The sequence below is a fragment of the Myodes glareolus genome, chromosome 16 (genome assembly GCF_982192425.1).
Source record: "Myodes glareolus chromosome 16, mMyoGla1.1, whole genome shotgun sequence".
Classification (NCBI taxonomy): Eukaryota; Metazoa; Chordata; class Mammalia; order Rodentia; family Cricetidae; genus Myodes; species Myodes glareolus.
The window spans coordinates 27416988-27489076 of NC_142041.1; the positions used below are offsets into that span (position 1 = coordinate 27416988).

Here is a 72089-nt window from a genome sequence, read left to right on the forward strand (position 1 = left end):
AATTTAAGACCCCAGCCCACCCTACCTCAGCTTTCTATCCTTCTGTCTGTGTGTCTGTCTGTCTTTTCTTTATTCCTTTATGCCCCAGTCAGGGCTGTCCCTGGAGCCATGCAAGCCTGTGCTAAGTGAGTCTTGAGATCTGTGTTTTTGAGCCTTCAGGACCTGGAGTCTGATGGGCCGTGAATTAAAACGGGAAGTACTTGGGTGCCTGATGTGTTGACAGCTCAGAGCAGCGCCTCACATTCACAAGGATGGAGTACCTACCGCTTCAAATTCCAGGTTACAGGGAACCTTCAGGGCAGACGAACGGAAAGATGTCTCTACGTGAATGTCCTAGAGGTTTGGAAAGGATTTCAAAACACAGTCCTTGAAGAGAAAACACAAGCAAGGACACTTTCTTAAGGTAGCAAACCGATGCTTGATAGTGGGGAAAAGTGACTATTTTTATAAAACCAGATAGGAGAACAAAGGGTGAGAGAAATCCTTTCTATTCAAATTCAGAGACTTCATCCTTTCAACCAGGAATTTAAAAACAGCCTCCCCGTTCTGCTGCTGATTCTTTTAAATCCTCCACCATCCCTTCAGATCTCATCGGAGTCACTAAGAATGGTAATGTGTTGACAGCCACAGACTCAAAGGCAACAGCGCACACTGTTAAAAAAAAAAAAGCTTTAAAAACCCTAATCGGAATAAACTTGAACACCAAATTCTATCTGCAGCATGATCACAACTAACAATTCTGTCTGCATATGGACAGGGACTGCAAGGGAACCGGGGGAAAAAACTGTCAACAGTTTGGTTGGTAGGATGGCAGGATTTCGGGTGAGTTTTCCTTCTTTTAATTTCGAGTTTTGTTAATGTTTTTGTAATGTTTGTGGTAAACAACACTGTAGCCGCGGCAGCTGAACCTGCTGACTAACTATTGTTAGAAAGAGCAGCTTTGCAGCACTCTGTCAGCGCTGAAACTGCTGCCTCGGGCAGACAGTCGCCAGCAATGATGACGTCCGATAACCTTGACCACCAAGTCCGCTCCTTCCAGGACGGACAAAGATTTTTTTTCTCCCGCACCACAGCTGACTCATTCAGACAGGCGCAACAGGAGTGAGTTCAACTAAGGCCATAATGAGGGTTCGGGGGGGGGGTGATTTTTGTTGTTTTAATTCACAAGTTTTAATATGGTTGGATGGTTACTTTCGACCTAAGAAAGGCAGACGATGAAATCATCTCCTGCAAGAGAGTGAAAAACTCCGGGTCCTGTGAAGAGCATTTGTCAAAGTGTGTGTGAGCGCGTTGGAATCCATCTTGAGGGAAATGTTGGCACCGCACGTGAGAACCCCTGCGGCTTACCTTTGTGCAGAAATATGGTGGCAAGAACGCAAGTCAGTCAGGCTCGCAGAGACGTGCCAGTGGCGTGCCAGCCGCTCTTCCGGCACAGCTGCTGTTCCAAACAGGCGCATAATCAGCACTGCAGACGACTGGCGCTCCAGGCACTTGTCAGTGAAGCCCATCCTGAGGTGACTTGCGACTGCGTGCCCTCCAAAGGCTCACCTGAGACGCGGGATGCTTGAGGGAGATGATTTCATGGATAGCCCGATTCTGTGTCGCTGCACTAATCTCCATTGTAGAAACTTGGTGTAGTGTCAGACAGTGAGGCACGTGGGCAGGGTTGCCTCTGTGCCTGACGGAGATGGCACATGGAGCTAAACGTCTGGGATTGTGTAGTATTTTCTCTGACCCTCTCTGAGAATCTGTGTAAGGACTGACCCTTGGAATAATGTGTTTGCCTTCCCCCCTTTTTATTTTCCTTTGTTATTTTTTTTTTCAGATGCCTTTGCTGTGGATGTTTTATACTATGACACCTAAAAAGGCCATCCTTTAAAAAATGATGGGAGGGTCGGATGTGGTGGTGCATGCCTTTCAACCCATTACTGGGGACATAGAGGTAAAGTGAGTTCGAGGCCAGCCTGTTCTACATAGTGAATCCAGACCATCTAGGGCTACATGGTAAGACTCTGTCTTTAAAAAATGATGACAAGTTCCTTCTGGATTGAGGGCATTACGTTGTTAAATTGTGTTTCTCTCTACCTTCAGCTACCATGGAACTCATGCTTAATAATCCTACCACTCTTCTGAGAACAGCTTCTCTTGTATTAGAGAAACAGATGTGTTCAACTGGAACCTGTGGGCCGAAAGGAAGAGCCCACTGATGCCCATTCAGTTACAATGCATACTATAGCCAGGAGACATGTTTTCAACTCTAATGAGCTCATTAGAAATTTTTTTCTCCAAGAATTTGTTGTTCCTAAAGTGCTAGATTTTCATAAAGGAAAAAAAATGCATTTCATTTTCTATAAATATCAAAATTAATTACTCATCGTTATAACTATTCATTAAAATTTAAAATTAGATAAGGATGTTCTTCGTGGATTTTCGAGTCTTGAAGAGATTCATTTTATTATAGCATCTAGAGCATTGCTATTTAAGGAAATCATGACATAAGGTTCATAACTAAATTAACTCAATACCTTCACCCATATTCCAGGAGGAAAGTAGTGAAAGATGGTAGGTGAGTGTCAAGAAGGGAAGCTGTGAACAACGGTGGAGAACCGTTTCTGTGCCTCACCTCTATGAACATGCCAGGAGCAGCGTTCATTCATTCGCTCTTCCACTCATTCAACCTGAGGGCCTAGCATCATCTCGGGATCGGGTTAGGTGTCGAGGATACACCAAACAGAACAGATTGAACCGCCCCCAGCCTTGCCCTCCTGGAATGTGTATTTTTGTGAGGCAAGAGAGTCAATAATAAAAATGCATTAAGAATTCCATGGAATGACAGTTGGTGTTCATCGCTGTGGAGAGAGTCAAGTAGGTAAGGGAGAGGGTGAATGGTGTGGGGGTGGCATTTGCTATTTTAAACAGCGTGATCAGGTGGCATCTGAGCAGAGATCGGAAGGAGAGAGTTACGTGAGTGTCTCCAGGAAGAGTTTCCATGCCGAAGGAACAGTTTGTGCAAACTTGTAAAGCAGGTGTGTACTTGGTACATTTGAGGAAAATTGGGAGACAGGTAAGGCAGGAGCAGGTAGTGTGGTGGCCTCTAAGGCCCCTCCTTTTTCATTTCTCTGTAGCCCAAGTACCATAGACCATTGTGAATATCCTTTCCCTGAATTATGTTTTCAAATACCATCCATCTATAGCGCCCTCCTAAATTAGACTGTAAAACCCTTGAGGGCTAGAAGGCATTATCTCTTGCATTCCCAGCAGCACTTGACACAGGCTGTAGGCACTGTGTACAGCAAGCACTCAGAGAAGACTTGCTGGTTGGATAATTTTGCTCGTGAGGCATCCATCTTTCTCCACACCATGAACACCACGGAGAGGGGAAACGCATACTCCCCTTAACTCTTTAGAGTGGCTGAGTTAACAGACTAGTTTCAATCTTGATATTCTTAGGGAAGGAGTGGAGAGCAGCTATTCAATGAAGAGAAGAAAATGTGCCCATATCACACTTTTCTCCACTGAGATTCTATTCGGGTATTAAGTCTATCCAACAAGCTGAAAGCATATGCTCATCAAACATCATGGGCAATAGAATATAAAGAATGTCAAGTTGGTGGCTTCAAAGAATGAAAGACTATCAAGGATTAGACCTTCTGTTTTTCTAAAGTACTTCCAATAATGAGAGAATCACATTAATTTATGTCCATTATGTGTGTGGACTTCACAGACAACTAGTAAAAGCAGTTCAATGAGTTCCTTGCCATAGTCAGTTAGAGGTTTAATAATACATGTCCGTCTGTCCATCCATCCATCCATCCATCCATCCATCCATCCATCCATCCAACAAATGTATAATGAATACATACTTTGGGCTGAACAGTATGAAAGTTCAGTGGAGGCTTATGAACTTCAGAAGCTCACAGGTGAACTGATGTAACTGGTAGAAGAACGGATCTCATCATAGAGTATTCTGTGTTAAATTCTTTATAGTGGCAAAAGCAAAGCTCAGTGAACTTCAGCAGGAAATGGTAGCTTATTTCTTGGAAAGCTATGAGACCTTGCTTAGGCAGGTACCCTTTATGTGTGTGAGTGTGTGAGCGCATGTGTGTGTGTGTTTCCTTCTCATGCTCCCCCACAGTGAGGCAGCTTATTTTCCTCTGCTCTTTTCCCATTCTACCTGCTTACAGCAATACAGCAATATCTTTTTAATTATAATGATTTATGGTCTGCTCTGCCTGACAGAGTCTCTGACAGACTCGCCAACGGCAGAGGTGTGTCATGTTCATGGGTGTAAAAAGCTAGCAGACTTAAGAGGAGTGACTCTTGGAAGATAATTTGAAAATTTTCTAGCCAAGTAAGATAAGACATCCAAAGACACAGGAGCTTGTGAGGAGTTATGGGGCAGCAAAGTACACTGTGTGTTAGGAAGGTGGTGAGTGGGCTTACATGAGTGAGGAGGAGGGTCCTCTTGTGGGAGGAGAAGCTGACTTAGGAGTGATGTAGGATGTGTTGATGGATCATTGGAAGCAGCCACATGAAAACATTTGGCCAACAGGGAAAAATGCTTGAAAACCTACTCATAATATGTGGTACAGCATCCTCAGGTCCCACTCCATCCTGAGCATCACCTATTCTGTCTATGTTCTGCCTGCTTCCTTCTCAAGGTCCACAAGGCAAATTTGAATTCTAGTCTTAACTATGTCCAATTTAGATCACTTAAGTTGCAGACAAAGCTCCTTATTTGAACAATCCAACTTTATACGCTTTCTAAATGATTTCATGAGAAGTTAGATGCTTTCCCGATCACTCACTCTTCCTAGTGACTGCATTCAGGAACCATCCATCTAGTTTCTGGGTCAGAAATCTTGACTTTATCTTCTTTTCTTTTCTTATAGTGTTACTGCCAAAAGGAAGCTTGGCCTTATTCTCTTGTTCTTATTCATACAGCCTAAGTTCAGGCAACTTTTATCTCTCCTACTATTGCAAGAACTGTTAATGAACTGGTCTCCTGACTTGTGTTCTCCTCTCCCTCTTCCGTCTCCATCTCTAGATAGAAATATCAATCTGGCAACTGCAGAAGTTCATTGAACTTTGCTTTTGCCACTATAAAGAATTTAACACAGAATACTGTATGATGAGATCAGTTCTTCTACCAGTTACATCAGTTCATCTGTGAGCTTCTGAAGTTCATAATCCTCCACTGAACTTTCATACTGTTCAGCCCAAAGTATGTATTCATTATACATTTGTTGGATGGATGGATGGACGGACAGATGGACGGATGAATGGATTGAAAACTTGGGAAAATAATGAATACCATAAAACTTATTTTAATCATTTTCAGAGCACAATTCAGTAACACTGAATTAGTTCACATGGTTGACCACACACCACCAATGCATTGAACTCTCCAGAGTAACTCCTTAGACTCTGGCAATCACAGTTTGACCCTCTCTGTATGAGTTTAAATTCTTTACACACAATAAAAGTGAAATAATGGAACACTTGTCTTTTTGTTCCTGGCTTATTTAATTTAGCACAATGTGCTCAAGATTGGTCTTGAGAATGGGTCAGAATTTTCTTCCTTTTTAAGACTGAACGATGGTTGATTTTACAACCATCTTGACAAAACAAGAGGCCATGTTTTGTCTGGCCTCTCACGCAGCAATGCAGCCACGCTCATAACTTTACAGAAGTGTTTCTTGTTGCTCTTATGATTTCAGGGCCTCAGTTGATGCTATAGTGTTCATCCTCTGTTCTTCTCACATGGGTTTCCCCTGATGTTGCCACAGACTTTTCCATGGCTGGGACTCAGGCTTTTCTTCGGTTTATAGTTTTGCCCCCAGGATAAAGTCAACTTGAACTTCAGACTTGTCTTCAAATGGTATCTTCTACCGGAGGCTATCCCCATCCCACCCTCTTTTTGTGAAACATGCCAAATTTATTTCTACCAGTATACTGGCAAAGTACCCAGAGGTTGGCATACTTGGGCACTCAAGAGACTTTTGTTGGTGTGAATGAATGGATGATGGAGTAGAAAGTGTGTGGAGTCGTGGGTGCCGTGGGAATCCGCAGAGGAACCTGTGGGAAAGACTAAATCTAGGTCACAGCACATGTGAAGAGGCAATCCTACACAGCACACTGGCCATGAACTCCGTCTGTGGCCATAACACACGGACTTGCTCACTCTGCACACAGGGCAGAAGGCTTGCAGGGTGAAGACTTGTATTCTCCAGGTCTCAAATCCTTGTAGGTGTTTTAGGACTTTTAGGACCATCTTAATAATTTCCTAATTTGTAAAAGATGCTCACACTTTTTTCTGCTTCCATTCTTTACCCGGTTTCCCTCTTTCTCTCCTGCCATCCTGGACTTGGGAATAAATCCATATGTTTAGGTCACTTCAACTCAAGTGAGACTTATTCTGTGAAGTGTGTAGCTTGTAAAAGGCTCAATGGGCTATTTTGGATCAAATAACTCTGTTTTCTTTAGCCATTTAAAATAGTCTATTTTCATTTTTTCAGCCACTGCCTCATGAAAGGACCTAAGAATATCCTCAACTTAGTGTTAGATCCCGTAATTACATTTTCCCATTTTGAAAGCAGTTATGCAGTCCTTACAATAGAGTCAGCCCTGCTAAAAATAAACTCCAGGCAGTTCATATTAACTGTGTAATAATAACAGGCAACAAGGAGGCTCGGTGTCCAAATATGATGAAAACAGGAAGTTCGTTACACAAGCTGTTCTTTCCTGATAGATCTGAATTCTTAAAGCCTTAACTCAAAAATAATCCCTTCAGGTTATAAATAAAATCGGAGGATCTTCTCTTCTCTCTAGCTTAATGGAGATGATAACATCGCGGCTAAATAAATCCACGGTTATGGATAGGTTGGCGAGCCAGAACACCGGGTTTTGTGGAGGAAGGAGTCAGCGTGGAGACCCTTGTCCTCACCCCTGGGTGCTGGAGGCATCTGCCCCAGGCTTTCCTCTTTTCTTAACCCGGGAACAAGTTGCCAAGGGAATGCTGCTGTAGCATTCGATGACAGCGAAACGGAGTCTCTTCAGGTGTAGGGAGGATTCTTAATTTTCTCTGAGGAGAAAATACCCTGAGAGAACAAACACAATTCCAAACGCCTGTCAAATATCATCCTGCCTCTTCAGGGTCACAGTGAGGTCCCAAGGTATGTAAGTCCCTCCCCTTAGAGTGAGTGCCATTGGTTGCCAGGATTCACGTGAGGCGAGCCTGGAGGAAGATAAGTCTCCTAGGCAGCCAGAGCAACCCCTCTTCCTGTATACAACTCCCAGCCCTCCAGGGTGCTATGACTCGGTGGGGAGGGACTTGGGACTCTGCCATCCACCTCCTCCTTGGGAACCTTTCCCTACCTATTGACATAGCCACCAAAAGTACCTCAGTGGCCAGGACAGGCATTCCAGATTCTCTCCATTTCCTGTCACATAAAAGGGACCAGGTTGGAAAGCCTACCCAAGGCTCGTCTATGGGATGGAATTCAAGTAGGGGAAAGGAATAACAGAAGCGTGACCACAGTGGACAGGGAGGTGCATATGCTGACCCGACTCAGTGGGTGCTGTTCGCTTCCTCCGCTCGCGCAGCAGTCTGGTTACAGGAAGGCTCGCCTCTCAGTGGTCCCAGCGTGGGGGCTCGCGCACCTCTTACCTCTTTCCGGGAGTGTGACCTTCCTTTGCTACTGGGGTCCAGGAGCAGATTCATGGAGGGATATTCTTCCTGATTGTGGAGTAATGGCCCTCATGGGTCATGACGCCTGAAACTTGTGTCCTTTAACAGGGTGACAGTAGCTACTGGGTGCTGTGGATTTTATATACTGTGTACTCTCATGCTTCCGCATCTATGCATCTATCTGCTTATCTCTCCATATTAACCCTTTAGGATGTATCCTAGTTTCAGAATTGAGGGTTTGGTATTTCTTCATTTTCTGAAATCCTGACATTTTCAGAAACCGGAGCTGATTTGACCTTTAAGTGACCCCAACCCTGACCTCTTCCACCACCAAGCAAACCCAGGAAGAGTGGTGGAGACTTCTGGGAGAGGAGGGACGAAGGAGACAAACTTGTGATCCCACGAACTCTCCCAGGCAGCTTGTTAGAAGCGCCACAGAATGCTCCACATCCCTGCCTATACCCAGGTTCTTGGCTCAGAGAGTCTGGGACTAGTCTTTGGAAAACACTGCGACAGATTGTACAGGGAACTGTCGGGGCTGGGGTGGGGAGTCAAAGAGGGAAAGAGGTCCCCTTTAGGAAACAATAAAGACTCTCCCTGGGATCAGTGAGGAGTCTGTCTGTCGTGGGGGAAGATTCCCCCACTAGGATCATTAAAGAACAAAGGGAGAAAGAGCAGACGGTGGCGGGAAATCGCTTCCCATTCGAAGGAGCAGACTGTGCGGTGAGCAGCTTTGCCAGGGGCTGTAGGAGAGAGGTGGCTTCTGGGGACCTCACTGTGGGAGATCACAGAGCTGAAAACCACTAAGTGGAAGATCTGGGAGGCCTGGTGTAGGAAGCAGCCCACACTTGCATTCCCTTCAGTAATGACAATCACTCTAGACCTCAGCCTGCAGCCTGCTTGCTGGTGCGTGCATAGTGAAGACATGCTTTTAGAAGTCTTTATAAGTCTTCTCTCTCTCTCTCTCTCTCTCTCTCTCTCTCTCTCTCTCTCTCTCTCTCTCGGAAGAAATATTAACATTCTTAGAGAATGGAGGAGCTATTCTAAGTATGTGGGAAGGAGTGTTTTATTAGATTTCTGAATTACGTGGAGTGACGTCTCCCTACTGGTCAATTGTGTCTGCTGTTCTCAGTCCGGCTGCCGGAAGGGGAGTTCTGTATCGTAAAGATGTAGGAATATGCACGTTTGCTTAATTTCCATGGCCCACTGATAGCTCACAGTACTACAGATCCAGTATCCAGTACTCTCCTGTGTCTTTGTGTGTGTGTGTGTGTGTCTGTGTGTATTCCAAAACCTGTCACAAAGCCCTTCCTATGGGTGCTAAACACATCTATTTTGTATATGACTGAACAGTTATTGGACTTCCTTTGGTTCTCAATATCAATGGTTTCTGTTACATAAAATTTTCTTAACTTTAAATTCTACTTCTTGAGTTTTCACTAATGATAGCAACCGTGTTCCATATTTTGGAGATTTCTGCCTAGCAACTTGACTGGGAGCCATTTGAGTGAGCAGCACAATCCTCAAGCTTTCTGGATTGCGAAGCTCTATTGTTTCTTGACTTCCACATATTATCCGTGGGTTTTTTTTTCTTTTTCTCTTTAACAGAGGCAACATTTAAAGGGAGGGAAGTCATAACAGCTCCATTTCTATTTTGCTTGTTTTATTTCTGTCCCAGGTAATGGTTCCCAAGGTATATATTTTAAAAAAACACAAATATTGTTTGCAGAACTTGTGCCTGTGTGTTTTATATCCAGAGACTCAAAAGATAGCTTGTTGGAATAAGACAATGGTTTTAAGAATTATTAGTACACATTACTTATGCATAAATGGGTTTGTCATGACATTTTCATATATGTACATGATGCACTTAAATTATATTCAACCCCCCAATACCCTTTCTTCATCCAATGTTCATAATGCCTAACATATGTTGGATCTGTTTTGTGTTTTGGGGATTCAAGGGTATCTAGAGCAATGCCCCTGTTCTTAGGGTGGTGTGGGAGAATTGTCTGTGTTCTGTCAATCATGTATTTTAATAAAATGCTGATTGGCCAGGCAGGAAGTATAGGCGGGGCAATGAGAATAGGAGAAGGCTAGAGAGGAGGAAGATCCCTCGGCCATTCCTGCCCAGACCACTGAAGAGGCAACATGTGAGCTGTCACACTGAGAAAGGTACTGAGCCGTGCGACTAACATAGATAATGATAATGGATTAATATAAGTTACAATGACTAATAAGAAGCCTGACCTAATGGGCCAATCAGTTTATAATCTTATGGAGTCCTGTGTGTAATTTTCTTTGAGGCTTGCGGGCTGTGGGGTACCCGGCGGGACAGAAACCCCAACAAGTCAGCCCCTCATGTTACATTAGGGGACTCGTGTTCTCATGGTGGGAAGAGACAGATTATGGAGGAATGACACGAAATTCTCGTGTGTTCCACCTTATACTGCTTGCAGAAGGGTTCTGCAGTAAATGACATTTAAACAAAGACTTCAAAGACGTGTACAAGCCAAGTGCTTCGATAAGAAGAGCTTTTCTGGAGGAGGAAACTCAGGCACCAAGATGTTGGCATGGACAACTGCCTTGAGGAATGTCAAGGTGGCCATAAAAGTGGAGTGGAACAGATGCTAGGGAGCAGGAAGGTCACACAGGTTCCTCTAGCCACAGGGAAGGCCTTCAATATTTATTTAAGAACGTTTGTCTTATGTGTATATTATAAGCATACCACATGCAGTGTCTGCAGTAAGGGATGTAGAATTCTGAGCCCCTGGGTGGGAGAGACTGCATGAGCATCAAAGATGGAGGGAGTGCTGGCCTTAGGTGAGGGAAGCGGGGTGGCCGCTGGGAAGGGGAGAGGCGATGACGTGGTGTCTAGTGACAAAGAACTTCAGCTTGAGAAAGAAATTATTCCCACAGTGAGACAGTAGACAGGCGCTTTTACAGCCGTTCTGGATACTGATCACATTCTTGGGAACATCTCGGGTAGTGTAAATTCCAGGTACTGCTAGGAGCTATGGCCTCCATTGCCTGTGGGTAGGACTCACAAACTCAGTCAGAGCAGCTGGGGGAAGGGCTCACTTAACAACTGGAGTTTTGATAGCCGTGCTACATGACCTAAGGATGGAAGCCAAGACTCATTAGTCCAGAATAGGGATGGAATTAGCTTAGACTAGAATATAGCAGGGGGGTTGAGAAAGGCTTTCATTATGGATTTATTTTGAAGGCAAAATACACAGGATTTCAAATGGATTACCCACAGAATGAGGGAGGAGAATGAGGGTAACTCATTAGCCTTGTCATTTATTGAGGTTGGAAAGACTGTAGGATGGGCAGATTTAGGAAGGGGTTGACAGTTAGAAGCTCTGTTTGAAACGTAAATTGGAAATACTTTGTCAATGCTGAAATAAAGACCTCAAGTAGGCAATTGGAGGTGAGTGTCTGACGTTGTAAATGTAGGACCTGGTCTTAGACTCTGTTGTACAAAGTAAATATTGGGCAATAGAGGTCAGTAAGTCTTCTGGCCACTCACAGCATCATTTCTAAGTAAAGGACTCAACAGGTGGTTTTGAGCAGCCTACTATCTGCTATAAAAATTTGGAAATAGCGTGGGTTCACCAAGTCTTCCTGCATGTTGGTTGTTGAGTGGTGGTCCAGGTTCTGCAGTCTTCATGTGCCTTGATTTTATACTGTGTTTGTTAAACTTATTTCTCCTGGGGCCTGGAGAGATGACTCGGAAGTGAGGAGCCAATGCTACTTTTGCAGAGAGCTCACATTCAGTTCCTACACTTACACCAGGCAGCTCTCACAACCACCTGTAACTCTAGCTCCCGGGGATCCAACACCCTGTCCAACAATTCCTGGCCTCTTTGGGTACCCATGCTTATGTGTACATACCCGTACAGCGATACATACACATAAAGAAAATTAAATATTAAAATAGTTTTACAAAAATTACGTTTATGTGTTCTGCCCACACATATGTATGTGTACCACATGCATGTGGTGCCCACAGAGGCCAGAACCACATGTATGTGGTACCTACAGAGGGCAGAAGAGAGTTAGGTCTTCCTGGAACTGGTGTTGCAGAGAGTTGTGCCTTGCTATGTAGGTTCTGGGACCAGAACAGAGGTTCGCCTGCAAGAGTAGTAATTTCTCTTAACTGTGGAGCCACCTCTCCAGCCCCAATAAAGTAAGTGTTAAAAATGTATATATCACACATCACTCTACAAAATAAAGAGACATAGGTTAGAAAACAGATTAAGTTTTTTTGTTTGTTTGCTAATTGAGTTGTTAGCCATATTTGAAATCAGAAACCTAAATGGCCATGTAGAAAATCTATTGTCCATTCTGAAGGTGTCATAGTCTCAGGAAAAGCAGCTACTATTCTGGATTATAGAGGCCAGGACTTCGAGAGAAGGCAGTAAACTCAAACTCATGATCTGAAATTCAAGGGGGATAGAAGCAAAGCCCACGGAAGGCTCCCCCTCCCCCTTCACAGCTTGCAAGCGATATCCTTGCAGCAAGGAATAGAATTAGCAATTTTTAAAAGACAACTTTTATTTTTCATTAAGCTGGCTACAGCATTAAGACTGCAGGCTTCGCAGCCATCTGCCTTGGTCAGAATTCTGGCGCCGCCATTTGTTAGCTGCGCGCTCTTGACTGAGCGTCTTAAAATCTGCTCAGTTTTCCTTACCTGTGAGACAAGGGACGGCTCCGAAGTGGAAAGCTGCAGCTAATATTGTTAGAATTAGAGAGTTAAGGTACTCTTAGAGATAGGTACTCAGAGCAGTTCTTGGCCGAGTGGGCACTGGTTGCTCCAAAATTAAAAACAAGCTAAGATAAAGCAGGGCTGAGGAGATGGCTCCATCGGGAAAGTGCCGACTGCATAGGCTTGGTGATTGGAGTTTGAGTTCCCGTACATAAGGAACACCAGGTATGGCAACGTATACCCTGCCATCCCAGCACAGGGGAGGTGGAGGCATGAGGATCTTTGGGGGTCTTTGACTAACTGATGAGCTGGTGAGACGAGACCCTGGTTGAGAAAAGGAGGTGGGGATGTTTGCGAATGACACCTGACACCAACTTCTGGCTTCAGTGTGCAGATGTGTACAGGCACCCCACCCCACCCCACCCCACCCCACCCCACCCCACCCCACCCCCCCCCCACCCCATCCTACCCAGTTATGGCAATCCTCGGGCACAATGGTAGGAGTGAGTGGTCAACACCCAAATCTACTGTTTTACTTTTAGGATTTTACAATCAATTCTGGGTGTGCCTATAATTTTAAACGTGTTTGAAATGGTGAAGGGTGTAGAACTGTGCCAAGGGCAGAACGTGCAGAAGACTGGGAGAGAGAATGTGTCTTTCTCCTTAGAACGCAGGCCTAGAGACTGAAATAAACCTTGACAACTGGAGATCCTGTCACCGACAGAGCCAGGAGCACAGCAATGGAGTCACGGAGGACAGGTGAGGAAGAACTTTGATGTGCTGTCGCTGTCCTGGGCAGAGACAGAAGGCACACTCACTGCCCTGGAGCCACAGGTGAGCCTGATCCTCGGGTCTCAGCTTCATCATCGGAAATCAGAGTTCAGTCCAGATGTGCTCTAGAGTCAAACAGGTCTCTGCGTGGAATGCCTGTTCCTGGAAATGAGGCCCTGAGACATGACACGGAAGACCGTCAGGTCTGAGGATGCCTACGTTGGTTTTGGTTGGGACTCAGCCTGAATAATACCAAAGATCTCTTTTCTTTCATTTTTTAAAAATGTTATTTAAATGTTTTTTCACTTATTTTACATACCGAATTCAGTTTCTCCTCCTCCTGTCCTCCCAGACTGTTCCTCCCAATGTACCCCAGCTTCCCATTTACCCCACTCCCCTTCCACTCCCTCCCCCCTCTATTCAGCAAAAGGCAGGCTTCTCATGGGCTAGAACAAAGCTTGACACATCAAGTTGAGGTAGAACCAAGTTCCAACCCTTGTGTCAAACTGGCAAGGTAATCCAGCATGGGGAACAGGTTCCCAAAAGCCAACTAAGTGCCAGGACAGGTCCTGATCTCACTGCTAGGAGCCTTACAAAGAGACCAAGCCACAAACTGTCACACGCACACAGAGGGCTTAGTTTGGTCCCATGGAGGCTCCCTGACTGTTGGTCCAGAGTTCATGAGCTCCCATGAGCTCAGGTCAGCTGCTTTTGTGGGTTCCCCTGTCATGACTCCTCTGGCTCATACAATTTCTCCTTTTCTTCAGCAAGACTCCCAGAGCTCAGCTCAGCACTTGGCTGTGGGATCTCTGCATCTGTTTCCATCAGTTACTAGACAGACTATCTCTGATGACAGTCAGGATAGTCACCAACTATCTCTTTCAATCTAAGACTCTTGGGACTGTCTTAAATATTGTAACTGGCCTTTTTATCCCTCATTCCTACCCACTGGCCTCATCTCCTCAGTGGAGAGCCTTAGATTTAAATATTTACCTAAGAACTCCAGGCGAAGGCGTGACTTCCATTCAGCAGTAATTCCCAGGCACATAAAACTCAGGGCCCTGAGCGACCTCCTGGGAAAACTCAGGGCACCATTTTCTATGGTGTCTAAGCTATCACAGCAGAATTTCTAGATGACCACGCTATCACCACCACCCTTACTCTGTGTTGCAAACGGGAAAAATGAAAAGTCCCAGGGTCACTGCCTCCCTGGGAGCAGGTGTCAGACTTCATGGCTGTGTCCTGAGAGCTGGTGTCCAGGCAAGGTCAAGACGTTCAGGTAGTAGAGTGGTTGCCTCAGAAGGAAGAACAGGAGGTGACTTTACACAGCGATGGTGGATTGGCTGGCAGCCAGAAGTCACGGAGCCACAGACAAAATGACAAAAAGATTCAAGGGGTAAGAGAAAAAAGTACCTATAAAGTTGCATTGGTCAAAACAAGGAGATTTCAACCGTCTGTAGATGCTGGAGGTACTGAGGAAGGATGACAGAGGTCCCAGGGACTGAACAATAGCTCTGGGGAAGGTGAGTCTGCAAGACGTGGCCTCTCAGAGAGAAGATCAAGCTATAAGGTCAAGCTGGGAGGCTTGGGCTAGGCAGAACCTTAGGGTTTAGTGTCCTCTGAGGAGAGCAATTGAAGTGTTACTGTTACCACAGTGTGGTTGCTTAGCTAACAGAGTGGCACTTGTTTAAGAATCGATTCAAATTAAGTCTAAGGCTAGCTCTAGCCCAAAGGTGAGAGGCCCTTCATTGTCAATGTCTTACCACAAGCAGAGAAACCATACTGAATAGCACTGTAGCTTTTTCTAGTGAATACTGATTCTAGAATTAGATTCTACAAGAACCACCCATCTGAAAAAAAAAAATAGACTGATGACCCTAAAGCATCAAGATACTTCCTTTACTTTTTCTCTAAAGAATTAGTAATTTGTTTCTATATTTGAGAAGTCACAGTGTGTTCCTGTGACCGAAACACAGCAGACTTGCACCATGATTCCAAATGTTTCTCAAATTCAGGGACACTTGTCTCAACGCTGAGTTAGCACATTAAAAATGACTTCTTTGGCTGAGACCGTCTCTTTCATTCACAGGTGCCCCCCATTAGCAGACCATATGCCAGCTTCTACCAGAAACAATGAGCCAAATCGGGTACTTCCATATGCCTAACTGACTTCAGCCTGGCCCCAATGACACAATGCAATCGCAAGCTGAAGCACTTAGGTGAAAGCCAACTGCATTCCCCTCTTTGTAAAGTCTTCTGAGAGAGCAAAGTTTGGATCCGTCCAACGAAGGTCAAATTCAGAGTTGTCTTGTTCTAGGAACAAATAGAAAAGTTTAAACAATGATCTGTATGGTTTGTACAAGTCATTATTCATTAAAAACGTAAGCAAGACCTCAGCATCACCCCTCTGGGTCTATGAACAGCTGTATGGGTGGGTACCACTCTCTCACGGCCTTCTTATGTAGTTCTGCAACCGACCATGTGACTTTGGACCACTTTCTCACAAGGAAAAGCTCCCATCCTTTTTCGAGCGTCCCCCTGACTCCTTCCACCCCATGTTCATTGTTTCTTCTGAAATGATCCTTGTCCTACCATAGGATTTGACCAACTTTTCAAATGAGTAGACTGACTTTACCTCCAATCCAAGTCCTGGAGGTCCATTAAAGTCTGGTCTAAGCCAAGCTTTAAATACCCCCAGAAGTTAGGACACAGTAGGGAGTTCAGGGAAGGCTTCAGTTTTAATTAATTATGTCTTCGGGAAACCACCTGGAATCTAAGGTTTTTGATATGTAATTTATATACCTGGATATAGCGAGCATCCCCACATTCAGTCCATTTTATGATTGCCCATTGAGACACAGGACATTTTCATCAGCCTGCCATGTTCCTCAGGCTCTCCATTCTTACCCCCAAATAACTACAGACCTATTTTCCATCATTAGGAGTGACTTTCGTTTGTTCTGAACAACAATGTGTGTATGTGTGTGTGTGTGTGTGTGTATGTGTGTGTGTAAACACACTGTATCTGCTCTTTTGCATCTTATTTCTTTCGTTGAATATAGTTGTTTGGAGATGTGTTCATGCTGTATGGAGCAGTAGCTCATTCCTTTATACTGCTGAGGAGTATTTCATTCTTTGAAAGTACCACTTAAGAATAATTCATTCTGTCAGTGTTCACCTGGACTATTCCAGTCCTCCAAACTACTATGACCTTCTTATATAAAACTTTATGTAAACATATCTGAATTTAAAGATTTGAACGTTCCATGGTATACAAATTATAACCCACTGTTTAAAGTATTAAAAAATGATGTTGGTAAAAGCTTAGATTTCAAATACCACTCATGTATGTCTCATGACAAGAGCGGAATTGCTGTGCCCAGCGTGGAAATGTTTAACACTCAGGAGGCACAGCAGGATAGAGCTGCAAAATCAAGGCAGCCTGCTTGACAGAGTAGGCTTCATGCAGGCAAGTATATAGAGTGGACCCTGTCCCAAGAAAAAATCCAGGAAGAAAGACAGAAAGAATGAAATGAAGGAAGGAAGAAGGGAAGAAGGGAAGAAGGAAGAAAGGAAGAAAGGAAGAAAGGAAGGAAGAAAGGAAAAAGGAAGGAAGGAAAAATTTGTGAACAATTTCTAAAGGAGTTAAGCCATTTTAAACTCACTCACTGGCAGTAAATGAAAACTTGCATTGCTCTATATTCTGCTTAACATTTGCTGGTATTGACGTCTTTAAAAACTACAGTGTGTGTGTATGCGTGTATATGCACCACGTGTGCTTGCCTCTAATGGATACTGGTGTTTCAATTTGTGTTAGCTGACAACTGAAGATGCTCGTGCTCCTTGGCCATTTGAGGTTCCTTTGTGAGCTGCCTGTTCAAGTCCTTTTTCTTATTTTAAAAACTGGGTCATCTCTTTATTATTGAATCATAGGATTTCTTTGTATGTTCTGGGCGCAACATATTTGTCACATATAAACACGTATAGAGATTCTTCCTCACTGTGTGGCTTGTTATTTATTTTCTTGATGTGTTGGATGAGCAAACATTGCGTGGTTTGAGTAAGTACAATTTATCCATGTTTTCTTTGTATGAGTCATCTCTGTCCTTCTCAGAAAACTTTTGCTCATTGCCAGGGTCAAATACTCTTATTTTAGACTTTTATGTTTTTTCCCTTGTGACTTGATTGTATTATTCTCACATTGAACTTGATGGCCCGTCTTAAATGGGTGCTGTATGTGTGTACAGTGTGAGATGGGGTCAAAATCTTTCTGCCATTAAAAAAATATATACATCCAGATAGTCCCAATTAGTTGTTGAAGAGATTTTCTTTTCTCTGCTGAATTACAAAGTGGCTCCATTGTAGGTGTGTGGGTCTATTTCTGGACTCTCTATTCTGTACTTAACCACGTCTTCTCAAAGCGTTAGCAATAGTTTTGAAATAGGAATGGATTGAGATTCCTATCTATACAGAGTTTTATGAGTTAGTGCTGTCTTATGCTAAACATTAAAAAGATTATTTTTTAAAAATTATGTGTGTGTGGGTATGTGCACCGGAGTGCAAGCTTCCACGGAGTCCAGAAGGTGGCATAGAATTTCCTGGAGCTGGAGTTTCAGATAGTTGTGAGCCAGTCAGTTTGGGTGCTAGAAACGAAGTTTAGGTCCTCTACAGGGGTAGTTAGCACCCTCAGCTTTGTCCCCAGCACCAGTAACCACTTTTAAAATCACTTTAAAAACTCATGTTAATGAACACAATTTTATTTGATTCTCGTGGAAGTCCTTGAGGGTAAGTGGCTAGCAACAGCCAAAGTGTGTTGTGTGTTTTGGCGTTTACTTCCCCGCAGTAAGCAATGTCGTGCACAAAAGGAGATGGAACCAGGGAAGCATTAGCTGGTTTGAGAATAGAAACAGAGGGAACAGTGAAGCCTGGAGAGGCATGGGTGTTGGCAGGGTTGGAAAAACTGTCTGCTCCAGATCCCAAATAAGCTGTTGCCTTCCTGCCCCAGCCTGTTATTTCAAATGGCTGTGTGGCAGCTGCCCTGAAAGTGGAAAAAGCCATCTTACATTTAATCCTTTGCAATTAATTAAAACAAAAATGCGAGTTCTTATCCTTTGTATGTGGTACCCACGCTCTCCTCCAGTGCTCTGGCTCATGAGTTTATGTCACACACAGTTCACGTCCTTGCTCTCTTCGGGAAGTACCCTGTCTCCTTGAGTTCAGACCCCTTGGCTCCTGCCCATTGGTTGATGGCTCAGGTGGAGCTGTGCCTTGTAGTTCATCCAGGATCTTATCGTTAAGAGGCTGGGGTAGATCTTTCCCAGTTTTTACATCCCTTGTGGAAACAGCCCCACCATGGTGACTTATAACCGCAATCTTCACTCTGTGTCTCAAGGTACTGTCATATCTGTCTTGCAACCCCTTTACCACCCCCGAGAATCTGTGTCCATGTTGACTCCAACCCACCTGCTTCTATCCCTGCACCTCTCCTCAAAGGTATAACTTGGTATTCATTCCTGTTATCAATAAGATGCACAAACTTTGGCAAAACAAAATTGTTGATTAATTGATGGAGAGAATGCCTTTGCCAATCTTTCCACTGGCAAATAATCCCCATCTTTCAGACCAGAAGCAATGTTGTTTCCTGGGAGAAAATGAAGTTTCCCTTAGGAAGACTTGGTTGTTTTATCTATGCATCTACTTAATACTTTGTGTGTGTGTGTGTGTGTTTTTTTACATAAACATAGCATTTTCTGGTTACAGATTTGTTGGAAGTGTAAATCAGTTGTTATTTGTTACAACATGTGGGGCATATAATTATGACAGCTTCTCATACATACATTTTTTTACAATTATTTATTCATCTTTTTACTTATGCTGTATATGTGTATATGTGTGTGTTTTTATCAAGGTACACATGTGTCAGTCAGAGGACAACTTACAGAAGTCAGTTCTCTTTCCATCATGTGGGTTCTTGGGATGGAACTCGGTAGGTCACGAGGATTTGTGAAAAACACCTGTATAACTGAACCGCCTTGCCGGCCCACAAAGTAGGTTTCTCAATCAAATAGCTGAGTGCCTTTGTTGAATGATCATACTGTTTGCATCCGTTCAACTTTTAAGTACATAAAGAAGTGTCTTTGTGATGATTTGCATAAGTGTATGTGTTTTGCCCTCTAACGATGTTGACAGTTACAGAATTTGCTTAGGGCACACATCTGGGGCCTGTGCCACCCTTGGTTATAGCATACCATGCCAGACAGACCACAACAGTTCTTTTCCCTAGTGATATCAGACATGAATTCAGAGTCCTACTTCCCAAAACTCCATCAGTGGACCATCTTGGGATAAGATTATTTTCTCCTTCCTCATCCTAAGAGAAGTCTCAAGGTCGCCTTTGATGACCTTGCTGCTGGTACCTAAGAGAAGACTCTAATAAAGCTGCAGACACTCCACAGATTCCTGTCTCTCAGAACTTAATCCCATTTGCATTTTGGCTATGATCAGATGGTGGAAACACAAACTCCAAACTGTCAATCAACTTGGGCTTCTTTTCCAACTTTTCATAAATATATTTCTTTAAAAATTGTTGAACATTCTTGATACACTAAAACGGCACAACTAACTTTACAAAATTATTGCAATGTTTTTAATCTATATATTATAGTTCATAACCTAGAATTGTTCATTGCTGAAAATCCACAATGTCCAAATGAATATACATGTGTGTAGATGCATATGTGTGTGTATAAATGTTGGCATTCTGAGATTTGAGGAAGAAAAGAGGGGAGATATTTACTGAAAATATATTTTTCATATTGTCCAGTTTTTACCTTTAAATATCAGTTGAAAACATTTTTAAAGTATATAGATTTCTGGCATGTAATTTATCTTCAAAACAGAAATTAAACCTAACCAGTTATAAATTTGAGTTTCTTTCTGAATTAACCATGTTGGCATTACCCCAGTTACCTCCTTATGTTCGCATGGTTGCTTCCAGACTCTATGTAGAATTTTATGCCTCTGTAGTATCAAATTTGTTAAATGGCATATTTTTATATCAGTAATTTTTATAGCATATTGTTATTCCAGACTTTTACATGTCTCTAATTTATTCTTAACTTCAACACAGCAGTATTGATTTTTTTTTTCTAAGTTTGATGGCATGAGCTTTCGGTTGTGATTTAGAGTCCCTCTAGCACAATCAATAATTTCCACTTCTTTTTTTTTTTTTGTTCTTTCTCAAATCTAGATGTTTGAGCAGGTGCAACAGTGAGCATCAGTGTTCCTTGTTTCTTTTTTTTTTATTTCCCTTTGAGAAACATTTCAATTATCTCTTGCAATGATTGAGATTAAGCATCTTGATGACTCTGAATTATCTAGGGCACTTCAGTGCCTAACAGTAAGAATAATTTTGTTTGCAAGTCAAATGGGACCTGCTTGAGTCTCTATAAAGCACACCCCTCCTTCCTAGTCCCCCTAACAGAGTCAGTTGGTCATAATCTTTTCCGAAGCCCTGAATTCATTGTTTTACAAAGCGTGGTCATTGGGTTACATGACTGGCCTGGGAAGGATTTAGGGGCAGTGTCCCTGCAGGTGCTGAAGCTGTGGGTGTCAGGATTAAGGTGGCAGGGACTAAGAAGGCTGCAGGGCTATCCTAAACGCTGCACAAAGTAAGGTTTCCAAGGATCTCAGCTGAGAGGATGATTTTGTCCTTAAATGCTTCGTAGTTGACACCAGCTGTCCCAAATAAATGTTCCTACCTGAGTTATTTAGGCCCTGCTTCAGATAGTATTGATGGAGACCTGCACAGAGCATCCGATATTTTGTTTTAATTGTACCATTTATGTTTTGGCACAGAATTATGGCCATATTAATGGAAATGAAAATGAAGAAGAAAAATTAAACTGAAAATCAAGTCTTTTCTATTTTCTCTTGCTATAACTTATGAGGAGCTGTAATCATAGACTTTATAATTTTCTATTCTAGTTTATACATGTTTTAACATTTTTTGAGAGAGGTTCTTGCCATGTAGCCCAGGATGAGTTCAAATTCATGACCCTGCTGCTTCAGTGTTCTGAGTGTTGGTGACCATGCATCACCACATCTGGCTTTTCTATCCTAATTTTTAAGTAGCCTATGGAAATCATGCTTTTGTTGCTACAGACTATTTGTAAGACCAACTTTATATGTCACATATTTTCACATACCAATAGATATTTTTTGAGAGAAATCAGCTTCTTAAATATTGGATATATATAAATTACTAAATTTTTCACAAGTTACAAAGAGCTACCAACATCAATACCCAGTATATTTGCCATCCAGTTGGAAAGAAAGAACTATCATCCACATCTCTAAGGAGCCCCCTGTACTTTTCCTAGCTCATCCTCTTGCTTCATCCGCAGGCTACTTAGTCACTATTTTGTTTTCTGATTTATTATGTTGTATTAGTCAGGGTTCTCTGGAGAAACAGAATGCACATCACGTACATACACACATATGCAAACACATACAGATTATATATATATAGGGGGATTTGTTAGAGTGGCTTACAGGCTATGATCCAGTTAGCCCAACAATGACTGACTGCAACAGAAGGTCCAGAAATCCAGTAGTCGTTCAATCCACAAAGCTGAATGTCTCAGCTGGTCTTCAGTATGTGCCAGAATCCCTAATGCCAGTGATGGAGTGAACTTGCTAGCAAGAGGGAGAGCAAACAGGAAAAGAGAGAAAGCGTCCTTCCTCCATGTCCTTTATATAGATTCCAAGCAAAAGGTGTGGCAAAAAAGGTGTATCTTCCTAATTAGTCAGGGTTCTCTAGAGTAATAGGAAGGGGATTTATTAGGATGTCTTACAGGCTGATCCAACAACAGCTGGCTATGAACAGGAAGTCTAATAACCCAGTACTTGTTCAGTCCACAAGGTTGGATGTCTCAGTTGGTCTCCAGGAGATGCTGTCATCCTAAAGAAGTAATCTCTAATGCCAGCGGCAAGGGGAGGGAGAACAGGCAAAGAGCAAAAGCATCCTTCCATGTTCTTATATGGACTTCCAGAATACACGGCCCAGGTAAAAGTGTGCTTTCTTGCCTCAATATATGGATTAAAGGCATGTGTTTTTCTGCCTCGAAGATATAGAGTAGAAATGGATCTACCTACTTCAAATGAAGCAAAAATCCTTCCCAAGTGTGCTCTCCATTTTTGTATTTTAGTTGATTCCAGATGTAGTCAGGTTGACAACCTAGACTAGCCATCACACTTCCCACATTAAAAAAAAATCTTAATTAATGGTGAGTCTTTCTATCTCAAAAAATCTTGACTAAAAGTGTGTCTTATTACTTCGGATGACTTAATTAGGAAAAAAATGTCTTACAGGTGCACTCAACTGCTTGAGTTTTAGTTAATTCCAGGTATAGTCAAGTTGACAACCAAGAAGAGTCATCTTAAGGCTGCCCCTTAGCAATTTGACACACCAATTATAGGTATGTTCTTACATCATACCTAATTTCCAGTGAAAACAACAACCAGGTCATAATTACACCTAACATGATATAACCATCCCACATACAATCACAAACGTGTTATAAATTTAACTAGGTTACAATTATGCCAAGCATGATAGAACTATCCCTAGTACAGCCACAAACGCATAATAAATTTTAGGACAGGTGGCAATGTGCCTTGATGGACATTTTTTAGCATCTCAAACTTAAATATGATAACCGCTGATATTCTCTTAATTATGTTACAGTATATGATAAAGATATCAAGAAAAGAAAACAGAAACATCTCTAAGAAACACATATGTGGCAGAAACACTGATATCAATAATCTTAGTTTCTACAACTGGTCATGTGATCTTAGTTGGTTTGTAACTATCTTTCTCTACCACCCATTCTGTATTTCCTCCCCCTCCAGCAAGTACCTCAACAGGTCTTGGTTCTTTTCCTAGAGGAATGACCAATATTTTCTTTCCTGAAGGGTCTGTGCTGTTTGTCATCCTGCCTGGATTAGGCTGTTGTAGTTTTCCACTGACTTTTATCACAGAACATGGTGGCACCAAGAGATGCTCTAAGGGATCACCTGCATTCCAGACACCATCTTTCTTACCTTTGTTGTGGAGAAGCAATCCAGTTTCCCCTTGGTAATCTGGATCGATATCCCCTCCTAACACTGTTATTCCCTTCTTAGCCTGTTGGCTTGAGGGCATTAGAAGCCCGAAGTGGTCAGGGGGATGTCTGAGCTTGCAGTTCAATGGAATGTTTCTTGTGGTTCTGGACAGCAGCACTTCCCTCTCTAGAGACAAAACTTCTAGGCCAGCAGAGCTTAAAGTTGTAAGAATAGGAAGCAAAAAGTTTCCTAGTGGATCACTAGGGGTGCTAATGAGTGGTCCACCCTTTGATTCCAGGACCTGTGGATTTTGGCTATGGGAGAAACCATCCCATATATTGGACATGGCATCAAAGCATATACAGCCTTCTGGAGAACCCTGCCCAAGCCCTCCAAGACGTTGCCACCTAATTGGTGCTGTATATGTCCTGAAAAGGCCATTCCATCGTTCTATCAGGCCAGCTGCTTTAGGATGATGGGGAACAAGGTAAGACCAGTGTATTCCATAATCACGGGTCCACTGTCATACTTCTTTGACTATGAAGTGATTTTCTTGGTCACAAGATACTATGTGGAATATCATGATGGTGAATAAGGCACTCTGTAAGTACATCAGTGGTGGTTTTAGCAGAAGCATTACATTCACGAAGGACAAATTCATAACCATAATAAATATCTACTCCAGTAAAGGCAAAACCCTGTCCTTCCCACAGAGGAAGGGGTCTAATGTAGCCTATCTGCCACAGATTGCTGACTGGTAACCCCGATGAATTGTGTCATGTCTGGCATTCAGTACTGGTCTCTGCTGTTGGCAGAGCTGGCACTCAGAAGTAGCTGTAGCTAGGTCAATCATGGTGAGTGGCAGTCCACATTGTTGAGACCATGCATAACCTCCATCTCTGTCACTGAGGCCACTTTGTTCATGAGCTCATTGGGGAATGACAGGAATGCCTGGGGAAAGAGGCTGACTGTTCACAGAATGGGTCATTCTATCTACTTAAGTTATTCCTGAACTCTGCCTCAGCCAAAGTCACCTTTTGGTGAACATTTACATGAGACACAAGTATCTTCACATCCTTTGTCTGTTTAGAGAAATTGATCTACATACTTCCCCGGATGTCTTTCTCATCAATTTTCCAATCCTGCTCTTCCCAAGTCCCTGACCAAGTCCCTGATCCATTGGCTACAACCCATGAATCAATGAACAACCACACGTCTGACCATTTGTCCTTCTAAACAAAATATATGACCATGTGTACTGCCCAAAGAGCTGCCCACAGTAAAGGTTTCCCTTTGCCAGTGTCTTTCATGATTCTTCCAGAAAGGGGCTGTAATACGGCAGCTGCCCACTTCTGGGTGGGGCCTGCATAACGTTCAGGACCATCAATAAACCAGGCTCTGGTCTTCTCTTCTCATCAACTGATCATAGGGCAACACCCCATGAGACTATGGGTGCAGACTTGGCAGCAGCTGACATCGTAATGGGAGTAGAAATCATAGGCATTTGGGTGACTTCTTCATGAAATTTGCTTGCGCCTTCAGGACCTGCTCACCTGATCATGTATATACCACTTCCGTTTAATAATGGATTATGGCTGTGTACACTCTACTTTATGACTTTGTACCACACTTAATACCTCACTCATGATGGGCGACTTGGTCACATGGTAACTTGGTAGCCCATTGTCAAACTTTCAGTTCCACTAAGGTCGCAAAGCAGGCTGAGCAGCCTTTCAAAAGGAGAATAGTTGTCCGTAGATGATGAGAAAGCCTTGTGTCAAAATCCCAAAGTCAAAGATCTCCAAACAGCATCCCTATCTGCTACTGACACCTCAAGTACCATCAGGTCTGCTGGGTCATATGGTCCAAGTGGTCGAGAAGCCTGCACAGCTGTCGAAGAGCCTTCTCTTGTTCTAGACTCCACTCTAAGCAAGCAGCTTTCTGAGTCACCTGGTATATGGGTCTGGGGATCCCAAAGAGAGGGATGTGCTATCGTCAGAATCCAACTAGGCCCACTAAACATTGTCTTTCTTTCTTGGTGGTGGGTGGGGCCAGGTACAATGACTTATCCTTCATCTTAGAGTGAATATTTCTGTATGCCCCACACCACTGGACTCCTAAGGATTTCCACCAAGGTAGAAAGTCCTTGAATTTTGGTTGGATTTACTTTGCATCCTCTGATACACATATGTGTTACCAACAAATGGGTCACTACTTCCTGCTTACTTGGTTCAATCAGCATTATGTCATCAGTATAGTGAACTAATATGATATTTTGTTGAAGAAACTGACGATTAAGACCTCTTCAAACTAAGATATGACACCCGGCTGAAAAGTTCATAAATATATCCTTGAGGTAAAACTGTAAAGTTATACTGCTGGCCTTACCAACACAAAGAAAATTGCTTCTGGTGCTCCTTATGGACAGGCAAAGGTATTTTCTAGGTCAATAGCTGCATCCTATGCACCTGGAGATGTGTTAATCTGCTCAAGTAAGGACACCACATCTGGAACAGCAGCTGAGGTTGGAGTCACTACTCCATTGAGTTTCCAGTAGTCAGCTGTTGTTCTCCATGGTCCATCTGCCTTCAGCGCTTGTCAGAGAGGAGAACTAAAGGGAGATGTGGTGGGAATCACCACCCCTGCCTCCACTGAGTCCTTGATTGTACCACTCATTTCTTCAATCTCTCCAGGGAGGTGATACAATCTTTATTCCCTGTTTTCCCTGGCAGAAGCAACCCTTTCTAACCCTAATAACCCCCACTCAACATGTCAGGGAATCAACGTGAGATTCCTGCCTGGGTCTGAGTAAACAACCACAGGATGAATTTGGGGGCCCCCCTGGACTGACTGTGAGTCAGACTCCAGCCAAAATGCCATTAATCACCCGACTTCCATAAGCCTCTATTTTAACTGGAGGGCCATGATATTTCTTGGTGTCTCCTGAAATCAGCATCAATTCAGAATCAGTATCCAATAGACCCTGGAAATTGTCCCCCCAGTGAATAGTTACCCTTTTAGAAGGTACTAGGTATCTCTAGAGAAGGACTAGAGACAAGTTGACAGTAAAATTTGTAGGTCTTTTATCAAGATCCTTCACCAGGGGACACCATCTGTTTATGCAAGGGGTTCTAAGTCTGTAAACTGACTCAAGTTTGGAAATTGTTTCATGGGCCAAATTTCCCTTTGCCATGATCCAATATAGTCCTTCTTTCATGTGTTTTGGAAGTTTTCTGCTTATACAGATTAAACAAAGTGCACTAGGCTTTTAATCTGTTTCATGCCTGGGCACACCAGGATTGATCAGCCAGTACAAAGGTCCAAAGGAATCATGCCACCATGAAAAATTCTTTTGCCTATGCTGCTACCCATTATAGGTTAGGCCATTGTGGACATTTCTTTGTCTTTGCTGTCTATTATAAAAGCTGTTATCATCTTGTGTTTGGTGATTCAGTGAAGCTCCTTGTCACCTATGACTTTGGGGCCCAATTGAACCCATTGCATTTAATTCATCCAACTGAGCAGCAACGTCTCCAATTCTAAGGTCTGGCACTGAAAAGGGGCAGCAACAAAGTTTTGGTCCTGGTGCCCTCTCACCATTCTGGATAGGTTTTATAGGATTAGTGAACGGTGGGTCTTCTGGGCTTTCCTATTGTGGAAGATTAAGTTTAACACAGCGTACCTACTCCACCATTGCAATTTCCCTGAGTCATAACATCCCTTCTACACTAAGCCAGCAGCTATCAGGCATCTCCAGCTCCTTCTCCGTAGCCCATCCTTCCACAAGTGCTTCAGCCAATCATTCAAACAAACTTTGACACTTTTTTTAAATCGTGCAAGCTTCCATATTAGACCTAGGCTCTTCACTCAGTGGACGTATATCAATGAAGTCATCCTGATCCAGCTTTACCTTCCTTTCACTATTATCCCACACCTTTGAAATCCATTCCCATACACAATCCCCAGACATCGCTTGAATGAATTAGCAACCTTGCTAAGCTTTTTAGCAGTGTAGCACACCTCCTCCTGGACTACACTTTTTGTTTCTCCTCTAGGAGCCTGCTTAACCTTTCGTCTGGTTATTGTTGAGGTGTTGAAGCAACTATTGGTGTTTCCCAAGGGACATCAGTATTGTCTTGCCTGATACCTCCTTCAGAGAAAGTCACTTCTGGTTTAGCAGATAGTGAGGGGTTAATCTCTGCAGCCAAAGAAGGGAAAGGCAGTATTTTATGGGGTGGAAGTAGGAGTAAATCTTTGCTGAGAGTGAGAGACTCCTTCCTCAGGTGAGATAAAGCCTTGAGAATCCAAGGGTTCAGTTTTCAGCTTCAATAGGGTCCTCCTACACATTCCCACCCCAAGTTACAGGATCCCTTTCTTTACCAATTAATGCTCTTCCTTCAGCAGCAAACACCCTCTGAGGCTGGGCCTTGAATTTTCACTGTATCTCATCTAACTTTATAATAAGGGCTTTGGTTGGCTTTCCCACAGCTTGAGTTCTGTGGCTGCTGGTGAGAAGATTCTCTTCCAGGGTTTACAAACCTCTCGACTGTTGTGCACATCTGGAGCTGGTCAGGTTTTTCATTGAGCTCATTGTTTTATTTGACCATATTCTAAGATGTTAGGAGTTAGTTAATCTTAGCATGGAGCTCATTCTTTTCCTTTGTCAGTTTGTTTAGAGATGCTAGAAGCAAACGACCGGCATCATAATTTTCCTTATTTTCACAAATTGTCAAAAGTTCAATATACAGAGTCACCAAATCTGTTGCCTCTCACAGCTGGTGAATCACAATAATCAAATGCATTTGTCTCCTTAACTTTGTAAAATAGTTCACACCAGGGGCTTTCAGTTTTCTCCAAGCTTCCAGGAGAGGCTTCAGTAACTGTAAGTGGTGGCAAATTGGAAGGCCTATTCCATATACTCAAAATATTCATCCTTATATTCTGTTCCTCTAGAACTACTTCTAATACCAACACCTGTAATAGTCAGGGTCTTCTAGAGGAACAGAACTTATAAAATGAATATATATCTAAATGGGGATTTATTAGAATAGCTCATAGGCTGTGGTTCAGCTATATGCTGTTCAAAGATGGTTGTCTACCAACAGAAGGTACAAGGATTTGGAAGTTGCTTAGTTCACAAGGCTGGATTTCTCAGTTGGTCTTCAGTATATGCAGAATCCTGAAGAACAGACTCTAATGTTAGTGAAGGAATGGACTTGCCAGTGAGAGTTAGAGCAAGCAGGCAAAGAGAGAGCAAACTTCCTCCTTCCATGTTCTTTATGCAGGCTGCCAGCAGAAGGTGTGGTCCCGATTAAAGGTGGATCTTCCCACCTCAAAAGATATGGATTGAAAGTGGTTGTTCCCACTTCAAATGATGTCATTAAGGGAAAAAAATCCCTCACATCTGTACCCAATGGCCCGGGTTTTAGGTAACACCAGATGTAGACAAGTTGATAACCAAGAATGACCATCACATTTATCACCCACTTAAAGTTAATTCTTCAATACTTTGTTATATCCATAAGATATTTAAAAAATCTATATTCAAATAGGCTTATTCTACATGTATTTTGGGTTTGCTTTTATTTCACCCAATATTAAGTATTTTTCTGTATCATTGTGTATGTGTGGTATTCATTTTCATTGCTCTGAAATATTCTATTGTATGAACAAACCATAAGTTATTGCCAAATATATTTGTGCTTGTTGTATTTTTAACCATTACAACCATTTTAACTATTATAAATAGAAACACAATTATATAATTTTTGTTGTGAATCCCCAAGAATCTCTTCATGATCTATATATGATTGACCTTGCTGTTCAGATGGTAAGTAGCCCTTCAAAAATAGAAACAATGCCAGGTTGTTTCCTAAATGATTGTCCCAGGTTCCACTTCCCTTAGCAGTGTGTGGATTCCAATTGTTTCACAAGCTAGCCATGCTGTGAGCAGCCGAGAGTAGAACTGTTGCTAATCTTGTGAGTGGGGATGCACTTTCTTAATTGGTTTTTAACATATTTTTCCAGTAAGTAAGGAGGCAGAACATATTTTCGTATAGTTTATCATTTGTGAAGTGCTTATTAAAACTTTGTTCATAGCCTTCTTTTCTTTCTGTTGGATTATAACAGTTCTTTTTATTTTTTATTGGGAAAATAGTTTTTCCTACCATATATTCTGACCACGCTCTTCAGATCGTCCCCGCTTCCCTCCCTATCCAGCCCCACCCTTTTTTCTCTTACAGAAGTTCTTTGTAGATTTTGAATATTATTAATTTTTCAAGTTATGTGGGTTCAAATATCTTCACCATTTCTATGGTTTTGGCAATGAACAGGCCACCTTAACTTTAATGTAGTCACATTTATCAAACTTTTCTCTTGATAGCCATGCCCCTTAAGTCTGGTTAACATTTTTCTCTTTTCTATATGTTGAGGACATCTCTTGCATTTTCTTCAAAAATGTTTTAGTTCTGTCTTCCACAAATTAGACTTTTAGTCTACCTGGAATTGGATTTGTATGTCACATAAGGCAAAAGCATTTCTCTTTCTTTTTTTCTTCTTTTGCATTTTGTGCTGCTATCTCAGATGGTCACAAACTGAATAATTTATAATGAACAGAAATTAATTGGTTCAGGATTCTGGAGTCTTAGAGGCCCAAGATCAACAAACCTCCATCTTGAGAGAAATTTTTGATATGCTACCATGGGATATGAAGAAGGTCAAGAGTAGGGAAGGCTCCCAAACAGGCCTGAACTTTCCTTTTTAAAGAAACCAACTCATTCCTTGATAATAGCTTCAGTCCATTTGCCAAGCCAATCTCTGAAGTCCCCCTGCCCCCCAAACACTGTTATGGAGGTGCTTAAATCTTAGCTTGAGCCTGGGAAGGGAGATTCAAGGCACCACAATAAAAATGGTCAATGGTTCCAGAATGACAATAACAACCCATTCTTTTCTTATAGATCTACAATGATGTCTCTATCTTATACTTGTTTTCCATTCATGTGAGGATCAATTTCTGGCTTTTATAATTTGTTCTTTTGGTTAATTTGTTATCATACTGATATTGCATTGTAAAAATTAGCTTTATAGAGAGCATTGGTATTGGGTAAAGCAAATCTCTTTATTTTCTTTAAGTTTTGAAGAGGTAGAGCAGAGCAAAACCTGTTGGAATTTTATTTGGAATTTATTGATCTATAGACCAGTTTAAGGGACATGGCACCTCCTAAATATTGACTCTTGAGTTCAGGGAATATGATATATGTTTTATTTTAGTTAGTATTCTTGAGTGCTTTGTAATAATTAGTAAAGAAAAATTAACAGAGGACTTATATATCTTTTGTTAAGTGTTTTCATGACATTATTGAAAATGGCTTCTTTTAAAATGTGAAGAAGGGACTAGAGAGACGAGACAGCTCAGCTATTAAGAATATCGGCTGCTCTTGAAGAGGACCCAGGCTCAGTTCCCAGCACCCACATGATGACTCACAACCATCTGTAATTCTAGTTGCCAGGGATCCAACATCCTTGTCTGGTCTCTGTGGGTACTAGGGAATCACATGGCACAGAGACCCATATGTGAACAAAACACTTACACACATAAAATAAAAATATATTAAAAATGTGATGAATATTCTAAATAGTTTTTGTCTGTAATAAAAAATGCAATAGAAAAATGTAATAGAAAATTGACTTCCGTATATTGGCCTTATATTTGACCAAACAATTACATTTTATTTTTAGTCCTATTGATTTACCTGCAAATTGCTTTGGATTTTAGCAAGTGCAAAAAGTGCCAGTTCCAGCCTTTCTTACCTAATCATCGAGTAAGTTCTTCTCTACCTGCCTGCCTGCACTGGTTTGGACTTTTTCTTGCCGTGTTTTCTCGTGACAGTGATAATAGGCAGTTTGGTACATGGCCTATGGCCAAGGGAAACTGCTGGTGTCTGTGTGTTCTGAGGACTTCTGGGAGCACACTTTCTGGTTTTTTGCTTGTTTTTGAGACAGGGTTTCTCTGCATATCCCTGACTGTTCTGGAACTCACTCTACTGACCAGGCTGGCCTCGAACAAACAGAGATCCACCTGCCTCTTCCTCCTGAGTGCTGGGATTAAAAGCACGCACCACCTCAGGTTAGCTACCATTTTTCTCAAAAATAAATGGATGTCTGTCCATTCATAATTTTCATCCATCAAAATAGTTGCATTATTCTCATCCTTTGAATAAGAATTACATTGATCTTTTTTTTCTGTCATTGAACTAATATATTGCTACCACACTCGTGGTGGAAACTGGCCTGACTTTTCTTTTGCAGGTTGTTGTGGTTTAGAATCATGCAAATCTCTGCCTTATAAAATGGAAAGGTAAGTTATAAAGTGGCCCCTTATTTTTTAACTCTCCAAAAGGGTTCCCTACCTGTGGAATTGTGTTTGAATTTCTAGATTTTCCTTTTGTTCTTTTTCGAATGTGTTTACTAACCTTTTTCAAATATAACTTCATTTTCAAACTAATTTATTATATCTCTTATGCTATTAAATGTGACTGACCTGCTTTTAAAACATAGCAGCTCTGATTCTGCTATTCTTTCATGTACTGTAATATGAAATGGTTATGGCTTGTTTTATTATAACGGCTTGCATTGTGGTTAGTTTGTATGATGCATATGTTCATACATATGTTGGTACATACATGCCATGGAGCCCACATAGAGGTTAGAGGACAACCTGGGATGTAAGTCTTTGTCTTCCACCTTGTTGAAAGTAGGATCTCTTGTTTCCCCTGTCTAGCTAAGAGGGCTTTCCAGAGATGAACCATCACACAAACTTTAATTATTTCACAAATTGAAGAATATATAGGATATCACAATTAAATAGTCCAATTTTTGTACTAAAAACAGGCATAGTAAAAGACCATATATAGTATGAGTCAGTTTATTCTATGTATCCTAAATGAACAAAATACATAGACAGAAGGATTAATGATTGTCTGGGGGTAGGAAAGGGACTAATTGGAAATGTTAATGGGACTGAGGGTGTTGCTTTCATGGATGATGAAAATCTTTTAAAATTAGATTGCGGAAATCATCACGCAACTCTGTGAAAGTACTTTAGATGGATACATTGATTATGTGTAAAGTATATGCCATAAATTTTAAAACTTTAGCACAATATAAAGAGAAATGACAAAAAATTATGCTAATAATTTAAAAGTTTCCTTCTTGGGATGGCATTAGATACCAAACAAAAGCTGTGAGGTCAGAAAGAGAGAGAACATGTAGGAAATGTTTCATGCATCTTTGACTATTGTCTTGTGAATTTTGAAAAAAAGAGTCCTACATTTTCACTTCCTTTGTCTCTGTCTCTTACATCTTAGATATGGAAGAAGGTACTTAGGTTGTGCCAGAGGGCTTGGGTGTGATTTCCAAGCCCTGGATTCCTCAGTGAGCTGCTTACATCTTTCTAAACTTCGTGCATAGATGATCATACACACCTTCCCTTCGTTGTAAGAGGGTCCATGTATGTATCCCATTTGCCCCTTCAGATCCGATGTTTTCAAAGGCATGTGAAAAGGCAGATATGCATGTCACACCTTTGCTTTCATTGTCATGGTTTTTCCCATGTCAACTCTGCGGAACACAAGAGGCAAGCATAAATATTCACATAAAACTTGCTTTGGAGAACTTGGGGAGGGTCCCTCCTGGAGTCAGAGTGTTAAGGTCCCACCAGCCTGGGGGCCGGAGTGAAATCTGTCTGTCATAATAATGGGACAGAATAGTCAATCATCTGGATGAGGCTCATCACTTACTGAGAGCCAAACACTGCCTTGTCTGGAGGAAAACGTATCTGAGTGAGACTTTGTGGGTGATGCTGACCCACCACACTGAAAATCTCTTTGTGTGAGGGATTTGCTTCCTCCTGCTGCTGTGGGGTCACCAGTCAGGCGAGCCAAGCTTCCTCATGTGAGGAAGTAGAGGTGCAGTATGCATTCCGAGGCACCTTCGTCGGCTATTGCAGCCTGGGACCTCCTTTCTTCAGCTTTAGGGTTTTGCCCGAATTACTTTTTAGTGAATTACACCTCTTTTCTGATACATCAGTCTCCTCTATCCAAGAAAGCATCGTTTTGTGGTTTTGTTACTCATGGTTAACTGTCAGTTAACTACAGTCTGGCAATACAAAATTCTAGGAATTTTTAATTCCATGTTATTCTGAGCCACATGATAAAACTTGATGCTGTCCCATTCTTTCCTGAGCAAGACATGAATTGTCCACTGTCCTGGGTATCCACAGGGCAAATATTTCCACCTGTTAGTAACTTAACAGCTCTGCAGGTTCTCAGACTGACCATGGGGATATTGCAGTGTTTATGTTACATAACCACTATGCAGCCTAACATGTTCACAAGGCCTTCTTTCCTCTCATCATGAGAGTATTGTGCCCATGTGTACAATCACAAGAGGGGTGAACGTTGTACAATCAGGTATCCTAAGAGGAGAAAGAAGAGGAGGAGGGAGAATATTCATGTATTTTTACTACAAGTATAATTATAACAATGTTATGACATCATATCATTGCTATCCTCTCACCGTGCTTACTTATAATTGAAACTTTATTATGATTATTCCTGGGAGGTCTTGGGACCTCCTCCTGTGGAGAAGGGACGTCAGCATTCAATACCTTTCCCTAACAGGCTATTAAACTCTCACTGAAGAGGTTAAGTTATTCTTTCTCTCCCTTCCCTACCGTGTGTGTGTGTGTGTGTGTGTGTGTGTGTGTGTGCGTGCGTGCATGTGTGAGTGTGCACGCGTGCGTGTATGCAGGAAGGTTTCTTGTATTGTTTCTAATCTCTACTTCCTTTAGCACATTCACATTGGTTTCTGTTTTAAATATTGGAGTTTTTCTTGAAGTGCCTGGTGATACTTGACGATCCATATTTTATTACAGAGAAATAAAAAAATGAGGGAAAACTTCTCCTTTGTGGGCAGAACCTGACACACTATCTACCGAGAAACAGCCGATCCTTTAGTGATGGCTCAATGCCAGGTCTGTTTGTTTGTTTTTAATTAAAATTACATTTTAAATGAGCTGCATAATAATAAGCACAATACCTTAATTGAGAGCAGAAATATACAAATAACAAAATTGACCTTAAATGTGTATCAATAAACCATACAAATGCAAAGTACTCATCTCTATAGCATATCCCCCTTTAAATGTAAACAAACATTTATAAACACTCATTTAGGGAATTTGGGCAGTGTTCTCTTCAAACTGCTTCCTATTTTTTGTTGGATGAAGTATTTGGGGGCTTTATGAAGACTTTTCAGGGGGCGATCTTGATCCATCAAACCATATTAGCTGGTAAGGAATCCACAGCTTTCTATCCTCTGTGGAAACAAAAGCAGAACCTCTTTTCTAAAGTAACATATCCTTAGACCCATGTTTTGAAGTCAAGATACCTTTATAGACCAGACTGGTCTCAAACTCACAGATACCTGCCAGCCTCTGCCTCCACAGTGTTGGGATTAAGGGTGTGAGGCACCGCACTAGGTTTCAGACAACAACTTGGCAGAAGTCAATTTCACCACGTGGGTCTATGGATTGAACTCAAATCAATCACATTTGGCACCAAGTGCCTTTACCCACAGAGTCATGCCATAGGCCATAGCTCTTTCAAAAGAAAACAAAACTGTATAAATGTGTATATTCAAGTTCATGTGTGCACATACCAGGATACATACTATTGGAAGTCAAGGCGACTTCAGGTGCTAGTCCTTGCCTTCTGCATGGTTTAAGGCAGGGCCTCTTGTTTGCTTCTGGAGAGCCAGGTTAGGTGGCCTTCAAGCTCCTGGGAATTCTCTCGTTTTCACCTCCTGTCTTGCTGTAGAAGTGCTGGAACTACATTGCTGCCTTATTTGCTGCTTTTAAGGTCTGTGTACTTTGCTAGGGTAGAGCCTTTTCATCTCTTGCCCTCGTGGAGACAATAGATTGAAGCATCCCTCTCAGAATGCCATGACCTGTTTAGGGAAGAGCCGACTGGAGGCTCACAGGTGACTGGCTCCAGCTGTTTCAGTGCTGGAGGCTCACAGGTGACTGGCTCCAGCTGTTTCAGTGCTGGAGGCTCACAGGTGACTGGCTCCAGCTGTTTCAGTGCTGGAGGCTCACAGGTGACTGGCTCCAGCTGTTTCAGTGCTGGAGGCTCACAGGTGACTGGCTCCAGCTGTTTCAGTGCCGGAGGCTCACAGGTGACTGGCTCCAGCTGTTTCAGTAAGACATCTGTCTCACAGTTGCTCTCAGCGATCCGGATTCTAGGTGACCACAAACAGGAGGAGTGTAAACAAGCATGTGCGAGAGTGGATAAATAAAATGAGTAAGTGTTGATGGAAGTGTATTTTGAAACTAAAAATAAATTAGTGTGAGTGCTTTTCATTAAGGAAATTATTTGTGTGTGCACACATGTAGCTATGGGCCCTGTGCATGAGAGTGTGGAGTCAAGAGGCGCCTTTTGGAAATCGATCCACTCCTACTGTTCGGGGACCAAACATAGGTCATCAGGCCTGCAACTGCATGCAAGAATATCTTTAAAAAATTAAATTAAATTAATTTAAATTAAAATAGAATTACATCATTTCCCCCTCCTTTCCTTCCCCTCAGTTTCCTTCCCCATGTACACCCCTTTGCTCCTTCTCAATATCACTAACTGTTACTTGTACATGTATGTAAGCCCAGCCTTCCCAGTTCCTTAGTGTTACTTGTGTGAAAACGACTTCAGGACTGACCGTTTGGAATGGGGATAACCAATTCGGAGCCCATCCCTGGGATAAACTCTTCCTCCCACCCTCAGCACTCACAGTTACTGCTGTCACTTTTAACTGCTGAATCATGTTGCCTGTTCATGTATACGCTCTTCTTACCTGCAAAGCCCACTGCCTCGAACAATTGGTTGGGATCCTATGCAAACTATTTATTAACCCTATTATGCTACCCTAGGCACCATTAAAGCAAGGTGTGCAGAGCTTTTGATGACACGTTGTAAAGGGCCATTGGCAAACTGAAGACAGGTGGGGAGATTGATAAAGCTCTCAGAACAGAGATGGCAAACTTCAGGTCAGATCCAACCAATTTCTGTGGGCCACAGCCACACTTAAATTCTCCATAGTAGTTTATGCTAGAAATGCAGCTGAGGGCTTGTGATAGGAGGCTTCCAAATCCCCTGGCCCTTCACAGAAAAATTTCCAACCTCACGTCTAGAGGTCACATTCTGTCTAACGTATCATGGATTTAGTTTGAGATCCACATAAGAAAAGATTAATAATGTAATAGTTAATAAAAAATAGTGTCTAAGTTGGATTCGGTACACGCCTGTAATATCAGCATTTGGAAAGTGAGACATAATCCAGGCAAGGATAATGAATTTAAGACCAGCCTGTACTACATAGCAAGAACCTCTCTTAGAAACAAATGATCACACAAAAACAGAAACAAGAACCCCGGGGCCATAGAAGTAACTCAGTGGGCAAATGTGCTTGTCACCAATCCTGATGACTCGTGTTTGACGCCTGTGACACACAAGATGGAAGGAGAGAACCAAGTTGTCCTCTATTTCCACTAACATGTCTTGGCATATGTACCCATACATAGACACCAGACACACAAACATACACACACAGACACGCACACATGTATGCCCGGTAGGCAGTCGGGCACCCATGCACACAGGCACGCACACACTCTAAAATAAGAAAGAAGTTTCTAATAGTTACTGCGTATTTACATGTGCCTAGCGATTAAAAATTTACATGATTATATTTGACAACAGTTAGGAATCATTTTTCAGATTAGACTGCACAGACAAGGTCAGGTTTATAGCTAAAATGTGGAATAGACCCCAGGTAATGCACACTCTCAGAGCGAGTCTGGTGAAGTAAATGGCAGTGGGTGTCACATAAAAAGAGGTGAAGGCTTTTTCCTGGAAATACAACCATAAGCTTCAGGGAAACTGATTTCAAGCCATCAAAGAGAACTTCCCCCAGGTTTTATCAGCTCCCCAGACCATGGCGCTGTGGGCGGACTATAGTGCTATCTTAGAACCAATAGGAGGTCTGGATCAGTTGGTGTGTGTCCCTGAAGAGGAGACTGAACTCCGCCCCCTTTCCTTCTCTCCTCCCCCCCCCCCCCCAGCCCCTTTCACTTTCTGCTGTAGTGGGAGGGCTTCCTCTGCACCTTGCTCGCATGGTGATGTCACCACAGGTCCCAAGCTATGAGTCAACTGAGGGTAGACCGAGTCAAAACAAAACTCTTTTTTCGTATTGTTTTCTTAGGCATTTGTCACAGTTCTCAAAGGTGACCAAGGCAGATGTCTGTGGCCCCGAAGAGACTCACGAAAGCTTGTTGCCCATGCAGAGATTGCTAATATGTGAGAGTTTCATGTGGGATGAGCTAAAGGCCGTTATGGCTTCCAGAATTCTATTACTCAAACAAGGAGCGAGAAACTCAGAGCTTAGGGTTTAGAGATCTCTTTCCACCACACGCTGCTTCCTTTAGAATCTCCACAGAGGAGGAGTGAGAAAACTGGTGTCGTGGAAAAAATTCCTCAGTGAGGATCAGGAGAATTTGGGTCATAATTCCACTTCTGCAACCATTTTTTTAAATTATTATTATTATTATTATTTTTAAAGTTTATTAAAATATAAAAGTTTCCATTTCCGCCCCTCCTCCCAACACCCTCCCACTCCCCCCACTCCCTCTCCTCTTCCCTCTCCATCCCTAAGAGCAGTCAGGGTTTCCTGCCCTGTGGGTAGTTCAAGTTCCTCCCCGCTCCCTCCAGGACCAGGAAGGTGAGTATCCAATCAGACTGGATCCCCCAAAATCCAGAATATGCAGAGGAAACAAGTCCCAGAGTCATTGTCAATGGCTTTTTAGAAAGACTTCGGGCCAGCCACATTCAGGGAATCCAGCCTCCTCCAGAGAATCTGGTTGGATCAAGCGCTCCTTCAGTCTCAGTCAACTGGCCTTGGTGAACTCTCATTAGATCAGTCGCCTTGTATCAGTGGGTGATCGCTCCCCTTGCGGTTCTGATTTCCTTTTTCATGTTCTTCCTCCTTCTGCTCCTCCTTTGGACCTTGGGGGGCTCAGTCCGGTGCTCCAATGTGGGTCTCCGTCTGCATCGCCATCCATCGCCGGATGAAGGTTCCCTCTGATCTTGCCCTCCCTGCTCACGTTCTTCTTCCTTCTGCTTCTCGGTCAACCAATTTAACACGTGAGTGCAGCAAGCGCTTTAATCTCCCAGGGCCTAAGTGTCCTCCAGTGGCGGAGTGGTATTAGATAATCCCTCAATTCTCTTTTGGTTCTAAAATAATTTTATCCCGTGATCAGCAAGGCCCCTCCTGCTGAAAGGACAGGCTAGTTCAAACAAGACACTGCCTTGTGATGAGCCGCCGGAGTTCCAGGGGTTTGCTTTTGGAAACAATTTGCTGCCTCTTGACCCCAGTTCAGTCTCGTTTGGCTTTCTGGTGCTTCCTTCTTGGGAAGTTAAGATAAACCAGGCTGTGGTCTTAGCCTTTCCTTAACAGGTTCGTTGTTAAAATACGGTCCTGGAGGACGTGTAAGCAATGTCTATACCTTCTCCTAAGATACAAATGGCTCACTGAGGCAGGGTTCTGTCCAAGTTCATCCTGGGAAACCAGTGAGTTCATTGGGCTTCCTCACAAGCTTAGGAGAGGAGGATACCTACATGCGTGTGGGTGCTCCCTGAGCCTTGCTGTGCTCGGAAAGGCTTTACCCAACAGGGATAAGGGCTTTTCAGTAGCCACACAAATGGATCCCCTACCAGTGGTCTCCCTAGCCCCTCTAGACTCGCTCTCTAACACACACACACACACACACACACACACACACACACACACACACTAGCCCCTTTCTCCCCAAGGCCACAATCACTTAAGGCTGAGGTAATTGGAACAGGCGGTAGATTGGTAGATTTACTGGTGGAAAACCAAATGTGTGTGTGGGGGGCCTTGTGACCCTCTCCCACTTCCGAAATGGAAGTTAATAGTTAGTAAGCCCAGCTGGCATGGTTCTTTTGCAAGAGGGGCAAACGAGTTCTTCAACATGGTGACGGCTTGGCCTGGAGGACAGTCTCTAGCAACGATGTGGAAGGCAAACTCTTTCTTGCTGAATGTCTTCTCACCTTTGAACTGCTCCACTCCTGGGATGTGGTGGATCTAACAATGGCCTCGCGCAGGCGATGGGCTTCCTTCGTGCAGTGAACACGGAGAGCTCATGTTTCTGATTCTCTTCTCAGTGGAGGCAGATTCAGCTCTTAGAACGACATATTCACCCATTTTTATATCGACAGTCTTTAAGAAAGTTTCTTCCCAAAATGATGGCAAAAATTTAACTTTTAAGAGACCTCTCACGGGGCAGCATTTTTCCTGTCTCATTCACGAAGATATCAAGCTGCTTTTGCGCAAACAATACAGTCTCAAAATTTTCCTTTGACCTCGTTTAATTGATTATTAGCAGTTGCTCGGGCTCCACACTAGATCTGACCACGTATCTCATATTGATTCTGAGCAGCCCTAAAAACTGCTGCGTCATGCTAACAGCTCCTTTCAGCCAAGGCATGCCAATGTGTGTTGCCAACTTCCAACTGCTTTTCATCCCAAAGATTAACAAGGCCACCACATGGTGTTCTTTCTTGCAAAACGTTATTGCCTGCATTCTAGTGAGGATCTGATGTGTTGACATTAATCCCAAATGGGCAGGATGGTACTCTTAATTCAGTCCTGGGGGAAAGCAACTGGAGCTCTCTGCCTAAGCCTTTTTATTTTAGGAATACCATTCTCTGTCATCATTTCTAGTAGGGATCTTAGTCAGTTGTTAGGAATTTTTCTTTTCTCCTGAAAGATAACGTTCTTTCTTTTCTCTTTGAGACACCCAGAATTCACATCCTCGATGAATAATCTCCAGCATTGATTTAGTTGCTGAATGCCCTCCCTAGTCATCTTTCAATTATTCATTAGGAAGCCATAGGAGTTCCAGCTAAAAATGGAGTCTGGCTAGCAGCCCCCCCCCCCCATGAAGTGTTCTCAACTTTCGTCTAAAATGGCTATAGAGACAGAGGGCAAAAATAGGTGCTTTAAAAAGCAAAAGCAAAAACAATGGACAACAAAATTCCAAAGGGAAGAAGCTATGCAATTAAAGAGCAAAGCTGAGGCACATTGTTTGTTTTTCTCTGTGATACACTGGCACCTTACTGTCGGGCACAGAATTCTTTCAAAATGAGGAGAGAAGATTCCGGTACTCATCACTTACCCATCTTTGGACCTGGAGACTCAAGTTTAGCACTAATGAGAATCTGGGCGTGTGGACCAACGTGGGTTGATTTGTGAGGCTGAGAATGGTGTCACCTTATTCTATACCCAGAAAAATAAACAATTTCAGTAAAGACTCAGATGGTAGGTCAGGTTTGGCCTGATCAACCTTCACACTCTCAGAAGGGGATTTCTTGCAGGCAAAGCCTTTCAGTTGGATTGGAAATGAAAACAAAAATAAGAAACTGTGGTAACAACACATGATGGGAATTAGGGATTTTTATGTGCATTGTGGATTCACAGCATCGGGAAATCAGTGTTTGTGGGTTGATGGAACTTCACCGGAAAAGCTGTATAGCTTAGAAAGCAGTCCTGAGCCAGATGTTATGCACATCAGTGCACAGCATAGAGCCAAGGGAGCCGCAGCTCTACCCAAGGAGTTCTGGCATGGTTTGACTTTCCCTGTGGAAGGGAAAAGAGAGCATATATATATATATGGATAACTGATTCCCCTGAAGAAAATACTAAAACAAATGGAAGAAACACAATAATCAAAGAACTAACAGGAAAAAAATTCATGAACAGAAGTAAGACCCAGATTGAAAAAAATCATTGTGTTCCAGACAAATCAATGAACAAAGGCACACATGATGATGTATCCTGGCAACAGTTTTAATTCACAACCATAAGAAAAAGCTTTTATAAGTATTTAAGCAAAAGAAACAGAGTACCTAAAAATATAACAAAAATCTGGCTGTTCTCTGGCTTTTACTCTAAATCCTTAAATTTAGAAGAAAGTGATGTATTGTATGCAAAGTTTTGAGAATTGAAGTTGTAAGTTACTGCTTTTATACCCAGCCTAGTCGTCTTTAAGTTGTGAAACAACAGAAGGATATCTCAGACATACAAGGACGCAGCAATGAGCACCCCCTTGAAAATGATTTCTTGTAGGAAAGCAATGAACAGGGGACTTTGTGTCCTGCAGAGACTGTCCTCAGAGTTGGAACCAATTAAAACAGGGATGTGCCCAAATCTATGTCTGGAAAAAATTCTGTCTTAAAATCCTTAATCTAGAAAAAAATCTTTTTTTGAAAACTAAAATGAAAAAAAGAAAAAGCACAATTAGGAAAAACATGGAAAGAAAAAGATCTAAATCATTTTGCAAGAAAGAATTGTCATATGATTAAAAAAAATAAGAAGATTAAAAATAAGATGAAAGAGTAAGTTATACTAAAGTTCAGATAAACTGCTCTCTAAAAGGATTTGTTTTTATTTAATGTTTATGAGTGTTTTGTGTGTGTGCATGTGTTTGTGGGCATGTGTGCATGGTTGCTGTGTGCATGTGTGAGTGTGCACGTGCACCATGTGTATGTAGTACCCACATAGGCCAGAAGGGGACATCGGGTCAGCAGGAGCTGGAGTAACAGACAGCTATGAGCTGCCATGTGGGTGCTGGAACTAAGCCTGGGTCCTCTGGAAGAGCAGTCAGTGTTCTTAATCCCTGAGCCAGCTCTCCAGCTACGATAAGATACATTTTACAAGATGAGAATTCTTGAGTTTTTAAAAGCAATATGAAATTCAACTAAGTTCTGTTTGTAGGAAATATATCTAAAGTGATATAAGGAGGTTAAAACAAAAAAGAATATTTTTATTTTAATAAGGGATATAATTCCAAACATATTTAAGCAGACCAAATAATGTTGCATAAATTGCTCAAAATTAAATTAAAAGTAATTGTTTATTGATTATGTTGAAAGCTTCGTTAAGAAAGTTATTCCAGTTTCCATTCATGTATATAATATTATTTAACTTTTGTTTTTATTTTTAGGTTTTTATTTAAATATATACTTACATGTTTATTCTTTGCAATTTTCTACCCCAATGTGGCTATTTTAGACTTTTTGAAATGTTTAGTTATATCTTTACATAAACATATCATGAATTCTTGGTAGTTCTGTGTTTTCCTTCACTTCCAGAGATAAAGGATCACTACACAGCCCTGGCTGACTTGGAACTTGCTCTGTAGATCAAGCCAGTTCTTGAACTCACAGAAATCCACTTGCCTCTGCCTCATGAATGTCATCGTTAACTGTAAAAGAATAATTGTTACAGACATATGTAGCAGAAATTTCATAAATTACATTCTGACTACAACATATTAACATTGAAATTAGCAGTTGAATCTTTCATTAAACAAGAAATTATGAGTGTGTCCTTAGACAGTACAGTTTTCTTGACCAGTGCTTCCAAATTTTCTAAACTCAGCCCTTTACAAATATAAAAATTCAGGGAAGGATTACTTGAAAATAATTTGTATTGAGGTATGCTATGCGTGCAAAAAAATATCAAGTGGAATTTGATGCATTTTAACAACATATGAATTCAAAGTATGGATTGAACTTTATTAAATGCGGACATACTATTCGTATTCAAAATCAGTTGGTAAATTACACCAGCTGTGATGAGAATTTTAGCTGCTTCATGTCTTTGCCAACATTTGCCATTTGCTTTAAAGTGGGTTTTTTTTTTTCATTCTAATGAGTAAGATACAGTATCCCATCATAGACTGCATTTACATTTTCCCCAAAGACTAATGAGATTGGGCACTTTTCCATGTGCTTATTAACTGTTCATATATCAAGTCTCAATGTTTATTTATTTAATTTCTGATTTATAGGATGATGTATGTGTATTGTAAATACTTTCAGATGTGTGTTATGAATGCTGTTTCCCTGTCTATAGCTTATCTTTTTCTTTAATGATCTCTTCAGATAATCAGAAATTTTGTTTAGATAAAGTCAAGTTTGGTAATATTATATAATTAGTGCTTTTCTGTATGTGCCATCATATATGGATGTATGTATGTTTATGTATTCATGCGTGTATGTACATGTATATGGAGGACAAAACTGTAGTGTGATTAATAAAAACCCAGAGACAGATATTAGGGTTCAACTTGAAGGTTAGAAAAGTAAAACATCCAGCCATTCTTACCTCTACCTCAGTCTGAAATGGCGATCCTGCCTCCAGAATCTTAGAATGAGACGGACTGAGAGCTGACTCCTCCCTTCTTATATTCCTCTCTAGTTAGTGCTGGAATTAAAGATGTGCACCACTACTGCCTGGTTTCTATGTCAAACTAATGTGGCTACTGGGATTAAAGATGTGTGTCCCTACTGCCTGGTCTGTAAAGCTGACCAGGGTGGTTGTTTCACTCTCTGATCTTCAGGCAAGCTTTATTTATTAAAATACAAATGAAATATCACTACTAAAATTGATACTGGCTGTCTTCATCCATCGCTTCCCACCTGCTCTCTTGAAGCAGGTCTCTCACTGAACCTGGAGCTTTCTGATTCTGTTAGAGTAGCTCATCAGCTAGCTCCAATAATTTGTACTAAATTTCACTTTGTGTGTTGTAGGATTTGAAATTCAGTGTGTTTATCACAGTCATCTGGTTTTCATTATTCCTCTCATCACAAAGATTTTTCTTCCCCCAGTGACCTGCCGGGGCATTATTGTTGTAGTTGGTCAGAGGAGGTCAATTTGTGGATGTCATTTGATTCATTTATTTTACCTTATCACTGTTGATTATGCAACTTTATCTGTGGTAAGTCTGTCTGTCTGCCCGCCTGTCTGCCTGCCTGCCTTCCTTCCTCTTTCTTTTTTGACAGCTTCTTGCCATGTAGCTCATATTGGCTTTCAGCTTTCAACCATTCTTCTGCCTCAGCCTGAGTGCGGAGAGTACAGGCTGTGCCACCACATCCGATTTGACAGCTTTAAAAGCAGCCATTGTACTTTCTTCCGACTTTGTTCTACTGTTTCAAGACCGTTGTGACTGTTTTAGATTGCTGTGGTCCCGTATATATTTTAGAATCAGCTTCAATTCTTGAACTAAAAAAGCTCTACTTGATTTTACTTGACAGTCTCTAAACCTATATATCAATTTGGAAAGACCAGAAAATTTGACAGTGTTGAGGCTTCCAAGCAATAAATGTTTGTGTCCTTTTATTTTTTTCTTTAATTTTTCTTAGACATATTTTCAGTATTCACAGTAGAGAAAGGTCTACCTTTTGTCAGATGTACAAGATATCTGTTTGCCAGATATCCTTTTGTTCTTGTCATGTAAAAATGTAATTGTTTTAGTGTATTTGCTTTGTGTTATACTTTTGTAAAATATAATTCACTATTAGTTAATATACTGCATGGAAATGCAACCTATTTTTGTATAGTACTGAGTATATTGTGTGCCTTAGTTAGGGTTATTGTTGTGATGAAACACCTTGACCAAGCAACTTAGGGAAGAGAGAGTTTATTTGGCTTACACTTCCTTGTTACTGTTAATCATTGAAGGGAGTTAGTGCAGACACTCAAACAGGGAAGGGACCTGACGATAGGAGCTAATGCAGTGACCGTAGATGGGCACTTTCACTTTTTACTGACTTGCTCAGTCTGCTGTCTTAAAGCACCTAAGATCACTTACAATGGACTGGGCCCTCCTCTATCAATCTCTAATTAAAAAAAATGTTCTACAGGCTTGCCATCAGCCTGATCTTATGGGGGCATTTTCCCAATTGAGTTTCCCTCCTCTCAGATTATAATAGCTTATGTCAAATTGACATAAAACTAAACAGCACACCATAGCCTTGCTGACATCAACTTAACAGGACTGAAGAGATGACTCTGAACCTCTTGTAACTCTAGTTCCTGGAGATTCAACAACCTCTTTTCACCTCTGCAGATACTTGCATGCTCATGAAAAATATACAAAAGTGCAAACACACACACACACACACACACACACACACACACATGTAATTAATAAAAAAATAAACCCCACTTACCATCTGTAATATATTTTTGGGAGTCTTAGGATTTTCTACACACAATTGCCATGATTTCTTCAAATAAAGTTAATTTAGTATGTGTTCATCAGCACAATTATGCATTACTTTCTTCTATAACAGTGTCTCGCTCTTTCATAGTTTGGACTCTCTTTACACTTAAAGTCTGGAGACTTTTCTGCATGTAAATTTTGTAATTACCAATTTTGTATAGCATTTGCTGACAAACCATTTTCCATCTTTTTTTTTACCTGATCAAAATAACTGTTCATCTTTAGAACTGATGTTTAATTTGAAAGAATACCAAAAGGTATTTATTTGCTTTTACTATTTGGACAAATAAATATTTTTCTATCATTGAAGTACATAGTGTTGTGGGAGGTCCTTCTTTATATGTATTGCTTTTATTGGTCAATGAACAAAGAATCTGGATTGGCCTATGATAAGGCAAGAGTAGAGCTAGGCAGGAAAAACTAAACTGATTGCTGAGAGAAAGAAAGCGGAGTCAGGAGAAGCTATGTAGCCCCACCAAAGACAGACTCCAGATGGAACCTTTCCAGTAAGCCACAGTCATGTGATGATATACAGATTAATGGAGATGGGTTAGTTCAGAATATAAGAGCTAGCTAAAAATATCCTTAAGCTATTGGCCAAGAAGTGATTCAAATGATATGGTTTCAGAGTGATTGTTTCTATCTGAGCAGCTGGAAATGAATAAGTGGACTCCCTCAACAGATAATGGTGTGGGAGGTCCTTTTGTATATGTGCTGTTTTTATTGCTTAATAAAGAAGCTTCTTTCAGCCAATTACTTAACAGAATTTAGCCAGACTGGAAGAGCTATACAGTTAGAGAGTAGGCAGACTCAGGAGATGCCATGGAGCCACCAGAGGGATTTCCTTCCATCTCAAATACAGAGGTTAATAGCAGATAATGGGAATAATTCTATCCAAGATGAACTTGATGGTCCAGTAGTTAATGTGCTTATGTGTAGAAGCGTGGGTGCAGGGTTACTTATAGAAGTGTGGGCGATCCTTGATTTCTGTATTAGTCTCCCACAACATGGGTGATGATTCATGAGAAAAGTCTATCCTAGCATGAGTGACGGCTTTCAAAAGATGTATGACTCAGGCATAACTTCCAGTCATCTCTACCAAAGAGTTGCCGCTCCTTCCGTAGTTTTTTCCTGTTTATTTAACCCTGGGGAGGGACCTCTGAAAAGTCTTCTGATTCTTATAAGTTTTGCAGTTCTTTTTAATCTTTCCTGTGAATTTCAGGAACCTTTGCTTCCCTCCATTAAGGTATTGTTTCACTTGGAGGAAACAATCATACAACACACTATCTCTTCTTTTGTATCGTTCAATCTTTCCACTTCTTCTATAGTGTTTCCTGCAGTGGGTGGTGTTGATGCGTGATTATTTTAGTCTATTTGGTGCTGAACATTGGGCTTCTATGCCAGATCAATTGTAATCTGTTCTAGCCGGTTGACTGGTGATGAGTCTCTGCAATAATCATTACACACTACAAAATGAAATCTCTTTAATCAAGGCTGACAATAGGAGCAACATATGGCTATAAACGTTGATATAACATATCAATGTTAAAAGGCAGTTTCATAGATACATTGTATCTATTTGATAAAAGGACACCTATAGCCTTCTCCATGGGGCCTATTACTATCCCTGCCACAGTATTTCGCCTTGACTTGTAGTATAAGACACAATTCTTTCCTATAGAACAGGTATTAAAGACAATAAGAAAGTAGTTGGTTGTACCCTGAACAGTTGTGCCACTATTGCAGAGTCAGACACATTTTGCTTTTTCGTGCTGATAACTGAAACTACTGCTGCTAATTCTCTCCCACAGCCTGAGCAATACTTTCTGGCATTATGGATGCCAATCAGTCATAAAAAACTCAATTTTGTCTAGTCCCATATACTGAGCATCAAACACTGCCCCTCACATGCTATGTATCTAAATAATATCTGTTGATCTCCTGTCTTCTAGTCCTCAATATTTATAGGGACTTCAGCTAACAAAGAGTCTTTAATGACTCGTATGAGCCAGTCAATCAGGTGCTAATTTTTCTTCTTATTGCATCAGATTATGCTGGCTTTGTCTCAAGGGGGGATGGAAAACTATTGTTTCTTATCAACACAGCTCTTAAACTGACCCCTTCTCCTTCCCCCACATCCTGTAGCCTCCCAAAGGAGAGGGTCTTTTCTTTCTTGCTTCTTGTTTCAAACTTCTGAAACTCAGAAGCAAACTCTTGACTAATTGTCATTCTTTCCTGGGTTGGGCTACTTTTAAGGCCCAGTCTGCATGCTGAATCATGAATTTCCCTTTTCCTCTACATTAAAAGTTGAACTTGAGGTGTTCAAATTCACCCCTTCTTCTCTGCCCAATTCTTCCCAGTAATCCCAAGTGTTTGGATGTTGGGGAAGTCTGTCTCACACAGATAAAATCTGTGCTCTCTCTGCATTGGGGCCCACCTGCTTTAGGAAATAACAAGCCAGGCCACGGCAGCCATCTTTCAGTAACGGGTCCAAACGACAAACACAAAAGGAAAGAGGAGGGGCACTTGCTAAGTTCTCTAGGCCTTTAGGAAACATGAAGTTACTCCCTTGGCCACATACATACAAATCTACAAGTGGGGTGATATTGTAGACTTCAGGGGAATAGGCATTGTTCAAAAAGGAATGCCCCATAAGTGTTACCATGGCAAAACCAGAAGAGTCTACAATGTCACCCAACCTGCCATGGGCATCACTGTAAACAAGCAAGTTAAGGGCAAGATTCCTGCCAAGAGAATTAGTGTGTGGATTGAACACATAAAACACTCAAAGAGGAGAGACAGTTTCCTGAGGCAGGTGAAGGAGAACGACCAGAAGGAAAAGGAAGCTAAAGAGAAGGGTACTTGGGTTCAGCTGAAGTGTCAGCCTGTTCTGCCCAGGGAAGCATACTTTATGAGGACTAACGGGAAGGAGCCTGGGCTGCTGGAGCCCATTCCGTATAAATTCATGGCCTGGTGTACAAAAGAAATAAAAGATTTGGACTATCTTTTATTATAAAGAGTTTTTCTTAAAAAAAAATGAATGAAAAGCCAACTCCCCTACCCCAGTTTTCTTGTCAATTTAGAGGCTAATGTGGAGGCTATCAGCCTTTTAATTGCTGTCATTTCTCCTAGCTTCCACATTTGTTTGTTTGTTTTTTATTGTAATTTATCTCTTGCCTGAGCAATTTTGCTCTGGGCATATAGCACAGTCTCAGTCCCATGCATTGTCACCTGCAAGAGGTGCCCTGTCACTGTTCCCACAGCCCGCTTTGGACCCACACCATATGCGGAGCATCACTGCAGCCCATGAGCTGTGACTTCCAAGAGCATGGGTGACTCTTGGGAAGCCATATCACTGGTATCTCACATCTCTGAACAACTCGCAAGCAGCTCCCCTACCAGATGGACACCCTAGCAGCTATTACTCCTGTGTAACCTGGGGGAGCCGAATGAGTAGGTTTTGCCATCCTTCTCAGTCTTAACATTTTTATGAGTTTTTGGGGACCTCTCCCTCCCTGAGGGAAGCTTTAACTGGGAGAAAATAGTCCCACAAAATAGGAAGTTTACTGTCTTATGAGAAGTTTGTCAACTGTATCATCTCTATAAGGTGTAAGATCATCCGAACAGACACCAGATATTTATTTTGATATGGTTATAATACTGTATAAAATATACGACTAGTATACTTTGGCTCACTCTTTAAATGAAAATGTAGGAAAGATGAAGGTAAAATTTAACATTCTATCGAGCTGCCGCTGCAGCTAGTGTGTTGGAGGTGACAGCTGGAAGAACATCTCAGCCGCCTGTGCACACATCCCAGTTCCATGTGTGTATTATGTGTGAGTTTTGACTATGCCTCAGTGCGCTTCTCTTACCAGCCATGCCAAGATTCTTTGACATCTACAGAAAGATCATTCATTCTTCAGAAAAGTGAATTGAGCACCTAGTGAATTCTAAAATGAAAAAATGGTGGAACCACACAGTAAACTGAAGAGTTTTGTTCTAAGAACAGGTAAAGATTTGAAAAATTTGAAAGTGTTTTTAAGGAAATGAAAAGCCAGATAGGAGATTATTGAAATAATAATCGACACATATCACGTAAAGGTTTAAAACATCTGTATAAAATAAATAGCTTTCTAGGAAAGAAAAGTATTAACAAAATTGCGTGAATCAGAAAGAAAATCAAACCTTCAGTAACCACCAACAAAATGATAAAAAGTGATAGCTAGCTCCTGACAGTCCTGAGGCTGACAGAATTGAAGATAATCTGTTAGCAACCTTCCATGAATGATTAATTCCTTTGTATAAGCTGCTTCATAATAAACGGTGGTAGACTCTTCTCAATTTCATAGACTAACATAGCAATAACAGTTGTCATGGGGGTAGATCAGAAAATCTTAGGGATATTATAATGGATAACAACTATTTTTATTTAAAAATTTAAAGGAAGTTTTAAAATATAACTGCTGGCAACAGGCAGATGGCTGTTTTGTTTGCTTACATCAATTTAAGTGCTGGGTTTCTTGAAATGTAGAATGAAGCTGAACACATGGTGGGTTGGTGGAGGAATCAGACTCAATCTCTGTAACTTAACATAAAAAACAATCCATTTTTGTCATAATGAACTTATGTGTACAGATCATGTATAACCTTATCTCTATATGGATATAAGTATGTAAGCATTTTCTATGTCTCTATATAGAAATGAGCATGTAAACATTGTGTGTGTGTGTGTGTGTGTGTGTGTGCGCGCGCTCACCTTGACAGTCAAGAAGTACTGTGTTTAAAACAAACACACGCTGTAAACAGCATCCGGAATTGAAACCTCTAGATGTTGAGGCCACAGTGGGGGGAAACTTTCTTTACACAAATGCCACTCTCTACCAAGTGTCAGACTCATCCCTTCCAGGCCATCCTCTCGTGTGACTCCAGCCTCGCTCAGCCACCCACCTTGGCAGCAATAGTGTCATTTCCCATATTGTCCTTAAATGGTGACTTTTTTTCTTTACCAATGATAATTTTACTCTCGACTTTTCTTTCTTTTTTTTTCCTGCTCCCCTCCCTGACTCTCCCCTCCCTCCTTCAACCCTCCGCCAAGGTCCCCATGCTCCCATTTTACTTAGGAGATCTTGTCTTTTTCTACTCCCCATGTAGATTAGATCTATGTGAGTCTCTCTTAGAGTCCTCATTGTTGTCTAAGTTCTCTGGGATTGTGATTTGTGGGTTAGTTTTCTTTGTTTTAAGTTTAAAAACCACCTATGAGTGAGTACATGTGATAATTATCTTTCTCTGTATGAGCTACCTCATTCAAAATAATGTTTTCTAGCTCCATCCATTTTCCTGCAAAATTCAAGATGTCGTTTTTTTTTTCTGCTGTGTAGTACTCCGTTGTGTAAATGTACCACATTTTCCTTATCCATTCTTTGGTTGACTCTCGGTTTTTCTTATATATTGTATTACATATTATATATAATATATCATGTACGTATTTTGGAGGTTCCCCTTTAGAATAAGTACATGACATTACAAACATAAAATTAAATTGAAAAGTAGATGGAGTTCCCACAGGAATCCCTGCAGCAAAGGGCTCTGAAGCTCCACCTTTATTACCTTCCCCGAAATTCAGCCCTTGCCCTCAACCATGACAGGAGTCCCCCAGTCTCTTTGAGGTGTCTTACTTCATTTTTGCCCTGTCAACTTTGATTTAAGATGTACAGCTCCAAACCCATCACACGCATGGCTCTGGTTAAACTTTGGGTCACAAAACAAAACAGACAGGACTGTAAGAAAGAGAAATCTATGGAGAAGGGCTAGGCTGGTGGGGGAGAGATATTTTAAGAAAGTAATCATGATGTCTTTTACACAGGGATGAAACTGCCAAAAGACATACTTAATTAAAAACATACTTTAAGGGGTTGGGGGGATGGCTCAGAGGTTAACAACACTAGATGCTCTTCCAGAGGACATGGGTTTAATTCCCAGTACCCACAAAGTAACTTCACAATTGTCTATAACTTCAGTTCTATGGGATCTGATCCCCTCACACAGACATACACAAATGCAAAACACCAATGCACATAAAATAAAAATAAATTATTTTTTTAAAACATACGTTAACACACATTTAAATAAATGTTCAAAAATTCTCTGTAAGTGTGCATGGGAAAAAAAACACAACACAGAAAAATATCACAAGAGCCCAGGTGTGAGGAAGGAAGCCTGACTGTAGGCCTGCTGTGGACGCAGGCCCTGAACTCAAGCCCTCTGCAGAGTGGCAAGGGCTCTCAACCTGAGTCATCTTCCAGCCCCGGAAGATCTTCTTCTTTACACACACTTCTATGTAAGATGCCATTGTGTTTTCACTCTACCTGTTAAAGAGAGAAAGCATCCGCTCATTTCCTAATTGCAACCAGGCTTCTCCCTCGCGGCTCATCTGACCCCGCTCAGGTGAAGCCTTCTGAATTGTGGCTGCTTCTCAGTCCTCACCCTACCAAAGCTCAGCTTCCAGGAGTCTCTGCGGATGTTGCCATCATCCGCCCTTCTGAGCACTGCTCCACAGTCCATGTTTCTGACTCCCTTGTGGTTTTTTCCTCTAAACCTCTCAGGTTTCTGTTCAGCCTCTCAGGTTTCTGTTCAGCCTTCTTTTTTTTTCAGTTCTTTTCACTGCCATCTCAGAGTTGCCCTCATGGCTTTGCTCATCTCTGTGACCATGAGTTGTCATGTCTGTATTTCCTATCTTGACCTGCCAACTCCCTCCCAGATATATTTTTTCATTTTAATTAATTAATTAAAATTTAATTTTTTTGTTTTTCTAAAAACTCTCTTTTCTCATTTTACATACCAATTCCAGTTCCCACTCCCTCCCTTTCTCCAACTTCCTTCCTCACCTACTCCCCAGAGAGGGTAAGATTTCCCATGGGAAGTCAACAAAATCTAGCACATTACTTTGAGGCAGGACCAAGGTTCTCCCCACTATATATAGGCCAAGCAAGGTATCCCTCCAAAGAGAATGGGCTCCAAAAAGTCAGTTCAAGCACTCAAGATAAATCCTGGTCTCAATGTCAGTGGCCCCACAGTTTGCTCCATCATAAAATTGCCACCCACATTTAGAGGGCCTAGTTTGGTTCTATGCTGGTTCCCTCACTGTCAGTCCAGAGTCGGTGAGCACCCATTAGCTCAGGTCAGCTGTTTCAATGGGCGTCCCCATTATGGTCTTGACCCCTTTGCTCATATTCTCACTCCTCCCTCTCTTCAACCGGAATCTGGGAGCTCAGTTCAGTGTTCTGCTGTGGATCTCTGCATCTACTTCCATCAGTTGCCGGATAAAGGTTCTATGGTGACATTTAAGAGAGTCAACAATCTGACAACAGGGCAAGGCCAGTTCGGGCACTCTCTCTACAATTACTTAGGGTCTTGCTGGGGTCATTCTTGTGGATTCCTGGCAATTTCTCTAGTGCCAGGTTTCTTACTAGCTGCATAATGGCTCCCTCAATCAATATATCTTTTTCTTTGCTCTCCCTCTCTGTTCTTCTCCCATCTTAACCATTCCCTTCCCTCAAGTTCTCCTCTCCTTCCCCTTCTCTCCTCACCCTCCTTCCCTTCTGCTCTCTCTTCTCCTCCCACCCCCACGTTCCCAATTTTCTCAGGATATCTTGTCTAGTTCTCCTTCCCAGGGGATCCATGTATTTTTCTTAGGGTTCTCCTTGTTACCTAGGTTCTCTGGGGTCATGGACTGTAGACTTGTTATCTTTTGCTTTACATTTAATAGTCATTTACGAGCGAGTACACACTGTGTTTGTCTTTCTGGGAACGGGTTACCTCACTCAGGATGGTATTTTCTAGTTCCATCCACTTGCAGGCAAATGTCAAGATGTCTTTTTTATTGCTGAGTAGTACTCCATTGTGTAAACGTGCCACAATTTATTTTTCCATTCTTCGGTTGAGGGGCATCTAGATTGTTTCCAGGTTCTGACTATTACGAATAATGCTGCTCTAAACATAGTTGAGCAAATGCCCTTGCAGTATGATTGAACATCCTTTGGGTATATGCCCAAGAATGGTCTTGCTGGGTTTGGAGGTAGGGTGAGTCCCAATTTCCCAGACACCTTATATTGACTCCTCAAACACTTCACCATGACTGTGTATTTTACTCCTACCCGCATCACACCTTGGTTCTAAGTCAAACTTGGGTTTGACTACAATTTTCTTTTCCTGTTGAGATTTTACTGTACTCTCAAGGTCAAGCTAAGAATGACATCCTTTAAACCCTCCCCTTAATCTCTGGAACCAAGTCATCACTTGAGAGCCTGTGTCCCTTTAATTACACCATTTTGATGGATCTCTGCTGCTGTGTTCCGTCAGCCTCCCTGATTTGAGAGGTGTTTGGAGGCAGAGCCCAGCCTGCTCATTCTCTTCCCTTCGCCCCCTCCCTTCACCTGTTCACCTCTGAACAGAAGCCCTTACAGACAGAGGAGCAGCCAGAAGTGGTTCTAATTCTGGCTTCTGAATTGAACTAGAACAGGAGGCGGGGCTTGGTGCATCACATAGGTAGTTTTAAAACACATGAAAGAAAGTGTTCTTTGTCACAGCAGGGGGTCAACTTGTTACTCATCTAGATAGAATACAGATGAAAAAGCGCATAGAATTTAACCGAACTTAAGTTAGTTTGGAGAGATTGCATAATCTGTTATCAAGCGAAAACGGGGACGTGCCTTAACTTTCAAGGGGGCCATGCTTGACCGTAGCCACGATTGCTCACAATCCTGGCTCACACAGGACATCTAGTCACCCACAGATTTGGCAACCATTCAATTATTCTGTTCGGTTCAGAGCAGCAAGCTGGCTAATCCGCGCTTCCCCCTTGACTGCAGTCTCTGGAGACACAGACAGCCGTCCACACCCAGAAGGAATCCAAGCCGAGGTGCAGCACAATTCGTTATTTGTCTTCGCTGCATCTGAACCTTGTGAGATTCAGCCACCTCCTGGGAACCAGTCGTCTGGCAATGAAGCAGGAATAAAACAGAGAAGGTTCCAGCTGGCATCACCTGCTGTGTTTTGCCTTATTTCTCTACACACATTTCTCGACTTCTGAAATCCAGGGGCTTCTCTCAAGAGGATGCATGTCCCACGGGCTGGGCCTCTGAGACCTTGGCTCTGTTTTCGAAATTTTCAGTTTTTGAACCTCAGCTTGATTCAGGTATTAGACAATAAACTCAGAAGACCAGCCTTCAGATTTTATGTCTGGTTCTGAACAACGATTACCTTGGCATCCAGTAGCCACCTAGATACCAGGACTCATCAGGACCTAAAAATACTTTTGCTTCCTAGCCCACTTTTGAGGGTTATATATGCTCTGCCAAGATTTCTGTCTTGACCCGGAGTGTGGCCATTTGAGTTCATTCTTCACATTTGCTGTTGCCATGACAGTGTTGGTCTTCTCTTTGTGATATCTCTCAGAGAGTACATGGATTGGTCCTTTTTCATTCTCCTTCTGCTCTCTTGGTTCAGACTCTTGGGATACCCTGCTTGTCTCTGCATGCCAGTTAAGGCTGTTACAGTTAAGGGGCTAGGTCCCAGAGACAGATAAGTTTAGGCTTAAATCCCAGCTCTGTCATCCAAATAGCTGAGTTGCTTTGGATGAGTCATGCAGTCTTTCTGCTGTGTCTTAGTTTCTCATCTGGTAGACTATGGATGGCTGTCATGCCCATCTCCTTGGGTCATGGGGACGATAGAAGAACACTGTTTGCTCTTACTATTGCCTTGTGATCTTTGCTACTTCCAAGACACTCTGTAGAGAGCATTGGTGTTATTTTTGATTGAAAATAGGGCTACATTGTATAATCACTCTTTATGTTGCCAAGACAAACAGACAAAAAATAGAATTAAAAAAAAATCAAGATCACGTGAGCCTCTGGTAGGCGGAACACATTTGAGATGAATTCAGTAAAGACAAGGCCTTCTAAGCGTAGGTAATCCTCAGAGATGAGACTAAACAAGTAGATGACAGATCAGGCATCGAGGATCTTCAGCACACTGCAAAGAAGACAGATATCATGATGCAGGCAGAGGAGAATCCTTGAAAATTCTGGGAGGTTATCTGCTGAAGAGATCTGACTTACTTAAGAGAGCATGCAACTTGTTTGCCTGACTGGCCCTGTGTCTCATTGTCCACGAATGTTTCAGTTGGCTTTTACTACAGAGGTCGGATACTTTCTAGATGCTGAGACAGATGGTGAGAAGCCCTGAACTCACAGTTAATGTTGTGGTCCATAGGACCATAGGAGAGGAGCCGCTGTTAAAACAAGGAGGTCTTTCCCTTTCTTTCTTTCTTTCTTTCTTTCTTTCTTTCTTTCTTTCTTTCTTTCTCTCTCTCTCTCTCTTTCTTTCTTTCCCTCTTTCCTTCCTTCCTTCCTTCTTTCCTTCTTTCCTTCTTTCCTTCCTTCCTTCCTTCCTTCCTTCCTTCCTTCCTTCCTTCCTTCCTTTCCTTCTTTCCTTCTTTCTTTCTTCCCCCCACAAATGAGACATTATAGAAAGTCACCACTGGTCAAAATTCAGAGAACAACTGACCACAGGGTGCCCAGGCCTTGTTGATAAATCTACAACACAACTCGTGTATGAAGGTCTCAGGGAAGAGGGGGTAGAAAGATCACAGGAGCCAGAAGACCAAGACATCTGCAGAGAGACTCTTTTATACAGCAGATGGAAGCTCACCCATAAAGTCTCAGCAGTATGACTGTCTAAATAAGACCCAAGCAATGGAAACACCGGTTGACATGCCAGTGTAGATGGGAACTCTCACAAGGCTCCATCCCTAGATGTAGGGCTACAAGCAATTAATGACTGCTCAGAAAGAGAAAATCCATCTTTCTCAGAAATGAGTTGATTGGTTATCCAACCCCAGTGGTCGGTTCTAAAAGTGTATACATACAAACAATATTAAATAGACCCAGCAGGTTGCATTTCTGTATCTGCATGCATATATAAATGACACTAATAATTTAACAAAAAAGAAAGCAACAGAGATAGCACATGAAAGGGAAAAGATGGTTTGGAGATAAAGCAAGGGGAACAAACTGTGATAAGAAAGGGTTAAAGGTAATTAAATTGTACTGTATGCATAACACGTCATCATGAAACACATTACCTTCTCTAATTAACAAATGCTAACAAAAATGGCTAATAAGCCCCAAGAAGCTATAACAACGCATACGTAAATGCTGCAGCGTGTATGGAGACCCGCTTTTCTGTTCATCTCATCCATCCACTTCAACTGGAGGACTGTAGGGTGGGTGGGGAACATAGGGGTGTGGAGGGCATAGGGTGGGGGGCATAGGGTGGGTGGGGAGCGTAGGGTGGGTGGGGAGCGTAGAGTGGAGTGTAGGGTGGATGGGGAGTGGGTGGGGGGCATGGGTGGGGGGCGTAGGGTGGGTGGGGAGCGTAGGGTGCGTGGGGAGCAGGCCGGGTGGGGTTGCTGTTGCACCTAATTCTTGAACTAGTACCTGGTAAATGTAAGTCATTTGTTTCTTTTTCTGCTGCGCATTCCAGTATCTTGGGGGAAATTTCTCATTACTTGAGGGTGATGTCCATACACGGCCTCAGCTAAGACTTACTAGTTCATCCCTCTTGCTAGGATGCCTCCCTCAGGAGCTGTTCTGAAGAGAAGCCTAGACTGAAGACTGCAATAACAGGTCATCACCTACAGCCATCGAGACTTATTTTCCGCCATTATCAGAGTTGTTTGCGTTGTTTCTCTGAAGTACAATCTCATTCTCCCTGAAAACAAGCAAGGACATTTTTGCTGCTAATTCCTCCTGTGAGGCTGTGGTGTGGAGCAAGCCTGGCGAACAGCAGAGAAATGAGGTGGGAGTCCTAAGCAAAGCAAAAGTCATGCTTTCTCCTAATCTTCCAGTCACATGGACCAAATCAATCTTGTCAGGGCTCAAGCCAGTTGGAGTTAGGTTTACCGCTGCTTAGAATGCAGAGTAACAATAAAAGTGTAATATTTGATTCAGGAGCTGTGTTATGTGGCATGTTCAGGGTGCTTAATAGAGAAGAATGATCAGGGGAGGAGGGATGTGTGCAGGGTATGAAGATCTCTTCTTATACCTAGAGGGGATGTGACAGATAGGAAAGAATATAGGCTTTGGAATTGATGAACCTGGTTTTCAGTTCTAGGTTTGTTACTTACTGTCCCTCAAGTGGTTTGCTTATTCATTTTTAAAAGGGAAGAGAGGGTTGTACATAGAGTTTGTAAGAGTGTGAGAGACTTACTGGAGCTCATTAATGACACCAATCCCGCCCAGCACCTGGTGGTACGCTGTGAACAATGCTCGCTGCTTCCAGATGAGTGAACTCCACAGCCACAGTGTTTGAATCTGTTTGGGCTCAGACCTGAGTATGAGTATCTGGAATAGCAAGGAAGAGACGAAAATGGGAGGAGCCATTTCTGGGAGGGAGAATTGCCTGGGTGGACTTCTCTTGTGTAGGTATGATTATATGGAAATGCTGCTCTTGAACAGTGGAAACGTGATTTCTTCTTTATTATTGGCTAAAAATTGACAAATATCTACAGGTCAGTTCCTTTCTTATCAATGTGATCTCAAACTGGGTAACTAATAAAGTATCTATTTCATTCATTTGAGTCTTCCTAACAATTTATTCTAGTTTCTTTGAACAAGTTTGAGAAAAACTCTGACAGGATTTGGTAGCTACAGGGTTCTTATCAGCAATGCTTTTATAAAATTTTTATTGTGATGGTTTGCTTCTTCATGTCGTATAATTTAGGACATGTTTACTATTCACTGATCTAATTTTAGAGGAGCACTTTGCTTTGCTTTTTCGCTGAATGCAGGAGAATGATGTACAAAAATCAATGACCTAAACTTCTCACCCGAGGTTGGACACTGCAGCCTTACCTGTGAGGGATCTATCAAAAGCGGGATGCCTACCACCCACCCCTGCCCCCACCGTGTCTCTCCTTTATATCTGAATCGCTCTAGCTTCAGCTGCAATGAAAGCGAAATTTAAAAAGCATAAACAACTAAGTCTAAATACTTTTGATTTAATTAAGGCTTGAATAAAATTGGCATTGTCTGATCTAATTTTGAATTGTTTTTTTCTTCACTTTGCTGTAAGGATATTGCCTCATTTTTCTCATGCTAATTTATGAGTACTGATTCTCATTGTGTGAGTTTGTCTCTCCACCTTTGGTATGAATTTATTTGTCAAAATCTTAGTACTTTGGAAAAAGAATTTGTGTATCTATCTCCTATGTGAATATGTGTGTGTATGTATGTATGTTTATTACCATCTATGTATCTATATATCTTAGTATAATTTATTTTTCTATGGGATGCTCAATTCTTTTTATTTTATTTGATTTTTTAATTTTTTAAAATTCATTTATTTATTTTACATCCCAGCCATCTTCCCCATTCACCTCATTCATAGCCCCCAATCCCATCCTTTTCTGTCTTCATCCAGGAAAGGGCAGGCCTCCCATGAGTATCAATACAATATGGCTTATCAAATTTCAGTAAGACTGAGCACTTCCCCATGTATTAAGGCTGGGCAAGATGATCAAGTATGAGAAATATGTATCAGGTCTTATTTTGGCCACTAGTCAGCTCCCAAATCATGACACGGATACTTACTATTAGTTATGAATGCTCAGCCTTAGTTTATGCTTGTCCCACTAGCTCTTATAACTTAAATTAACCTTTTTCTCTTCATCTATGTATTGCCTTGGAACTCTTACTTTCATTCTGTATGTCCTACTCTGTGTCTGGCGGACTGGTGACTGCTTGTCTGGATGGCCCTGGGCATCTCCCTTGCTTTCTCCCTTGTTTTCTTTCCTCTTTTCTCTCTTCTTCTTAGATTCTTCCTCCTATTTATTCTCTCTGCCCACCAGCCCTACCTCTCCCTCTACTGCCTAGCTATTGGCCATTCAGTTTTTTATTAGACCAATCAGATGCCTTAGGCAGGCAAAGCAACACACCTTTACATTGTTAAACAAATGCAGCATAAACAAATGTAACACATTCTTACATGGTTAAAGTGGTATTCCACAATAGTTCCCCCTTTTTGTTTAAATAAAAGAAAGATTTCAATTTTAACATAGTAAGACTATATGCAATAAGAACAATTATCAAGTAAGAATTGCGTTTACAATATCAGTCCATTTGTATTTGAAAAGTTCAGAGAAAATACTCCATTATTTACCCTATCTTGGTGAGTCCAGAGTTTTGTACCTAATTTATCCTCTATCATAACTAAGAAAAACTAACTATAACTATCTAGTCTTTTACTCCATCAAAGACCCGAGTAAACAGGAACTGTGGTGAAAGTCACTTCCAAAACTATAGAAATGATAAAGACATCTGGCTGCCTGGACAGTCACCCAAGGTTCCTCTGCAATATTGGGGCATCCATCTTTAGCCTACAGGCCAAGAATATCTGGCAGACTTTTCTAGGAAACAGGAATTTTGAAGGATTTTCCACCTTGTCTTGTCAAAGTTTGACAATTGCTTTTTTGTGTGTCCTGCATGTCCAACTTGGAAGGTATACTGTCATTATTTGAGGCAAGGATAGTTTCTTGCCCAAATAGCTAGTTTTGGCACAATGAAAGCAAACTTTGTATGGAGGTTCTTTGATGTCCATCATCCTTTTATGAAGTAGATTGGTGCTGCCAGGAGCAGACAGGGACACTCAATTCTGGATGTAAGTCTTCAAGACTTATTTTTTGTGTTGAAAGACCAAGGTTACTGCAACCTTCATAAACTCCATAACTATCATTTTCCAATCATACAGAAGCAAGTGTCAATGGCTGCATTATGCCACTCCTCTCAGTTGGGGAAAGAGAGCATGGTCTTTGGATGTAAGACCCACATTTGCAATTTACTTCTGTACCCTCGTAAGATCACAACCTCTGAAACTCCATTTCCTCATCCATAAGGTGCATGTTAACTGGCTCACAGTAGAGTTGTGAGTGTGGTGAGGGCTCACAGTCTAGCAGTAAGATGATGTCTGTGCAAAGTGACTACTCAGTAAATTTCATTTCTCCGATCCTTCACTTCTCTCCCCTGAGGCTGATTTGGACTACCGTTATTTGTATAAAATACTAATTATTATAATTTAATCACCACAACAGCTTGTTACATACTTTAAGCTTTATCTTTAAAAAATGATGCCAAATATTTAGACTTAAACGTAAAGTTCACTGAATTTATTGATGCCCTAGAATATTGAAGAAACTGACAGCCAAAAATTGATTGTTGTCAGTGATCTCTGATAAGGCACAGAGGACATAGGAATTCCAGACTTTCAGAATGAGCCAGGACTCCAAGTTTCTAAAGGACAAACAGAGTAACTATACACCCGAATCCCGAATTTTTGAAGAGCCGCCTTGACAATGAGAGTAATTCTCAAAGTTCAGTTCTGCCTATAAATTGGAAGCACTCAGAAAAAAAAGTGGTTTTTCAGAACTGGTGTGGCTTTCCTAGGACTAAGGAAATACCTTTTTTTAAAAAAATTGTCTAAGCCCCATGGCTCACATTACTACTAAAGGCCTGCATGTTTGACATAGCTAAGCACGTGTCAAAATTTCTTACATGATCTTTGTGGATAACATCTTAGAAAATGTGGTTATATTTTGTAATAGATTACATACTCTCCTCTATTTGTTTTTATTGTTAGTTGTGTGTGTGTGTGTGTGTGTGTGTGTGTGTGTGAACACAGAAGTACGGGTGCCCATGGAGGCCAGCTGGTGTTGGGCCTCCTGGAACTTCAGCTACTTTTCTGCTCTGGGATAAAACATCATGACCAAACACAACTTAAGGAAGAGTTTACTTGGGTTTGCTGTTCCAAACACAAGCAAGAAAAAAGCAAATGGGACCTGGGACGAGATAACAAAGTCTCAAAACATTCCCCTAGTGATATATTACCTTTAACAAGACTATACCTCCTAAACTTCTCCAGATATCCCCACCAACCAGAAACCAGTGTTCAAATACCCAAACCTATGAGAGGCAGCTGTCATTCAAACTCACACAAGCTGGGAATCTAGCTCAGTCATCTGTAAGAGCAGGACAGGTTCTTAACTCCTGAGTCATCTCTCCAGCCCCTCATCTTCCATTTTTAATCTTTCCTTTTAAATGATTTCTGGTGCCTTTAATAGTGCATAAAATTCAGTAAGATAAGGCACAAGAGAGTGAAGAGGCTAAGGTGAAGGGAAATTAAGACTATGGAAAAGAAAAGAAAACTCAAAGTGTGGGGTTGGTCTATAAAACATACGCCACGATGTACTGTTATTCCATGCTCTGGTGGTCTGCGGATTTTCCTGTGGGATCCTGCTGGTATAAGCAAAGAGAAAACGTTATAAATAAAAGTGTCTTTAAGAAGGAAAACAGTACCTAGAGTAGAGAGATTCTTCTTCTGGGTCCCCGTAATGAGAACACGTGTCACGTAGTGCACCATCGGCTCAGTCCTTCCTGTGCGAAGCGCAATCATGAGCCTCAAGAGCATGGACCAAAGCATTATGGGTGAAGCAACCCTCTGGGCAATTGGGGGTTGAAAATCTTGCAAACGATATGAAAATTTGCAACTCTGCTAGTCAGGGGAAGATTTTCACCATGAAGATCTTGGCTGACAACTGGTCCTTGGTTAAAAAGCTGATAGACTACAGAACTCTATTATGTTGCTGGTTACTCAGGGTCAACATCAGCGTGACACTCGCGTTCTCTTTTAGAATGAGAATTTGAGAGGGACAGTACGTATTAACTACATGATCTTGATACCTATTGTTTTGGGTTAATGCATACAAGGCAACAATTTGAAGGCCTGCATACACAATACGGTGCCTCTATGTTGAGAAAAAGTTCTCAAGTGACAAAACCTGGGATGCCCTAGACAGCAAGTGAGATTGTTTGAAAAGGAGGAGCTGGAGAGAAGGCTCAGCAGTTAAGCTCATGTCCGCACATCCTGCTGGGACAGGAGGGTGGCACCGTTTCTAGGAAAGCTCAGGCTGCACCTTTAGCATGGCACTGTCGTACTCTGTCTTGGCAAGGTCCTATGTGGAGCTCTGTAGTGAACTGTTGTGACCTATTCCAAAAGAGATACCCATTCAAAGGCTGGTGTCTGGGATGCTGAGGGATCGGGAAACTTGGAGAAACTGTGAGCCCCTCTGAATGAATCAGGGAGGTGTGAAAAGACTGAGTGATTAATTGGGTAGGGATATGTCAAGGGGAAAGGTATTCTAATGGTCAGGCTATTTGATAAAGCAAAATAGCCTTCCTCGTGACTGGTATACTTCTCAGCACAGGCAGAAAGAACTCGAGGAGGGTCTGGAGGGACAGCAGGGATCGTGCAGGGGACACTTGGGTAGGGATGAAGGAGTGTTCTAGATCACCGCCAAGCTCCCTTAGGATTCTTAAGATTTTGTGCAGCTTTGAGACGGCAGAAATTTAATAGTTAAAAAAATCCACAAATTATTAAAGGAAGAAAATCAATGGTGTCTCAGGCTATTGTTAGTGTCTCAGAAGATCTGCCCCCAGATGACTCAGTGAAAACAACACAAGCGGAAGATGATGAGTCATGCTGCTTTTCCTAATGGTCTCTAATGTCCAAGGCCCCAGATCACAGCTGCCATTTGGCGTGACTGCTTGGGGATGGGGATCTAAATTATGGTAGGTATAGGACTGCGATGTTTCCAGCTGGTTGCTGTGTGCTTGTGATTACTCAGTATTCCTTACAGCTGATTTTTAAACAGTCACATGGAGTTTAAACAACCCCCCCCCATGTATCTCAAAAAGCACTGTTTTGTTTTTGAAGGAGTAAGCCCTCACACCTAAAAGTAGGGGCTCTTCTCAGTTTTGTAAATGCACATGGTGTGTGTGTGTGTGTGTGTGTGTGTGTGTGTGTGTGTGTGTGTGTGTACTGTGCATGCATGCATGCACTCTGAGAGTCACTGGAAGTCTCAGGTGAAATCTTTATTTGGGTTCTACTGTGCCTTACTTTTTGAATTTGAGACTGAGGTAGGGTAATGAGAATGGAGAAGGGGGTTCTTTCAAAGGCTGACCAAGGAGAGGCTTCAGCCTGGGGATAAACTTTCTGAAGAGTCTGTAGATTACAGAGGAGGAACTAGGACAAATGGGCCCGCATTACTTTGTTCCCAGCTTCTTTCTTTATTCTCCTGGGGCTTGAATGAGGAAAACTTCTGAGGTCCCATGTTCAAGCTGGAACAGGGACCAGAGGGAGGTCTGGTCCATCAGACCATCAGAAGGAGGTCAGAGGGGCACCTAGCTATCAGAAGGAGGGCAGAGGGGTACCTAGCTATCAGAAGGAGGGCAGAGGGGCACCTAGCTATCAGAAGGAGGGCAGAGGGGTACCTAGCTATCAGAAGGAGGGAGAACATTAGGGAAGACTGTCTACCCTGGCTCTACCAGTGTCTGTATTTCATAGGTGAGATATTTTTAAATTTTTACTTTTATTATAAATTTTATTTATGTTTTGAGAATTTTATATGTATTCTATTTACATCATTCCCCCTCCCTCTTCTCCCTCCGACGCCTCCTATTTCCCTCCCCTCCCCTCAGTCTCTCTCAAATTCGTGACCTCTTTTTCTTTAACTGTTACAGTTACATATATTATGTACATATAAATACATAAATACAACTTCCTGAGTTCATTTAGTGTTCCCTTTATGTATATAATTTCAGGGTTGACTAATTAATATAACTGGATAACTAATTAGGGAGTGCATCCGTGGGATAGATTGATTCACTTTTTCTTTCCTCTTCCTCTTCCTCTTCCTTTTCTTCTTCCTCCTCTTCTTCCTCCTCCTCCTCCTCCTGATTTGGAGGCAGTGTTTCTCTGTAGCTTTGGTGTCTTTCCTGAAACTAGCTCTTGTAGACCAGGCTGGCCTTGAACTCACAGAGATCCACCTGTTTCCGCCTCCCGCGTGCTGGGATTAAGAGCATGCGTCATCACTGCCCGGCGATTAGTCTTTTCTTGGCAGTCATTAATCCCCGTAGCTCTTCATCTATGGGTGAGACCCTGTGAGATTCCCCCATTTACACTGACATGTCAACTGATGCTGTCATTGTTCAGGACTGGATTAAGCATGGTGCAGTTTCTCTGTCTTATATAATAGACACAATCTTGAAGTAGATGATCTGGTCTTCTGGCTCTTACAGTCATTTCACCCCCTCTTCAGGAGGGCTATTAATACATCACATCAGGTATAGCTTATAGATCAGTGACACTGACCAAGTCAGAGGTGCCCTAGAAGCTTGCCTATCAAAGATTGAGTAATTCATTGATGAGTCAAAGTTTGTTATTTCCCTCTAAGAAATGTCTATGTTGCATGGACCAACCAATGTAAAGAATCTGACTCCCTTACAGCTAGCCAGTAGTGGTGCTGATATTTGCTGAGAAACCCACAGGAATTTTGGTGAACCATTGTTGGTTTGTAGTGAATTTCATCGCTGGGAGAACATGCTAGATGATCCCTCCCTAGACCTTCCTTGGTAGCTCTGCAGTCTGTCTGTGTACAGGTGACCTTTGGGAGACACGGACATAGGCTAAGGATGGTTGATCTTGTCCAGCATGACTTTTCATTGCCCTATTCCTCAAACATATACAAAGTCTTCAATGTATATTTGCTTTTTTGATTTTTCTGTGTAGTGTGTACCTCTACATGCACATGCATGTGCACTTGCTCTGGTGTGTGCCAGGGAGGCTAGAAACCAATGTTTGATGTTTTGATTGTTTTTTCTAATATATGTTAATCATCCACAGGAATTAATTTCATTCTGACATGTTCATACATGCCTGTAACATGCTTCACTGCCCTCCTGTTGACCTCTCTTGTCTCCTGATACTGCCCTTTCTCTCCTGTAGGCAGGGACTGTTTGCTCGTTTCCCAACTGCCCAGACCTGAAATAATCACACAGAAACTATATTAATTGCAATATTGTTTGGCCAATAACTTAAGCGTATTTCTAGCTAGCTTTTACATCTTAAATTAACCCACTTTTTATTATTTTATACTTTACCACAAGGCTCGCGGTCTGCCGGTAAGGTTCTGTCTGGCCGCTTGTGACTTTCTCCTTTGGTGGTTTCACATATACAGAAGGACTTCCCACATCACTCTTTCCAACTTTTTTTTCCATGTCCTTCTTTGGGTGACCCAGTGAGTTTTATTAGGGTCATTCACAAGAGTATGAGTGAGACAGAGTTTGTTTACAGGATTGTGGCCACTTTAGTAATGCCTACCCTGCTGGAGAAAATGTCTCTCTCCTATCCACCACTGACTTAGTGTTAAGCCTCAGGAAGGAGTGAGACCCTCCACCTCATTTTTTGACAAGAGTCTCTCAGTAAACCTGAAATTCATCATCTCGGTTAGATGACCTGACCAGCAGGTCCCCAGGGTCTATATGTCTCTGTCTTCTTAGCTTTGGGGCTATAGCTATGTATGAGTGTGCTCAACTTTCACATGTGTGCTGGGGATTTGAACTCAGGTCTTTATGCTTGTGCCCCAAGCATACTATACTCACAGGGCCCTCTCCTCAGTTTCACAACCTTTTCTAAATTCCTGGGAAGCCAATGCACCTGTCTCATATCCTAGGGAGGTCTACATAGCTCCCATACTTAGAAAGTCATACCATTGGCTTACTTGCGGTATTACTCTCATTGGATACTTTCTTAAACATACATTTAATTTCTACCAACTGATAGCCACATTTCTCTGTTCTTAATTAGTCACCACAGTATGTTTAGTCTTATAATTAATTGCAAATGGCTTGTTGGAATTCTGGAGGAGTCCTCTAAAGGCTCCCTTGGGTGCATGTGGCTTATTTTATGGACGGGGTCTTCCTTTAATCCTTTTTTGATGCCCTGTTCTTTCAGTCTGATGATCTCCTTGATCTCATCTCTTTTTCTCACCCCCCCACCCATAAAAACTGTTCCCAGGCCAGAAACTGCACCTTCAAGCTTGACACCCAGTCTGCTCACTTCTGGCCACCCACACAGCTGCTCTCTCGGGCCAAGTCACAGTCTTTTGAATTCTTCCAGGCTCCTGGTTTGCTTCTTGCTTCTATTTTTGCCCTCTGAAGTTATCCTCCCCAATCCCAGTCATGTGCTGCTGTTGCTCTCATTAGCACAGATGGGATCCGTGTCCCTCAGACAGAATGATGCAAAGTCCCGTGGCCTGGCTTCTGGTTGACTTTCTGACATCATCTGCTGCCTCCCAGCTTCCCATTCCAGGCACATTGGCCTGCATTCTCTACTGAGAAGCCTGTTCCTGCCTCAGGGACACCGCCTGGAATGCGCCTGCCCTGCTGTGGTCCATTCTTTCCTTGCTTCCTTCCCGAAGCCGCCCTTTTATACTGAGGACTTTCCTGTTCATAGAATCCCCTCCTCCCTTCATGGTGGTACTTACCCTGCTTTTCCCTTCACTCCACAATGCTCATCACTCTCTCGTCTAGTTCATTTGTTTTGTTCTCTGTTTTCTGCAACAGAGAAAAGGAAAAGCTCCCCAGAGACAAAGACTGTTCCTTTCGTCTCCATTGCTTTATCTCAAATTTCAAGCATGGTGCCTGGGCCAAAAGAGACACTCAATAAATATTTGTTGTGGACTGGATCTGTGGGTTCCATGTCTAAAGACACGCTGAGATGTTACTCAGGGCGCTTAGATGACAGAGAAAGTTCAGAGCCACTTGGACACTTTGAGGTGCTCAGGGAATGAATCGTGGCTGTGAGATGATTCAGGGCTGGGAAATAACAAGACTGAGGTCAGGTAAGACCCCAGAGGCTCAATTAGCATGACAGATGTTCTTCTGAAGCTGTCTTCTGATTGTGTTCTCCTCACTTGATGTGGGCTGGAGCTGGTTAGGATGATGGAGAGAAGGGATTGAAACCAGCAGAGGGTTGTGAAGCATTGTGATGAGAGAGCTCAGAAAAGACCCCTGGGAGCTAGGTGGGAGGCCCCGGGAGAAGACACAGACTCATCTTTTAGATCTTAACCCCGCATATCCTATTACTTTCTATTGTGCTTATATTAATCATTACTTAAAGGGTGTTAGAAGGAATATCTGATTCTGGTACAAATTGATAGGACAATATAGTCCCTATATAGTATATTTTAAAAGAAGATTATAGAATGCTGTCTTAGGTTTTCTATTGCCATGATAAACACCATGATCCAAGCAACTTGGGGAAGTGTTTATTTCTTCTTACAAGTCACATGACATCCCTGAGGAAAGTCAGGGTAGAAATTCAGTGCAGGAGGAATCTGGAGGCAGGAACTGAAGTAGGGGCCGTGGAGGAATCCTGCTTACTGGGTCGCTTAGCCTGCTCTTTTATACCAGTGTCAGCCACTTCCCCAGGAGTGGCACTGCCTTGAGTGGGCTGGACCATCTGTGTCAATCACTGATGAAGAAAACGGCCCGCAGGCCTGATCACAGGCACCTTCTCAATTGAGGGTCCCTTTTCCCAAATGATGCAAGCTTGGGTTAAGCTGACAAAATACTACCCAGCACAAATACTGTAAAGATAGAAGTCTTGTCTAGTTATTAAAAAATACATATATGTATGTCAATGTATAAATCATATTTATGATAGACAGTGTTTTACTGATTACCCCTGAATGTTGAAACTGTTTTTGTTTCCTTTGATTTTGCTTGCCTATGTCTCTAATTTCTAACTGATAAAGCAAATGTGAACTATGCTTTTATAATACGTTAGGAACATAGCTTTGGAGTCATTATTTTGTCTGAAGGCATGTGATATACTGGGGAAAGGTCATGGGGTCATTGTTGGACATGAATCTTATCTGGAAGGTCTCTTCAATATCCTTTCAAGTGGCTTTACACACACACACACACACACACACACACACACACACACACACACACCTCCAATGGCTGACCTTTTCTTGTGTTCTGAGGCCAGTACATCTACTGCCCACCTAAGACTTTTGGTACCAGAGGAAGTTAATATCCTTAGGAATACCAACCTCTAGATTAAAATAAAAGATTTATTTTCTCTGTATGGGGAGTGGGGAGTTGTATGTGCACATTAGTGAAGGTGCCTGAGGAGGCCAGAGGCATTGGATCCCCCTGGAACTGAGGGGACAGCCAGTTGTAAGCTCCCTAATATAGGTACTGGGCATCAAACTCAGGTCTTCCGCAAGGTCAGAACATGCTGCTACCTGATGGGCCAGCTCCCTCACCTCCGAGACTCTGGATTTCTGTAACAGCCTCCTCGTGTTCCTTCATTCCCGCCCTCTGCTTGCATTCTGTTTTCTCTCCGAGGCCTTCTAACAACGTGACTTATCACACCACTTTTTCCAGCTCCTTCGGAGAAAACTCAATGACTTTCTATGACTTACCAAGGTTCTATTATTTTAATTCATCTTTGGCATGAAAATCAGATCCCTTAATGATTGCTTATACCTTTGTAACCCATCACCTTCCTAGGCGCTTCCCTGTGGCTGGCGCTCTCCTTTGAACTGTCTCTTCATGTTCTTCTGCTTTGGAAGTAAGGACAGTATTTCCTGGGTTACACAACAAATGAGACCGTGATGCTATTTTCCTTTTCCTGAACATCTTACTTACTGTGAGTAAAATGATCCTATTTTGAAGACTTGTTGGGAACGCAAAGAAGGAGTGAGATCCCATTATAGTTTCTGATTTATGTATTGATAATGGCTATGAGACTTTTCTCATGCTGAAACATATATAGCCATCTAGCTAGATACATGTGCATATGCACAAATTCTCTCTCTCTCTCTCTCTCTCTCTCTCTCTCTCTCTCTCTCTCTCTCTCTCTCTCACACACACACACACACACACAGACACACACACACACTGTTTCATTCTGTGTGAGAGAGAAAGAAGGGGTAAAGGCAGAAGAAAGAATTAGAGTTAGGAGATCGGGAGGTGTGAATAAGTGGGAACTTGCCGGATTATAAATTAGCAATAACCGTTATGGGGAATGGTATGGTGAATGTGGCATACGATCCAGCTATCTCTCACTGGGCATGTAGTCATAGGAAATGAAACCATTGTATCAAAGGGGTACCTGTACTCTGAAGTGTACTATAGTGCCATTCACAATGGCCAAGGCAAGGCATCAACTTAAATGCCTGACAGTGGATGAATGGACAAGAGTCTGTTGTGTATATATACACAATGGGCTATTGTGCAGTCATAAAAAGACCAGAATCCTTTCATTGGTAGCCAAATGAATGGGACTGGAGAAAATTGTGTTAAGTAAAATAAGCCAGGCGCAGAACGACACATACCACATGTTCTCTCTCATATGTGGAAGCTAAAATAACCCATCTGAAAATAGATTACTAGAGATTGGAAAGAATGGTGACTATAGAGAGAACTCCTTATCCTAGAGGGAGATTGGACACTGGATGCAGAAATACCACTCAATTGAAGGAACAAATCTATAGCACAGCAGGGTGACCACAGTTCACAGGAACACATTACATATTTAATGAAAAACTAGAAGATAGGAGCTTGGAGGCTTCAAAATAAACACTACAAGATGGAAATGCTAATTACCCTGATTTTATCTGTATGCATTGTGTCCATGCATTGAAATATCACAGTGTACCCTATGAGTATATCAAAAAATATTGAATGCAAGGGAAAGCTCAAATATCAACTCAGTAGCCATTTCCCCAGTTAGCATTTTCCTGCTTCCTAAGTTGGATCAACTTTATTTACAAACCGTAACTTTTTGAGATGACCTCATATGCGAGACTAAACCCTAGAGGCAATGATAGAAGTATGATCAACCCCAGTTGAACACACCCTGTTATTTTGAAGAGCTTATGCATATAACATGTATTTGCACAATTGCTTCCTGTGGAAGAAAAGGTATGGTGGACACCATTTTTAAAGGCTACCATCAAAGGAAGGAAGGAGAGAGACGGTTAGACATTCCTTCCCCCTCGAAACATACTGTGGAGTGAGGGTTACCTTGAAGCTTTCTGAGATGAGAAATATTGGTCCAGGGCCTCACAGTAATGGCAGGACACTGATGTTAATATTCCACTCAATAGATACTTGCTTCAATACCTAGTTATGGTTTGCATTTGCATTGTCTCCCTGAAGAGTACACGTTGAAATCTTGTTCCCAGCCTAACAATGTTCAGTGGTGGGGCTTTGCGGGGTTGAGGGTGATGTCATTAGACATTGAAGGCTCTGGCTTTATCAGCAGACTGTAACACGAGGGGCCGGTTTGCTGGGTACCTGTCCTGCCTGGTACCCCACAACCGGCAAGTCCCAGAGAAAATCAACCACACAGAGATCTCTATAAGTTATAAAGCTGATTGGCCCATTAGGTCAGGCTACTTATTAGCTCTTATAACTTATGTTACCCCATTATCCTTATCTACATTAGCCACATGGCTCCGTACCTTTCTCAGCTGGGCAAGTTACATGTTGCCTCTTTGGTGGTCTGCGCAGGAGTGGCGGAGGGAGCTTCTGCTTCCAGAATACTCCCAGTCTCTTTGCTCCACCCCTACTTCCTGTCTGGCTTTCCCACCTATACTGCCTGCCTGGCCAATAAGCGTTTTATTAAAATATGGTTGACAGATACAGACAATTCTCCCACACCAGCAGACTTCACTGATGAGCTCATAACCTAATGGGATATTGATCCTGGGGATTTTAGGAGTTATGACAAGGTGAAGAAGGTTGAAGAGTGGCTTTGAAAGTCATAGCTTGTCCTCTGCATCATTCTCTTCTTCCTCTCTCTCCCACCTTCCCTTCCTCTCTCTCTCTCTCTCTTTCTCTTTCTCTCTCTCTCTCTCTCTCACATACACACACACACACACACACACACACACACACACACACACACACACCCAACTTTACGTTTCAAAGGTTACTTTCTTGCCTCCACTATTCTCAGGTTGACTCTGCATAGGCCAAGGGATCAGTGACCCTGCTAGAACACCCCTGCCGGAATCACAGCTCTCTCTAGTCACTTCTTCAGGATGCCCAGGTGCTAGGCCCTCCCTACCAGAGCATTTCTAAGCCCTGGGAAACAGTGGAGCACAGGGTAGAGTTGGGGTTGATTTTGATTTTTTTTAAATTAAAAATAGACTCTTCTCTCATACAATACATCCTGACCACCAGTTTCCCCTCCACTCTCCCAAGCTCCGCCTACCCCTCCTCTCTCCTGGATCCCCCACTGCTCTGTTTCCATTCAGAAAAGAGCAGGCCTCTAAGAAACAACAGGCAAACAAGAAAAGCGATGATATAATAAGGCAAGGCAAAAGCCCTCATTTCAAGGCTGGACAAGGTAACCCAGTAGGAGGAAAGCAGTCCCAAGGGCAGGCAAAAGTCAGAGGCACACCCACTCCCACTACTGGGAGTCCCACAGAAACACCAAGCTCACAGACATAGCGTATACACAGGGGACCTGGTGCAGACCTTTGCAGGCCACGTGCTTGCTGCTTCATCCTCTGTGAGCCCATGTGAGCCCCGCCGTGTTGATTCAGTGGCCATGCTCTCCTGGAGCCTTCCTTCCTCTTGACTCCTACAGTCTGTGGGATTCCCTAAGCCCCTAGGGGAGGGACCCAATGGAGACCT

The 72089-nt window shown here is 42.1% G+C and overlaps 2 long non-coding RNA genes and 1 pseudogene across 2 annotated transcripts; all 3 read left to right on the forward strand.

Moving 5' to 3' along the window:
- Window positions 1-1024: 1024 nt before the first annotated feature.
- On the forward strand, window positions 1025-2825 carry LOC146891429 (uncharacterized). Its single transcript, XR_014997443.2, has 3 exons — window positions 1025-1101; window positions 1826-2004; window positions 2543-2825. It is a non-coding gene; the product is annotated as an uncharacterized LOC146891429 (long non-coding RNA).
- Window positions 2826-23584: 20759 nt separating this feature from the next.
- Window positions 23585-58112, forward strand: LOC146891430 (uncharacterized). Its single transcript, XR_014997444.2, has 2 exons — window positions 23585-23766; window positions 57107-58112. It is a non-coding gene; the product is annotated as an uncharacterized LOC146891430 (long non-coding RNA).
- LOC125390721 (large ribosomal subunit protein eL21 pseudogene) lies at window positions 47981-48493 on the forward strand (annotated as a pseudogene).
- Window positions 58113-72089: the final 13977 nt, after the last annotated feature.